The sequence below is a fragment of the Lissotriton helveticus genome, chromosome 5_1 (assembly GCF_964261635.1).
Source record: "Lissotriton helveticus chromosome 5_1, aLisHel1.1, whole genome shotgun sequence".
Taxonomy (NCBI): domain Eukaryota; kingdom Metazoa; phylum Chordata; class Amphibia; order Caudata; family Salamandridae; genus Lissotriton; species Lissotriton helveticus.
The window spans coordinates 200,906,302-200,978,390 of NC_136065.1; the positions used below are offsets into that span (position 1 = coordinate 200,906,302).

Genomic DNA, 72,089 nt, shown 5'->3' on the forward strand with positions numbered 1-72,089 from the left:
AACAAAAATACATACATATATCTATATATTTACTTAAATAAATATTATTAGCTATTATCTTTATTTAATTTATAAAGGTTTAAATTATATAAAAATAAAATATATACATATATCAATAATTTAAAATAAAATAAAACATCCTATAATTAAATAACACATTAAACTATAAAAAAATCATACATTTCACAACACAATAATTACAATAGTAGAGAAACTGTTGGATAGCCGAGGGGTAAAAACTATTATTCCCACTCCAGTGAGTGTAACAGTAGGGGAAGTGTTGGATAGCGGAGGGGTAAAAATTACAATTCCCACTCCAGTGAGTGCAACAGTAGGGAAAGTGTTGGATAGTGGAGGGGTAAAAATTACTATTCCCACTCCAGTGAGTGCAACAGTAGTGAAAGTGTTGGATAGTGGAGTGGTAAAAATGACTATTCCCACTCCAGTGAGTGCCACAGTAGGGAAAGGGCTAGATACCAAACCAATAATAAAAAAACATTTTTATTAAATTAAATTTCCATTATTAACATATATAAAATTTAAATTAAAATATATTATTATTAAAAATTATAATAAACATTCATTAATTACACATTTTTTAACACTATGATTTCCACAACACACACCTAAAATTAATTACACAATTACAATTAATAATTACTAATGAATTAATACAAATTAATTAGTAATTAATTAATAATTCATCAATAAAAAACCTATCACTTCCCACCATTTACACCTATAAACACCATAACACACACCTGAAATGAATTAAACAATTAACATAATACATTTTTTTTTCTATCGATATTTCTATCCCTCGATATTTTTACCTCGATATTTCTGTACATCGATATTTATACATCGATATTCTAGCTCTGTACCAAATTAACACCAGTCGGTGTCGTCTCTGAGCTGGTTTGCAGTTACTTGGGCAGTCCACAGTATCCCGTGATACCTGCTCAGCGCACAGTGCAGTTGGCGTTCCAAAGGTCTGCTGACATCATATGCCAACGTGCCACCTTCTTGGGCATGCCTGCGCCTGATTTCTCCCAACGCCATCAGAAGATACTTGTTGGAGTGAGGCAAGCTTGTCAAGCCAGACCACGCGAAGAAACTTACCACGCAGGGGATTGCAGGTGACTCACTCTCGGTGATACACACACCTAGAGCATGTCATCTCTTCTCCGGTGATACACTCAAAGGTTTTATTATTATCCGAATTGACCTATTTGGAAGTTTATACACATCATTTCGTGTTGTTGCCTTTGCGGTGATTTGCACACCTACATACTCTGTATACAAGGGTATCATTTGTCATGACTCGTTCTCCTGCTGTTCACCTTTATTGCTTAGTGGCTCGCACACTTTTTCAGTGACTCGCACACTGTTTGCGTGTCACTCTTATTACGGTGATAAGCAGACTAACCCTGATTTTTGTGGTTCTGGCACATTTTCATGAATAGTTACCTATGTGCAATGTTTGCTGAGTCTTTTTTTAACTACATCTTATGTAGTTTATCTGATACATTCACCTGGTCATACCTCATTCCATCTTTTAGTGTGTTAGATAGAAATGTATATGCTCTCTGTGCACTATGTGGTGCTTTATTTGGGGTTGTTCACGCTTTCTCTTGGCTATTTAAAAACTCCCTTCCATAACTACTTTTAGTTAGTGCAACCATGGGTGAAGTTTCTAAAAGCCCGCTCAGTGCCAGTACGTGAATAGCTAACATGGCACACTTTTCTGTGGCACCACCTCCATATTTTTTACCTCACCCTGGTACTCCACAAGTTCCATGAGAGGATTGGACCATAATGTTTGATAACTACTTGGAGGTTTTAGATGGCCAAGATTTTCGTCCATCTAGGAAAAAGAGGTTAAGTGGACTAGGTAGTGATGGACAAAGAGTTTTTCGGTTTTTGCCTCAAGCTATGGAGCCAAGTGGACAACCATTGCTAGGTGTTTTTGATGAAGCTAAGCGCAGACTGTAGGATAGATTTGCAAAGGAAGAAAAAAAATGTATACCCAACCACAGAGAGTAGATGAATCAATTGATGAGTTTGTTTCAAGGTTGTGTGCACTGTCCATGAAGTGTAAATTTGGAGGTATGACATACGAGTTAATAAGGGATCAGTTAATAGTTCATGGCAGAGAGAAGAAAATTCAAGAACGGCTTTGGGCAGCCAAAAATCCACCGTTGAGGGAAGCCATTGACATAGCTATGGTTTTAGAACTGTCTGCTTTTTGCATGCATGAACTGGAAAGGAAAGAGCAGGAGGGAGGTGTCTCTAAAGTAGCTGCTGCTAGTAAAGCAGTAGAGCCTGTTACCACTCTCATGCACTCTAGCAAATCCATCAAGCATGGTGAGACTGTTAGACAGCAGGGGTTGCAACCATTGTGGCGAGGAAGCTGTTGATGAGTTGGTGTGGGTATACTGCACCACCGTACAAGACTCGTTGGGTAAGTCTCCTTTTGAAGTGATGAGGGGATGGGTTCCTGGTGATATTTTCATGCCACAATGGTTGCAAAACCCTGCCGCCCTGTCTAACAGTCCCATCATACTTGATGGATTTGCTAGCGTGCTTGAGAGTGGTAACAGGTTGACATCACCACGAGTACCGCCATTCGTGCATTGAGGAAAGTGTTTTGTTCCTTCTGTTCTGATGACGGACAATGGTAAGCAACTCTCCTCCAAGGTCATGGAAGAGCTTTTGGTTGGTAGTGGTATTAAACACCAGCACTCATCTTTGTAAAATCCCCAAGGCAATGGCATAGTGGAAAGGGTAACATACTGGTTAAGTGTGTTATTCCGATGGCATGTGTTTCCAATCAGGATGTCGAGAAAGCTGTTGACGAGTTGGTGTGGGCATACTGCACCACCGTACAAGACTTGTTGGGTAAGTCTCCTTTTGAAGTGATGAGGGGATGGTTTACTGGTGATATTTTGGTACTGGGCTGGTTGAAGGAGTGTATCGTTGACAATGATACCACTATTGATGAGGTTGCCAAGAAGACAAGGATTGTAGCTGCTGATTGGGTGAGTCAAGGCAGGAAAGGTGTTGGGAGGACTCCCCAAATTCAAGGGTCCTTTCAAGGTTAAACAGTCTTGTTAATTTTATGTGGTTCTTGAGAATGGAGAACATTGGTACAAAGGTAGAGTTTCCTTGTATCAGCAGGGTGGTGTTTGTTCAAGAGGGGATGAATAAGTTGTGCATAGTTCTTTGTTTATGAGAGATGTAGACTTTGGTAGAAGCGTTGACCCTTCATCCAGTCATGACCGGGTGGAAATGGAGAGTGTTCAGGGAACTACCTCTGACTCTGTGGTCCTCCCAAGGGAAAGATCAAGTGACTGTGGGGGTGTTGAAGAGAGACAAACCAGAGAGCGTTAAACCCCAGAGTACCTGGATGACTATGTTTAGTGATTTTGTGCGGGTCTTTCTTACCCACTCTCATGTACTCTGTTTCATTGTAGTTATAATCAAGTTCTTTATTGTCATTTGTTTTTTGCCTCGTCTTCGTTTACCCCTTTTATTTCTTTATTAATTGCAGTATATTTTGTTTGTGAAGAAAAAGATGTGTTGTAATTAACCTATGCTTGTTTAGTGCCGCATGTGTAATCTGATTGTCATAGAGTTCCACATGACGGCTTTTCAAATTGGGGTTCCATTCTGGTCAGTTCACTACTGTCCGGCAGGGGACCGGGTTGTCGTAGATGGCATAAGAATAAACTCCTTACCTGATAATGACCCGTAGTCTGTTGAGTCATTTACAACACACTCCTTGTTCCAACGGCTTCTACATTACCACCTTATTCTATTCTGGTGGCTAGACAAGGAGAGTGGGCACTGTTTACAGACACTACCCGCGGTAACATTCGGTCCAGTTTCTTTAACACAATATTACTACCAGCTTTCAAGTTGATTTGAACTATTCCAGACTGTGGACAAAAACGGGGACAGAAATAAGTTCAACAGAGAATGGCACATAATTTAGTCAAATGGAGAGGCAGGGATTAAAAACAATGTCTCCTTGTAGGAAATACCATCTTTTGAGTGGTGTACTGCAGATTGTGGCCGTAACTGTTTTTGCTGGCTGTAGAACTCTGTGCGCTTTACCCCTGATAACCAGTGGAAAAGTGCAGTGCTCCTCCTTACAACATGATGACATTAGTATATGGCTATATCTAACTTACCTAGAAGTCACTAGTTTATGGTACAATGTATACCCAGATCCTTTAAGTTAAGTGTCTCTTTGGACAGCAGCACCTTTTTTGCTATCCACTAAAGTGTAAGTGTAAATCATGTTTCAGGCCTACCATTGAAGCCTGATTCAAACAGCTTTTAAACTGCAATGCGACCTATCAAAATAAATCTTTTTGACAGGTCAAAAAATTCCTTTTAAATATTAATGTCACCCCTATGTAGGCCTTACTACCCATAAATCATGCTGGACGTTATTCAAAAGCAGGACATTTACAAATGTAATATTAAGCGTATCCTTGCAGTGAAAAAGCTACATAAGCTATTTTCACTGTAGTAAGGCTGACTTTTTCATAGTAAAGCACTGAATGACTATTACATTTAATAATGTTACCTCCAGCTAGGAACCCCTTAGTAATTTTATTCTTTGACTCTTTGTAATAATTATTTTACACCCAATTAATTGGTAAAGTTGTATTTTTAATGTCCATTTAAGGCTCTGGCTTCTGTTTTTGCTGATTTGCACAGATAGCCACATACAGAAAACCATGTATTTCCCTGTTTGTATTTATTTTTAAATGTGAATAAAAATGGAAATTAGGTTGGTTTGTGTGTAAATCTAAATACTATCAGTTAAAACTGCCGGGACAATAGCTGTGTGGATTGATAAGTAAGGGAGTTAAAAAAGAAATACATTTTTAGTAATGAGGCTTAAACCGAAGCAGATATGCACAACATTAATACCAGAATGTGCATGTTTTCATATAAGTATAATGATTTGTTATCTGTGAGTGTTCATATCACTGTAACATGTCTGGCATTTAAGTGAGAGTGCATTTATCAGATAAGTAAATGTGGAAGTATACCACTTTCAGCTTTATTTATTATCAAACCCCAAAATAAATGTGACTAAATACAGATAAAATTAGCAAAAAGTAAACATGGACAAACACAGACAGAAATTACCAAAAAGACCTATAAAACCGGGAGCCCTCACTAGTATACAAAAGGTACTTCTAGAAATTTACATTTTTACTGGCTAAAGTCTCTGGAGGATAATATGTGTTAGCCTACAGCTGCAGGCCTCTGAGTGCTTAAACCTGATTGAGATGTGAAAACTGCTCCCAGAGCTGGCGAAATGGCTTGGGTGTGGGGAGGTGTTTCTGTTCCTTTGACAGGATGACCCTTTGGGCAGTCCCCAAAACCCTATTTAACTTCAAAGGGGCCTTTCCTATCACAGAAAGATGTAAGATGACATCTGCACAGGCCCATTCTTTGTTCCGCTCTGTCAGCCAGGCTCCAATCACATTGTTAGTGAGCCTGCCCCAGAACTGGTCTGAAGAGACCACAAAGGAGGCATCACTCATTTCCCAGGTGACATCCCTGGGATGGGTACACAGGCTCTGGACAAGTGGAAGAGAGTCTCAGCATCTTGGATTTCGGCAGCAATGCGCATGGGATTGTTTGCTGTAGGGCACACTGGAAATGCTGCAAAAGTAGGTAGAGTTACCCCTGGGAGTTTTTACCCTATTGGTTGGTGAGGTGTCAGGAGTTATCCATACCCACAAGATTGTGCCAGGCATAAATTTAGTATCCCCAGTTTCCTCCTGATCATACTGCTGGACCTGTGGAAGATCCGATCAGGACTGTATCTGCTGTCTAACACACAAGAGCCCTGAATGACTAGACCTGCTCTCCCTTTTGACAAACAAGTGGGCTCCATGGGTCAAAAGCTGACCTTCTGCGCAAGTGGGTCAAACGCTGACCTTCTGCTCAAGGTACAGGGACATAACAAGTTCAACAAGTCTTTTCATGCATCTTCCCAGCTGACTTGTTCCACCTTGAACTGCCCTGGATCCTGCTGGTGACTTCTAATGGAGTCAGTCTTGACCCCAAGTGCTGTTCATGAGGTCCTGGAACCCTGGGCTGTGTGAATAAAATAAATAAAAACATGTAAATCTGTATTGGTAAAGCTCAAACTACTCACCCTTACGGGTCTCAAGGCGCTGAGGGCCATCATGTAAATTAAGTGAGCTATTGCCCAAAGTCACATGGTGCTGAGCTGAGCTGGCACCAGAGCCAAGGATCAAACCGTAAACCCCTACTCCAAAGTCAGCTGCTCTGGCCGCTGCACCACACCTCTCCACTAGTCATCTGGGCAGATGCATGAAAGGACTCGTTGAACTTGTTATGTCCCTGTCAAAGTGTACTCTTCCTAACATTCTTAAAAACTTAGGACTTCGAAACTTTTTGGCTCCAACAACCTCTACAGGACTGGGACAAATCTGCCAAGTCAATTTAAAGAAGGTGTGTTGCCGGTATGCTAAAGAGTCAGCTTTCCTCCACTCAGAGCTTTTCAATAGCAGCAAATCCAATTCAATAGGATGTCGTGGAGAAAGTATCTGGCCTCTTGGAGCCCTCTTGAGCTACAGTTTGCAACCTTTCCCTGCTGGAAGACTCCAAGCCTTGAGAAAGTGACAAAATGCGACATTGAAATCTTCACCGGATGAAGGCGCCAAATGTATCCTGCAGCTTAGGAACATTCCTGGGTCAGGAAATTGGATTTTGTTTGCTCATAGCTGTCTGAACTTGTGGAGCACTTCTTGGCCATAGCCTCCTGTTTTCCCCCACAGAAGAGTTTGGATTTTCATCTCAAAGGTAAAACTTCTGACCAGGTCGAACCTGGTTTCTGTAGCCAACCCGCGTCCATCACAGGTGACCCCAAATAACTTTTAGGTCCCAGTTTACTGCCATCCGTTGACCATGGTTGGTGCTTAACATTTATTGATGCTATTTGTATTTGAATTTGTGAAAATTCATATCTCTGGTTTTCCATATTGGATTTTAGATGCTTTGGTGTCATTCTGTTTATTAAAATGTACTCTCTGTTTCTAAATATGTTTCGGATTTTTCTAATTTTGAGTTTTGCTTCTATTACTGTTTTGAAATTGCATAATTAAGGCTCATTGTTTTCTGTTGTTACAGATTTTTACAGATAAACACAGGCAGAAAACCATTTATTTCCTTGTCTGTCTTTATTTCTAAATGTGGATGAAAATGGAAATTGGGTTGCTTTTTCAGTGATTCTAATTACTCTTTGCAATAACTGCCAGGCCAACAGCTGTGTGGATTGATAGGTAAAGGGGTTAAGAAAAGAAATGATTTTTAGTGAAAAGGCTTAAACAGCAGTAGATATGCACAAGTTTGATACTGAAATTAGCATGTATTTTCATACAAGTGACTTGATTTATCTTCTGCAGGTGTTCATATCACTGAAACCTGGCAGCCATTCAAGCATGAGTACATATTTATTGGTTAAATAAATGCAGAAATAAACCAGTTTCAGCTTTGTTTTTTTCATAACACCCAAAATAAATATGGATAAATACAGACACAATTTGCAAAAAATAAATATGGACAAATACAGATGGAAATGTGAAAGAAATATCTATATCTATACTAATATAATAAAGAGAGAGCCCAAACCTTTGAGGCGGGTAATCTCAGGAACCACAGCACCAATCACAACACCCAATACAGCGTTGGAAAGGGCAGTTGCAGCAGAAGGACATAGGCTATACAGACGCCCACCATATACACTTAAAAGGTAAAAGAACCGTGCCAGCAAAGTAGTCCCTTGAGGGCGTGTCTGCATTGGGCTTTGGGCGCGTGCTGGGGGCGTGTGGTACATTCCGCCCTTCATGCCATGTCTCATATCGTGTGCTGTGGGCGTGTGCTGGGGGCGTGGGCGTGGGCGGGGCGCGGCATTACGAAAAAAAAGGGAGCGTTGTGCCCAATATTTCATTGTTTTTTCTTCCCAGGTTCTGTACATTCCAGCTCCGGGTGTCTACCCTGCTCCCTTTAAATACTCCTGCACCCCATTATCATAACCCACCCGTACTCCTTAAAATACCCCAACACTCTTAAACACTAACCCATCTTAACCCTATAAATATACCCTGTACCCCAAAACCCAAACCTAGCCCTGAACCCTATAAATACCCCTGTACCTCAACACCCAAACCTACCCCTGAACCCTAAAAATACCCCTGTACCCCAAAACCCAAACCTAGCCCTGAACCCTAAAAATACCCCTGTAGCCCAAAACCCACACCTACCCCTGAACCCTAAAATGCCCCTGTACCCCAAAACCCAAACCTAGCCCTGAACCCTTAAAATACCCCTGTACCCCAAACCCCAAATCTACCCCTGAACCCTAAAAATACCCCTGTACCCCAAAACCCAAACCTACCCCTGAACCATAAAAATAACCCTGTACCCCAAAACCCAAACCTACCCCTGAACCCTAAAATACCCCTGTACCCCAAACCCAAACCTAGCCCTGAACCCTAAAAATACCCCTGTACCCCAAAACCCAAACATAGCCCTGAACCCTTAAAATACCCCTGTACCCCAAAACCCAAACCTACCCCTGAACCCTAAAAATACCCCATACCCAAAACCCAAACCTAGCCCGGAACCCTAAAAATACCCCTGTACCCCAAAACCCATACCTATCCCTAAACCCTAAAACTACCCCTGTACCCCATAACCCAAAACTATATCTGAACCCTTAAAATACCCAAACACCCCAAAACATATACCTCAGTACCCCAAAACATATACCCCTATACCCATACTTACCTTATCCAAACATTAAAAAAAAACATGTTTTTACCATTCATGCATTTACAACGAATTTTGTTGTAAATGTATGTGTGGTAAAAGCATATAAAATGTAATGCCATGCGTTATAATGGCATTGAGGAGTCATGGTACTTTCGTAATGAAAGTATGCGGAGTGATGGCATGCGGAAAGAAAGTTGCGGTATAATGGGTGTTTACCCTCCCCTGGTAAGTACATTGGTGGTACGGCGGCCCACATCTCCAGCAACATACTCATATTTTTTCACCACCGATTTGAAAAATGCACAGGTCTCTCTCATTGATGGCCAGCACCGACATCCACTTTTAAACACACCTCCCGCCACAAGTTCTAGAATTGCGAACTTTAGAGCTGGGGAGCTACGTTCGAATCTCGGCATCAGCTCAACATCCTGTGATTCCAGGCAAAACGCTTTGTCTCCCCACGCCTACCACAAATGAATGTGTTCTTCTGTAATGTAAATTGTGCTCATCCCATGTTGTCGAGTTCGCGCTATATAATATTGCAAGGAAAAATAAAGTAGGGAAACTCGAGTTCACACACTACTGAACGCGCACTCTTGAGTGCATCAGCCGTGCACTGTGAATCGGAGCGTTTCACAGGCCTGTCACAGATAAGAAATGCTATCAAAACGAAATCCTACAAACCAATATACTACTGGCCGGCAGCAATTCATACCCGGACAACGTCGGGACGGGCTGCTAGTATACTATAAAACCGGGAGCTCTTTGCATAATAATTTACACATTGCCTCAAAGTTAAGCCTGACTGCTCAGTGCCATACCTACCAGGGGGTTAAGCTCAGCTATATTTAGCAGCTTTAGAGGGTCACCCTGACAAGGATTGTGATTATAGCGTGAGGTGGGTAATCACCCCCTCAACTAATACTCCAATTTCTTACACTCCTGCCTAAACACAGTAATCAGACCCGTTAACCTCAATATCCAGCCAAATTATATCTTTTTATATTGTGTGATTTAGAGGAAGGTGTTATGAAATTAAATTCCAAAATGAGTTCTGTTTCATAATCTCCCCTGCACCTCAAAAAATCTGTTCTGATGTGTCCATTCAAGCAAATTGTATCTGCATGTATACTATTCTTACACTTGCAATGTATTTGAAAAGCACAAACATATCACCCCTCAAGGGTTTCAAGGCGCTGGGGGCCGTTGGGGAGATCAAGTAAGCTATTACCCAGAGTCACACGGTGCTGAGCTGCCGCTGGCACCTGAGATCGAACCGTGAGCCCCACGCTCTGCCGCTGAGCCACACCTGCGAAATGTCCTGTAAACTGACAATGGAAAGCCAGCCACCCTACCAAACACAAAGATCATTTACACCGGCATAGGGAACTGGAACAACATCTAGTGACGTGTGGGGAGGAAATCGGCAACCACTGCTTATACTTACAATTACCTCTGCTGGGTCCTACTCAATCTTATAAACATCTGTATAGCATACAAAAGCCAACACAATTGTCATAGCTAATGTTGGTCTGCTACCTAAGCAGGAAAAAAGTGCAAAATCAGTCTGCTTAAATGTACCTCTTTCTTGGAGCAAGGCTTCTTTGTAGCTCTATTACGCACATACAATTATTTATAAGCAACAAATGCATCAACATATATTTTTGCAATGGTATCACAATGTGTTTCCTCAGTTTCTCCGGGTCTACAATTCATTACATCATTTGACCACATTTTTCGAGAGAGTAGTGCTGATGTATACTTGTGCCAGGGGACATTAATAGAGGATCAGAGGTGCGACAGAGAGTTGGCAAAGAGACTGAGTGAAACCCAGTAAGAGCGAACCACGAATGATTCCCACGCAAGCCCCGCGCCACTGCGCATCGTAAGCCTGAGGTAAGTCAGCAGCGACTCACATCTGGCTCGGTGTCACCCCCTTGCCTTTGAAGACAACTTTCGTTTCTCCGTGATGGTGTTTTTCCGGTGTTTAGAGGCCGGTGTGGGCTGCGAAAGGAGAAGTGGTCTCTTCTGAATTTCGATGGAGTGGGGAGACGTGTGGCGCGTGGGAGAGTGCCTATAAAAGCAGAGACTGCTGGGGGAGCTGCGCAGGTGGCGTCGGAGAGCGAGCGTCAGTGGCTGTCGCTGGAACCTCCCAGCGCAGATGCTGCTATGGAGCAGGTGGAGGGCAACGTGCCAAGGTCGCAGAGGCACATCATCCGGGTCCTTTGCTGCATCACCGCCGTATCCTGCTCCGCGTGTCTCCTCCTCACGGCCACCAGCTTGGTGGTCTTCCTGTATCATAAGGCGGTAAGTCCAGCTGAACATTCTGAAAGTGTGTTTTGGTTCCGGGTACAATTGAAACTCGAGTACTGTAGGCGTAGTTCTATGACACCTTAGGGAGGTCACTAATTTAACTAACTACTAACTATATATTCACCTTACAGTTTAGCTGTAGTTGGATGCAGGTGCAATGTGACTGTCATGCAATATGTGGCATGCAATATAGTGATCCGTCGTTGTTAACAACCTAAATTGTTCATAGTGGATGCAAATTGTGTGTGCCTATCATCCTTCCTTACTGATGACGTGTGAACCAGCACACGTGTGCCTGACAATGATGGGTAGACTGCAAAGCTGGCCGATTCCGGAGCACCTCTTCCTATTCTATAGCGATGCTCCCTGTGGAAAGTGTTTAATTCTGATTAGATTCACAGTAACACGAATTGCAAGTCTTAAACATGTCTGTTCAGTCACGCTCTAGCTTCATTTGCTTTGCTTAAGAATGATTTAGGGCCGTGCTAATTTTGAATATTAATAAAATCGTCAGAGTTCTGGAGGAAGTGAATGCGGAGGATCCGCGCTGGGGGAGTTCCCTCTATTTGAAAGGAAGAGTGGAGTTGTGGAATTGGCCCTGGTTCCGCCTGTTTCAGTTCTCCTTCCAGGACGCAGTGGATTGTTGTTAAATTTCAACCCTGCGCTAAATCCGGGCACAGGAAGGATACCCTATAACCACGACCATTTTAAAGTTGAAGAATGTGTGTGCGTGTGTGTGGGTGCGTGCAAGCTTTTGATTCAGTGGCCATGGGACCTGGTAAGGTGCCTTGCGTCTACGACTGCCTATCAGTGCGACTCCTATACAGCCAATACAACCTTCCCAATTGCCGGTGCTAGGGGTGGCTGGTCCATTCATTTTTGGGGAGGGGCCTTGTGGAGGGGGGATCAGTCTATATCATTGATTGCTAATGTCCTACAGAAGCTTTTATTACCCATTCTGGTGCGACTTGATTGCATTGACACTAGATTGCAAGCAATTGAAAATGCCCCGGGGGTATGAAGGATCAAGTGAGAACCTTGGGGAATAGCCACGGTACAACAATAACTGACGTGGGTAGTTCTTCCCACTCTAATTTGGCCACTTGCCCAGCTACAGGACCTACTATATTACCTACGTCAACAACGGTACCTGTAACTAGCCTACCTACCTCAGCACCCGTCCCCCCCCCCAAGGCAAGCTCCGCCAGTGCCCTTAGTGCGGAAATCAAAGTTACCTGTGACAATAACTCCACCAAGGCAAGAGAAAACGCAAATGAAGACTGGTGAACGCTCTGCCCAGAATGGCCCCACCATAAATCGGTTACACATAGTTAACCTTCCTCCTGAGGCGGCTGACCATACAGTAATTTCGGCCGGAGTACCGGAACTTCCTAGCTCTGTACCAGAACCCTTTGATTCCCTAAGAAACAAGGTGGTAAGCTGGCTAAATATCCACAGGCCGCTAACACCTAACTTGAGAGGGGAAATATTAATGGTCAGGCGGGTTCCTTGGGTGGGACATACAAAAAAGGAGATCAAGGGAGATTGTATCCTGGTAACTTTTAGAGATTCACAGATCGTTCCTCACATTAGCAATTGGTTGGCCAGTCTGGGAAATACTACCATCCAACTGTTACCATTGTCCTTTTTTTATCCACCTAGAAACCATAATTTGCATCTTAGGGGCAACGACGGCTGGACAAGGGTGGGATTTGCCATTGATGGTAGTAGATATAGACCCACACGGCAGGATATCCCAATACAGAGCAACTATTTGCATCCCAATAGGTATAGTTGTCTTGAAGAAGTAGATTGACTGTACCAAGATGTATGTAACGGAGAAAGAGATTGGGTGGTGCTTTCTGCAGCTGTACCACAGACCGCTCCGGATATCATTGATGCTGGAAACTCTCTTGTTGACCATGTGTCTAATGGTCAGCCGAGTCCTACCACCCTGGAATCCCCCATACATTCTCCTAAAGCTGTTTATCCCCTGGAAACATGTAATGGGGTTAAAGGAAGTGAACATCTGGGTATGGTGGGATCCCTCACTATGACAGCGATTGGTGTAGATAGTCCAGGAGGCGGGAGGGAACACGGAATAACTACCAATGAGATAACAACAGATAGCGTTTCCCTGAATATAGGTGACCAAGCGAACCCTCCATTTACCATTTTAACACCAGGGTACAAACCCAGTGGCAGGGTGGGTAATATAGTTTCTTGGAATATCGCGGGATTAGGTCCCAGAATGCATTCACCAGAATGGGTATCGTTTATAATTGGCTATGATGTTTGTATTTTCCAAGAGACATGGTCCTGCGAGCCCTTGTGTCTCATGGGTTTCCTCAACTTTTTTGTTCCTGCTGTGAAGGGTCCTAAGGGCAGACCAAAAGGGGGATTGACGATTTGGGCTCGGCAGGCTCTATTTGAAAAAATAGTAGAACTCCCCACAGGTAATAATGACATCCAGCATATAAGATTAAATCTGACCAAGGGGGAACCACTAGACATTTATAATTTGTACAGAAGAGGTTCAAATGGGGGGAAATCTCCAGTCTTAGTGGTACTGGACCAGCTGATTGAAGCCCAACCAAGTGCTAATAATATGTTAATTGCTGGGGACATGAACATGACCTTTGAGCCTCTTTCTATTGATGACTGGCATCTCGGAGAGGAAGCAGATACCGAGTGGGGGATCCCCAAGCTGGGTTTAAATCCCGTGAGTAGATGGTCTGCTGAAATAATTCAGATGAATGCTTTATGCATGGAAAGGGGGGTAAGAACTCTGAACGGAAGGTCTGCAAGTGATGGACAAGGGGCCAACACATTCGACAATGGCCGGTGGCAAAGTCGGATTGATTATGTCATCTGCAACTTGGCAATTTGGCACCTAATGATTGATATGAGGGTGGTCTGTAGGCAGGAGAGCAACCATAATACCCTATGTATCACCCACAAATTATGGGGTGGGGTGGTGGAGGGCCTAAACGACACAGAAGAGGGGATATCAGAGATTGTCGCAACGAACGACATGAGAAGAGTCAAGTGGCCCAAAGTAGTGGTGAACCAAGAGGCCTTGGATAGTATCAACAAGGAATTGGAGACCGCCACTGTAGCTATGGAAGCTATGCTGAAGATGGGAATGGAGGGAGGTACAGAAATGGACGAGATCACTAGCCTCCATTGTGCATTCTTTGGCCTAATAAATGGCCATTTTTATAGGGTAGTACGGGTGCAACCTGGCAAGAAAACTCCCCCATATCAAGTAGGATGGTATAACGCACAGTGCAGGGGAGCACGAAGTTCATTGGGGATGGCTATTAAGAGCAAGCTCCCAGCTGCCGTGAGGGAAGCAAGGCGGGTGTATAAGGCTAGTGTTCATCAGGCTAAGAAGGACTGGGATGAGCAGCATTGGTTAGATCTTAAGGCCGCCAGCTCAGCCAAAGATTCCAGATTATTCTGGAATATAGTGAAGTGGGGGAAAGGCGGCATCCCGGAACCACCCTCAAACTATGTCTCGCAGAGTAGCTGGTTGGACTACTTTGGTCCTCAATACAAATGTTGTCTGAAGGATATCTCTGGAGATTCTGTGGTAACTACAGTCTTTAAAACACCGCCTTTTTTAAGAAACGATGTAGCAATGGCCTTAGATTCAGTGGCGCGGGGCAAAGCTCCAGGACCAGACGGGGTGCCCGCTGATGTCTTCCTCCACGATAAAACCTGTTGGGGGAAGTATATCTTAAATTTAGCGAATGCGGTAGCCCTAGGGGCACCAGTACCAAAATCGTGGCTGGGGGCGGTAATAATACCCGTATTCAAAAAGGGAGACAAAACTATACCGGGAAATTATAGGCCCATCAGCCTAATAGATACGGTCCAGAAGGTCGTAGGTAAAATTACCCTAACAAAGATCATGAACTGGGTAAGTGAATCTAATGTATTATCACCCTACCAAGCCGGTTTCGGCAAATTGACCAGCACAGTAGACCAGATCTTTAGGTTCACTTTGCTACATTGGAAAACAGTGCAGCTGGGGAATGGAAGCCTGTATGCAGCTTTCATCGATCTGCGTGCAGCTTTCGATTTAGTCCCCCGCTCCTTGTAATGGAAAGTCCTAAGTGAGATGGGTATGCCATCAGAGATTCTATCCCTGGTCATGAGATTACACGAGGACAACCACGCAAAGATTCAGTGGGGTAGGCATGGCCAGGTAACTGATGAGTTCCCAGCGGAAAGAGGGGTACGCCAAGGCTGCGCCATGGCGCCAACACTTTTTTCCTTATATATCAGTGGTGTAGTGGATCGCATGTTGTCTGCATCTGTTGATGCTCCAGCTTTGGATGGCTTGAAAACCCCAATATTACTTTTTGCAGACGACACACTGATAGTATCCAAAACCCCTAGTGGCCTTCAGCATGCCCTTAACATTTTTGAGGACTTTTGCAGGGATCGTGGCCTCGAAGTTAATGTGGCTAAAACAAAGCTCATGACTTTTAATGCTCACCTTAGTTTCAGAGGGAACTTTTTCTTGGATGGTCAGAAGGTGGAAACAGTATCAGACTTCGTCTACCTGGGTGTCCATATTGATAAGGGTGCAAAGTGGAAGAAACATATGGAAATGGCGGCTCTCAAATTCCGCCAAAACACAGGTGTCATAAGTGCTGAGCATAAGAAATCATTGACTAGACCTATCAAGCCAGCACTCCAGGTATATGAAGCCAAAGCTGTTGGCTCTGCGCTATACGTCGCTGAGCTATGGGGCTATGACAACCTGACACCACTAACACTCACTGGAAATAAGTTCCCCTGAAACCTCACTGCACTGCCTAAAAGCACACCCTTGAAGCCGCTGCGTTGTGAGTTGGGCAGGAAATCCATATCTGATATGGCCAGATTGCGACCCATTTTATACTGGCGTCACATCTGGGTTACTCCTGAACTCGCTCATTACGCTAGAGGCTTCCGGGATGTAATCAACCGGGACAAATTTCATAAGATAGGCTGGTTAAGGGATCTGCGCAGATCCTTGGTGTCTTTGGGTTTGAGCGAGCTTTGGGAGAAACCAGAGGAGGTGCAGTTTCCGGCTAAGGAAATTATAAAAGTAAAGTATTGGGAAACAGTAAATCATAGGAATTGGAATGATACTGACTCTTCTACGTTGGAGGGCCAGTACCTCGAATGGAAATCTTGCCCTTCCCTTGAGCTTTACTGGGATATTATAACCAAGCCCCAGGAAAGGAAGTTATACTTCCAGCTCAGGGTGGGGTCCATCCCTATTAGATCGTTAACTGGGCGATGGGTTGAGGGTAACTCTCACTTTTGTCCATCTTGTAAAGGTTGCATAGAGACCATTGCCCTTCTACTGTTTGTATGTACGGCCTACTGTTTACCCCGACGTGTCTGGTTGAGGGCGATGTGTAAGCAGCTTGGTACAAGGGATAGTGTTGCGGCCCTTAGAATAATACGTACTAGTTCTTCCCCCACTATTGCTGTGGCTGTTGCGAAATATCTAGGCTGGGCATGGGCAATCAGAAGAACTTTTTGGGCACAATAATAGGATGTATTGAGAAATGTAGCCCTTCTCCTGCCCTCCCAATTACCTACTGAGAATCTGATTATTTATTGGTGTTGCATCTTTGCATGAATACTGTGGTTTTAAACCGAATTTTAAATGGAAGTCTTGCAGCTTTATTTTTTATTTTTTAACTTCTTTGTGATTGTAAACATGTTTTTAATACCATTGTTATGAATGTAAGGTTTTAAAGATGTTCTGCTTTTATGAGTTTTTTACCTCGAATAAAGCATACTTGACTGACTGACTGACTGACTGACTGGCACCTGCATGTGTTTTGCACTTTATTTCCCAGCCTGGTATAGTGCTGGCTCCTGCACAGAACTGTTCATAGTGTTTCAAGTTGCTGATCCTACGTGAGATGGTTTTATTTAAGCCGGTGCCTTTCACAGACTGTCCCTACAAATGCACTTGGTTGTTCTTGAGTGCGAATGTGTGCACTGCAACATCATGTGCCGGTTATTGACTATGATTTGCAGAACTGCAGCATGTGCCGGAAGCTGCTCTCTGTTGTTGGCCATGAGCTGGTGAATTGCTGCATGTTTGGGAACGTGAAAGTTCACTTTTCCAATATTCTCAACGCATAAAGACTAACCACAACCTCTCTTGACCAGGGAATAGCGTGTGGAAAGGCTCAAACTGAACTAACCAATCCGTGTGTCACGTTGTATCACAGGGAAGGGGAGACTGCCGTGTTATCTAGATTTAGAAAGGACCCAGAAACTCTTCAACTAGCTTATGGCACACAATAATTAAAAAAAACTATAAACACGCCCTAATTAGGCTCTACATTGTGTCCACTCCTTGCTTAACTTTACTGGCATAAACACTGATCTATTTCTTAACAAAACTGTAAGATCCCTTGAAGATATCCTTTTTTACTTTGAATATGCTTTACTTCATCTTGCATTCCCTAAGAGAGTCTGTTTTTTTTAAGATGTGTTTCTGCAGTTTTTTTTTCATGTCACATATGACCTCACACTGAGTCGCCTCCAGGTGTCTGAGTGAAATCATGAAATGCACGACTGAGAGCTCTGAAGTTGAGGCTGAAGGTGATGTGAGTTCCCAACACCGCCTGTCAGAGAGTCGTAAACGCGTACAGACTACATGCACATCCGATCCTTGGACACTCTGCAGAGTGCAAAGCTCGTGAAGGAGGTATAACGCTGTAGGGAAATACAGAGAACTCTAAAAGAAATGAAAATGCAGGTGCGTGGGTTGTATGCATGGGAGGTGATGATGAAGTGGAGGAGATAAGGAGCAGCACACGCAGAAGGGGAGAGAGTGAAAATACTGATCTGAGGAGGAAAGAGATGACGTGAGATATGCAGATGGGGAATTTCAGAAAGATGCGGGGAGGAAAAAGAGCCCAAGTGACTAACAGCGAGAGAATGCGCAGGGAAGCGGTGTGAAGGGGAGAACCGGAGTGTTGGGGACACTCGGAAGGCCACTGCTCCTTTGACAGACCGAAGTCATTTTTAATCCAGTCTTAATTCGAATTATTCACAGAAAAGCCATTGATGATATTAATTTATCTCTCACAGCTAACGGGCAGTGCAAAGCCAGAAGCAATGGCAGCTTGTGGCTTTAGGAAGTGATGGGGCATAACAGTTTGGCCTTAATGTTTACATTCCAAAAGCTGGCAGTGCTGCAGTGCCAGAGCTACTTTCCCATGTTAAGTAGCCCCACACACATCACTCACATACACAAACCCACCAGGCACTAGAGGAGGGAAGCCATTGAAGGCCACACAGGGATCTCATACACAAATAATTAAAGACAAAGCAGTGACCTTTGATGTCAAAAGTGTGACATAAAGAGAAATCCATCTAGTGGCTGAATTGCACAATGTGAAATAAGAAATTCTTGGACCTGTAGCTGCTGGTGAGAGACGTTGCAAAGTATTTGTTTTGCAAAATGTGTAGAAAACATTTCACACTTGTGAAGGGTAAGGCGTTTTTTTACCCTGACATGCGTACATGCAAATCACAACTCTATCGACAAATTACGTTCACTATATCCTTTTTCACATTAAAATGTTTATGTATTAATTAGATTTTCTTTGTAGAGAATAATTTGTTTTTCTCATAAAGTCAGTGTAATGTGTCGCAAAGGGCAAGCCCGGGTTCCACCTTCAAACACTTGTGACTTCTATGAAATCCCATTCATGAGGTTTGTACACATTCAGCTGCAGTAAACGGGAATGGTAAAGGAAGACAAGCATTGGTAAATGCATTAGGTTTCGCCAATATGATTAATAATAAGCTGTTTTTTGTTGTAAGTTGTAGCTTGCTGAGAAGTTGTACAATATAGGAAACAGAAAGTCCGTTGAAGTGTTATGGCTTGTTAATGTAGATAAAAGGCAAAATATTGTGCTGTTACTAGTGGTATAGTGCCTTTAAGTAATAGCAATTATATTAAAAATGATAGATTTCACAAGCGCAGCTCAAGTGTTGCGCAGGCAAAACACAAACAAAGGAAGTTCCTGCCGTCATTATTACATTATTGGTGTCTGCAACTCGGCCATACACAGCACATGCCAGTGAGCCTGGAAGGTGCCTCAAATGTATTGCTATTACCATCTTCTGATTTGGTATCCCACACGGTGCTTATAAACACACTCAAATCATAGGGTATCGGAGGGTCTGCCCTTAACTGGCTCATTGCCTTCCTCTCCAACCATACTTTCCAAGTTTTTTACCATGATGCCTGTTCTGAAGTCCGCTCTTTTGCCCATGGAGTGCCACAGGGATCCATCCTCAGCCCTCTATTGTTCAATCTTTACGTAAGACCACTGGGTGAGATGGCTGAGAAATCCGGTTTATCCATGTTTTCCTATGCCGATGATTCTCAAATGATTTTTCCCTATCCGCTCATAACACAGCCACCCCCTCTATTTTAAAGACTGGCCTAAATAACATAGCATCATGGATGCAAAATAACGTTTTGAAATTAAATGGAGAGAAGAACAGAGGTACTGGTGTTAGGAAAACAGAAAGATCTCTGGAGCCAGCAACATTGGCCAAGCAAAATGGGTGTTCTTCCATCTCCAACACCACAAGTGGGTATCACAATAGATGAGGCCCATAGTATGCATCCTCAATCAGTCAAAGTTGCAGCCACCTGCTTCATCATTATTAAATGGCTGAGGAAAATCTGTTGGATGCTACCAGAAGCGACAAGAAAAACTGTAGTCAATGCCTTAATTACATCTAGGCTTGACTACAGAAACATGCTCTATGTTGGAGCAAACAAATCGGTAATCCATAGACTGCAGATGGCTCAAAATGCCGCAGTCAGACTCCTATGTGGAGTCCCTAAGACTATGTCTATTTCAACTCATCGGTGTAAACTTCACTGGCTGAAAATAGAGAGTTGTATAAAATTCAAGATGCTTTCATATATGCACAAAATTAAATCTAGAAATGCTCCAAGTTACCTGCTTGATCTGGCTAAGCCCTACATTCCTTCTCGGAATCTTCGATCAGCCACTCAAGGTAGGTTTATCATTCCGAAATTTAAACTAGCCCGGATAGGCGGCAAATCCTTTTCACACTTGGGACCCTTCCACTGGAATTCCCTTCCCATCGCTCTCCGCAATGAGGCAAACTATATTAATTTCCGCAAGTCACTAAAAACTTGGCTGTTTGAGAAATAAAATACGCTATGTCCATCTCGCCTTGACCTGCGATATGCGCCGGGAAACCCTTGTTGGGTAGCTGCTGCCCTTTAGAAATTGAAAAACTAAACTAAACTAAACTGTTTGTAAAGCCCAATGACATGAATACCAACATCACTGATTTCAATAAGTGACATGACAGCAGCATGTACCAAAAGTAGGCTGCAGAGAGCAAGAGAACGATGAGCTCATGAATACCATCTTCAAACAATAGCCTACATGAAGAGATAGAGTCCCCACAGAGACTGCCTGCAGCCAACTATTGAATGAAACTGAATCAGCAAAAACAGACAATCTCGTGCACAGTGACTGCACATCTCCACAAACCACACCAGGCTCCGGTCTGAGAAGGTAAAACTAGAACCACTGGAAAAAGGCACTCCAGACTCTAAAAAATATGCAGCAATGCCATACTACTGGCTGACTGTGTGCTGTACAAATAACAAAATGAGATGTAACTCTGGCTTGTGATGATCTTCAGCATCTGATCTATCGAGGGGAGTAACAAATCCACAAACAGGATTCTTTCTCTTCTCAACATCGGCAGAACAACACAGCAGTGTTAGCCCTGGCATGGTACACTAAGTATAGACACAGACATCTGACTATGCAGCACACCTGGCCCTAACGTGGAGGGGTGTGGTGCAGTGGCCAGGGCAGCTGACTTCGGAGCACAGAGTTCACGGTTCGATCACCGGCTCCGGTGGCAGCTCAGCTCAGCACCATGTGACTCTGAGCAATAGCTCACTTAATTTCCACAACGGCCCCCAGCGCCATGAGACCCATAAGGGTGAGTAGTTTGCGCTTTACAAATACAAATTTATTTATAACGTACACAACAGGGGCAACTTGCACTGCTGAAGTTGTGTGTCAGCTCCAAAAACTAAAACTATGGAGGAGCAGGCTGTGTTTGAGGGGAGCTGGCATGGTTGTGTGGGGTCTCAGTGGTGAAATAGCTGAATCTGTAGTCAAGGATTGAGGTATACAGACAGAGTTGTGTTCACTGCTCCAGAAGCACAGCAGACTGAAACCCTGCAGAGCATGGTAGACGTGCACGACCACAGATGCCTATTGTTAACATGGCTGAGCCAGGAAGGAAGATGCAGTACGAGACTGCCGTGTACTGCTCGAAAAGGCAGTACAGTAGATAAGCACTGGACTGAGGACCAGCATCAGGCCGTGCTAAGGTTTGAGGCTGAGATGTGTGTGAGCAGACCTGCATACTGATAGCCATGATGAAAAAGCAAAATGGGTCGGGGCGTGGCCTGAGATGCACTGGAAGAGCTGTGTGCTAGGGATGAATGCAGGGGGGTTGCAGATGAAGGGCGGATTGCACTGGCTGGTGCGGGAATCAGGTCTTGTTTTTTCTTTGTTTTTTTTTTTGTTTTATATAGCGCGAACTAGAACCGAACCGAATCAGTTATCAGAGCGCTTTACATTGCACAAGTTACGTTTTTACATGAGGACACACACTTTCATGTATTTTTAGGCATGGGGAGATTAAGTGATTTGCCCAGAATCACAGGAGGTTTTGGCGTCGTTACCGAGACTCGAACCCAGATCCCCAGGTCCGAGGTCGAGCGCCTTAGCCGTTAGGCCAACTCCTCTCCCCGTTCCTGTTTCCGTATTCCTGTTGGAATAGTGGGCTTGTTTATATCCAGGAATAGCTGTGTGCTAGACATGAATGCAGGGGGGGTTGCAGGTCAGGTACGGGTTGCACTGATGGTGTGTGAATCAGGGCTCTTATTGGAGCAGCAGCCTTGTTTATATCCAGTAAGAGCTGTCTGCTAGGTATGAATGCAGGGGGGTTGCAGGTGAAGGGCAGATTGCACTGGCTGTTGTATGAATCAGGGCTCCTTGTTGGAGCAGCAGCCTTGTTTATCTCCAGGAAGAGCTGTGTGCTAGGTCTGAATGCAGGGGGGTTGCAGATCAGGGGCGGATTGCACTGGATGGTGCATGAAACAGGGCTCCTTTGTTGGAGCAGCAGCCTTGTTTATATCCAGGAAGAGCTGTGTGCTAGGTCTGAATGCAGGGGGGTTGCAGATCAGGGGCGGATTGCACTGGATGGTGCATGAAACAGGGCTCCTTTGTTGGAGCAGCAGCCTTGTTTATATCCAGGAAGAGCTGTGTGCTAGGTCTGAATGCAGGGGGGGTTGCAGGTCAGGGGCGGTTTGCACTGTCTGGTGCGTGAATCAGGGCTCCTTGTTGGAGCAGCAGCCTTGTTTATATCCCAGAAGAGCCGTATGCTAGGTATGAATGGAGGGGTGTTATATGTGAAGGGCAGATTGCACTGGCTGGTGCGTTAATCAGGGCTCCTTGTTGAAGCAGCAGCCTTGCTTATATCCAGGAAGAGCTGTGTGCTAGGTATGAACGCAGGGGGGTTGCAGGTGAAGGGCAGATTGCACTGGCTGGTGATTGAATCAGGGGTCCTTGTTGGAGCAGCAGCCTTGTTTATATTCGGGAATTAGTCTATGCTCATTATGAATGCAGGGGGGTTGCAGGTCAGGGGCCGATTGCACTGGCTGGTGTGTGAATCACGGCTCCTTGTGTGGAGCAGCATCCTTGTATCCCGGAAGTGCTGTGTGCTAGGTATGAATGCCATAGGTTGCTGGTCAGTGGCGGATTGCACTGGCTGGTGCGTAAATCAGGGCTCCTTGTTGGAGCAGCAGCCTTGTTTATATCCAGGAAGAGCTGTGTGCTAGGTATGAATGCAGGGGGGTTGCAGGTCAGGAGGGTTGCAGGTCAGGGGCAGACTGCACTGGCGGCTGGTGTGTGAATCAGGTCTTGTAGGAATAGCGGCCTTGTTTATATCCGGAACAGCTGTGTGCTAGGTATGAATGAAGGAGGGTTGCAGGTCAGGGGCAGATTACACTAGTTGGTGTGTGAATCAGGGCTCCTTGTTGGAACAGCAGGAGTGCAAGGTCAGGATTGGTTGCAAGTTCTGAGCTGTGTGCCCTGGCAGTGATACTGCTAGTCTGTCGTGGCTGAGGAAACCTTGGGGAGGCCTCTATTGGGTTCCAGTGCTGGATTAAATTGTAAAATTGTAAATTGATACTTGTATAGCGCACTACTCACCCGCAAGGGTCTCAAGGAGCTTGTACGAATACCGCTGTGGAACCCATCCTGGCTTTCCCTGTGAGGTGTCCACTCCTGGGCACCCCCATGGTGGAGGCCAGACATCCTTAGCATTGTGGGGGCCGTTGTGGAGATTAAGCAAGCTATTGCCCAGAGTTGCAGAGTGGGACTCCATGATTGGAATAGGCACCGAGGCAAGAATTATCAGGTCTGTGGAATTTTGAGCCCAAGACCCGCCGAGGGGGGGAATTGAACCCTGGTCCCAGGCTAGACCTCTGCATCATGGCCTGCCGCTCTAACCATTGAGCCACACTTCTCAGTGATGAAGGTCAGAACTGAGAAGTATTGGCAGAGTGTCTCGCTGCTGAATGTAAGAGATGAGGTGCACTGTGACTACATTTCACTTCCAGAACCTCAAGGCGCGGTTCTTTGGACTGAGGTGCATTAGCACAGGTTTCACTGGATGTACCAGGCTCCACAGATTGCATTGTTCAGGCGGATCTTTCCCCTGCGCAGCAGACGCAGCCCCTTAAAGTTCTTCCACGGTGGAGACAAGAGTTTCCAAATAAAACTGAAAACACATTGGAGAGGTTAAAAAACAACTGCAACTTAAGGAGGCATGAAAAGCATGAGGAAACCCCTCTTGGGGAATATTATTCAATGCACCGCTGGGGCAAGAAAAGGTGGTATAAATGAGCAAAGCATAAAAATGCAAGGTGAAGGTGAACAGATCTGACTGTCCACTCAGTGCCATTAAAGGACCATTTTTAGTGTCTTGGGGGCATTTTATCAAGAACGGCGTTACAAAATTATCGCTGGTTTGGCGGCAGAAAACTGCCACTAAAACAGCGATAATGGGCTTCATAATATGCCCTTGAGAATTCTAATAGAAGCCCATGTTTTGGTGTGAACATGGGCTTCTATTGGAATCTCCAGGAAATATTATCAAGCCCATTATCGCTGCTTTAGCAGCAGTTTTCTGCTGCCAAACCGGTGATAAGTTTAAAGCCATTCTTGATAATATGCAGCCAAGTCTTTTCAAGCCATGGGAGTTTTGTAAGACCTTTGCGGTCCTAACACTCATTAGTAATTCATCGGTTTCGCCTGTGAAGTGTATAATAAACTGTCTTAATCAATCAACGCCCGAGACTAAGGAAAGAGCTCTCTTTCAACTATCATGGGAGTAGAGAGGATGCAATGCAGAAGCCAGAGCTGCTGACATAATAGCTGGGGATCCTGGTTCCAGTCTCGGCCGCACAACATCCTGTCATTCTGGGCAAATTACTTCTTTTCTCCTGGTGATGAACTGCGCTATATAAATCTGCTGCAAGTCGAAGAAGAAGAAAGAGGCACACTTTATGAAAATAGTAGTTCCACCAAAGTGGATGTTAACAGTATTTCAGTAATGGGAAACTGATAAGAGAAGCAGACGAGTAACAAGCATTGGTAAATGCAGGGAAATATGCTACAGCCCATTGAAATGGAGGAAATCTAAGTTGTAAGCACAGGAACCAATAAAAAAGCCAGGAAAGAGAGTGGGCGGTATGTAAGCCCATTTAATGTTTATATTGAAAACAATAGATTTCACAAGCACAGTGCAAGCGCTGTGCAGGCAAAACGTAAAAAACGAAGGCAGCCTTGGGAAAGTCAGAGAACTTTGCACTTCTTCGTCAACAGCAAAAGTAATTGAATTTTACACTCCTAGTTCTAATCTGTAAAAGTCTGTAACTTTAGAGGAATAAACACGTTGGTTGGTTGAAAAATATTAAAAATAGTACTTTTCATATTTGTGTCTGATATATTTCTCTTCTTGTCAACTTACAGGGACCTATGACTGCAGAAAACAAAGGCAACCATGAACCTCTGAAGACCTCCTGCATGAAAAGGCAGGATGCAGGTGAATAACATTATCATACTGATGAGCAAAAGTAGTGGGCCACAATAAAAACATAATATCTGTACATTCAGAACTGAACAATCAAACCATGAAAACAAACCTTCCTCTCATTTACTGCTGAATTCTGAAAATCCTAAAATTAATGTTGATATTAAGACCTTCCTTAGAAGGGCCTGGACATTTCAATGGGCCTAGTAGCATGGCATATTGGAAGGGATTGTGGTTGTGGGGTTTCACACAGTTTTTGTCTGTAGGAATTTGTTGTAATCTCCATGTAAAATTCCCAAGGAAAACATGCGGGAATTGTCAAGGAAACACCAATTCCTCCATGTTATTTCTCATTATTTTTCCACCACTGGAATTAGCAGGACCCACAGTAACAGTAACTCCTGGATTGGAAAATAGTGGGAATTTTAATGGGTCACTCATAATAAGTGCAAAAATCATCTCCAAGAAAATATGCTGTGTATACAATAAAAGACACTAATAGCACATAGTAAGTGTTGACAAACGTTCGAAGGACAACAAGAGTAGTACAACAGGCCCACTGTAAATTTTTAAAGAAATAGTGAATCGAATCATAATCACCAATTGACCATAGATATGTCACAATCCACAAAAAACTAGTGACATCTAAGCCTGTGCCATCTGGTTCGGTTCCATCATCCACATTATGCAAAATGTAATGCTTTTGTCTGCAACAGCATAGTGCTCGTGAAGCAGAACCCATTGCTAAGATCCTTATGAATATTTACACTCATACAAGACCAAGATGTCATTAAGATTTCCTACATTTAAAAAAGAAGCCATAAATTGACATTTGTAATATGAGACTCTTCATCAATTCCATCAATGCCCAGTTGTCCAACAGCAATCTAACCCTCAAATGCAAGCATGCTACCACACCATCAAATCATTAAATAAATCTTCCTTGCCTCTGCTACAGCATGTGAAAATCCCAACAACAATGTTGTCAAATTAAGGCATTAAGGCCCTCTTTGTGAGGGCCCGGAAATTCCAATGGGTCCAGTAACATAACAAGGATTGTCCGCTCATTGAATTGGCGGAATTTGGCGACTCTGAGTTCCGGCCAAATTCTGCCAATGTTTCAGTGCTGCTCATGCTACTGGTGCTAAATTGCGGCACGAGCTGTGCAACATGTATATTTTTGCCTGTTGGTGGAACTCCGTGGAATCTCGCTGAGTTTTTATGTAACTCCACAGATTTCCGTGGAGTGAAACTCCACAAGTTACGCCCATCACTAAACTTACACATTGAGCCCATCAGAATTGTGGTAATCGGATTCACACAGAAAATGTGTCTGTAAAAATCAGTTGTGAACTCTATGTAATATTCCCAGTTAAAACATGCAGGAATTGGCACAGAAATACCAATTCCTGCATGTTATGCTTCAATATTTAGCAATATCTGTTATTTTCCCACCAGCGGAATTATCAGAACCCAGGATAACAGTAATTTCTGGGTTAGGAAATAGTGGAGTTTTTAATGGGTTGCTCACAATGAGGGCCTATGCGGAGAAAGGAAAAAATTATTACAGAAAGAATCTTGTGTGTGCAATAAAATACACTAATTGCACATCATAAGTGTTGACAATTCTTTAAAGGACAACCAGAGTAGTAACAAAGTCTAACTGCAACGTTTTTAAAAGAGAGCAAATCGATTCATAATCATCAATTGAAGTTAGATATGTCACAATCCACAAAAACTACTAACAGTTAAGCCTGTGTTACCTGGTTCTGATCCATCATCAGCATTATGCAAAAATGTTACGCCTTTCTTCTGAAACAACATAGTCCCTGTGTAATTGAACCCCTTTTCAAGCCCCCTATGAATATTCACACTTGTACAAGACGCAAATGTCATAAATATTCTACTATATTTAAAATAAATGCCATAAATTGACATTTTCAATGTGAGAATCTTCACCAATACCATCGATGTCCAGCTGTCCAACACCCATCCTGAAAAATCTTGCTATGAAATTGAAACTGTTCAACTGCAGCCCCATCTCAGATTGATACTGAATCACAAAAGTTATGTAACATGTTTGACAACTCTATTTGATCTGGAGACCACCTCCCTATGAAGCAATCTCCAATCTGGTTTCTCTCCTTGTTGAGAAACACAAAACATCATATTCAACAAGAGGGGTGCTTCGAATTGATTACCAGGATTCAGAACGCACTCAAATTCTTCTGGAGGTCTTGATAGCCTTTGATACCATTAACTACATGATAGTAAATTACATCAATTTGTATGCTGGAGTAGTTGTAGTGTTCTTATCCTATTTTACTTATTTAATTGGCTATTACACCCAGTAGGGAATCTAAGCTTCTACCATCACTGTAGCATCCAAAAGAAGCTGAAAACTATTCAAAGTATTCAAGCAGTGAAAAAATCCCTCTACTGGCCCATCCATCAAACATTCAAAGGAGCAATGTACTACCATCAACAACTTTTTAAAAGAGAGGATGGGCACATTAAATGGCAAATCAACAAGACAAATGTCTCAGTCTACTTGCCAACAGAGCCACCTTATGTCAAACAGAAGGGGCTCTCCTTTGACTTCCAAAATGTTGCAACTATTTAGAATTCAATGCAGACAGTATTTGTTTCTAGACCAAGTGGCAACCCCACCCGAGCAGGCTATGTCTTCTTTGTAACAGTAGGGAAAGTTATATACTCCAAAAACATACTATATATTTTAATAACTCTATACAACTCTAATTGGGAAATTTGTGTATATATATATATATATATATATATATATATATATATATATATATATATATATATATATATATATATATATATATATATATATATATATATATATATATATATATATATAATTGAGCTGTTATATGATTATTGTTTTATTAATAGATTTTTTTGTTTGTTAATAAATAAATTATTAATTATTTGTTACTTAAATAACTTACTTCTCATTCTATGCCCATACAAAGACACCAGCCCACACCTAATCTATAACTTAAAAAACAATTGTTATACTATTTAAATAATTAATAATCAATTAAATAATTTGCAATAAATTAATATTTAATTATTTATTAATTATTACTTAACTACCTTCTCGCACTATTCCCCTACAAACCTAGCAACCCACACAATATATATGAGTAAGAAATACAACTACACAATTTACCTAATTCGTAATCAATTAAATACTTATTAATAAATTAATAATGAATTATCAATTAATCATACTTAATTAACCTCCCACCTTATAACCCTACAAACCTCACAACATGCTACAACACTATAAGTTGCTAGTAGCAATTACATTAAAAATTATAAATCGCTTAAAATTACAAACTATATTTAAAAATATAGTCAACAATCATGCAAACCATATTTAATATATTCAAGTCATATATGAACTAAAGCAGATAACAATATAATTAAAAACACTATTTTCTACAACTACATTATTGAAAATGATATTAACAACATAGATATTCTAGAAAAAGATACTACTTACCTAAACATTTGAAACTCTTGTCAACTATATTTCTGCACCTGCGTATTTTTGTAGCATCATAGTTTTTCCCGAAGTTTCTCTATCTCAATATTGAAAACTTGTTATTTTGTCCAAACAATGTAAAAATGTTGCTCTGGGAACCCAACATTTGTGGGTCAAGGTGTGGCAATGAAAAGTGGGTGGAGTCACAAGGGCAGTCAACGTATACTTTTTTTTAAAAATCTCTACCGCAAAGAAGGGGCAAATGTGACAGTAAATCTGTTCTAGCTTAATTGTACACATATTCTTAATTTTAAAATATTTTAAGGTTTAAGGCACCTGTTGCAGGGATCTTTATGCATTCAGAAAATCTCAGAGGCTAATAATAGTGGTAAGATAGCTCTAGTGGTTAATGCAGTTGCAGGACACATCTGTGTTTTGTCTAGTCGACGTTTGGACACATAGTGCAGCATTGAGGGTTAATGTGCGTTGCTCAAAGTACATTGTGTATGATGCAGATCAAAGATTTTTATGTTATGTAGATAGGTAAATTTATTATTGGTTTTGACACAGAAATACCTTTGGCATTAGCACAGTGAGGCATCAAGGAGGTGCCTAAGAACATCAAGACATGAGTTTAGAACCTTGATGGTTATTTTCTGAATAAGTTGTCTTTGCATACTGAGAAAGTCTTATTACTGCAGACAACCCCAAGCACTGTGTTACGTTTTAAATCCTTACTTTGTGTTGCTTCCGCGAATGCCCTCTTAATACAGAATCCTTAACTGTAAAGAGAATATGAGACTCCTACACCGAGTGCTATTTAAATTGTTATGTAACTTCTACGGACAGACAGATATGACATTCGGACAGTTAATTTTTTTTAACTTTGTATACAAGAGGATTTCATGAAAATAAATATTAAACCGCAACAGAAACATATGGCCTGAATACAGAATAACAGCTTCATCGTTATTGTACGAAAGAAAAAACATAAAGATCCAATTTATGATTACATCAACAAAAACAGAAAAAACAGCTAATTTCAACCAATCACATAGCATACCAATGCCTCTTTTATACATTCTTATTACCCTCCTTCCATCTTTTGAGAGGGGCCCATATGTCTTCACCATTCCTTCTTACTTTTAAGCCCTTTTTTCATATATCCCTTTTTCTAAATTGTAGGAAGCTAATAATCTACCCAACCATTGCTGGAATCCAGGTGCCAGAGGACCCAACCAGGCTGACGCAATGCAAATTCTTGCTACCTCAATTGTTATGAAAAGAAAGGGGCGATGATCCTCTGAGACATCATTGTTGCCGATTCCCAGTAGTATATGTTGGGCTCATTCTTATTTTCAATCAAGTATTCATACATTTTTTGATTTCACCTAACCATGTAGCTAGAATAGGGCATGTTGCAAACATATATGTCAAATCAGCTTCCGTTCTCCTACAACGCAGACATGTGCTCCCATCCTGACCACCCCATTGGGCAATTCTAGCCAGAGTTGGATATAGCGAAAACAATGTTTTGTAGTGTTGAGCCTGCAACGCTGCTGAATGGAGTACCGTCCTCCCCAATTCAAGGGACTCTAAAAATATATTCTGTGCTATGCCCAGCTTCTGTTCCCATTTGGACCAAAGTTTTTCTAGGTCATCCTGAATAAGCGCCGTCAGCTTATAGTATATCTGACTAATTGTGCACCCTCTTCAGAGCGGACCCCATCCACAATATCATTGTTAATAAAGGCCATTAGACCTCCTTTCTTTTGGGTTAGGTAGCTCCGGACTTGCAAGTACTTAAAATAATCTCTGATATGTATCTTAAATCTAGTTTGTATGTCCCTAAATGTTAGTATGCCTGATGTGTCTAAAATATCTCCTATTGATCGAATCCCTGCTTCCTCACATCTCGTCATGATGTTATCTTGGAAGATCTCTAGCATAATTAGGTTTTTAAAAAGTTGTGTATAATAGTTCAGCCGACCAAGCCCGATTTTCTGTTTAAGAGACGCCCACATCTTAAAAGCTGCATGCAGGGTTTTGAACCTAACTTTTTTATAGTAACTTAGCTCGCTATAGTTCAGGAAGCAGTTCTGTGCAACCTCCCCTATTAGTAATTCATACACATCCTCTGTTCCGAGTTGGTTCCTCTGATCTTCTGTTTTCCCTCCCAGCAGCACCCACATATATTGAAGGGTAGCCGCCCAGTAATAAAGTCTTAGATCAGGAACCCCCCATCCTCCCTTCTCCCTTGTTAGTGTCATGAACCAAAAGGCAGACACACTATTGACTACAATTTAAGTTTTCTGCTGGTTGAGCTTGTACCCTGAGACCAACCCAAAGGCTGCTGCTTCTTTACCTATTTCATTAACTGCAGTTTGGGGATCGGGTGTAACAACTGCCAAGTCATCCGCGTAAGCTAGAATTTTTGTCTCCCGCTCCTGAAATCTTAATGGCTTGGTTGCTCGATTTCCTTCTATTCTTCATATCAAAGGGTCGATATACATGGTGAAAGGTAAAGGAGAGAAGGGACACCCCTGTCGGGTTCCCCTTGATATCTGTATTGGTTCCGTATACTCCCCATTTACTCTAACGAGAGCCACCAGGATAAGATGCTCTGTTCAGGGCCCATATGTCTGTCAGGCCATCATCTTGGATCAATGACAGCAAAGCCTTGCAAACCTTATTTTAATGGCCTGTATATTTGCTGGTGCTCCCATCCCATCTAATGCCCAATCTGTTCATTTTTACGTCACCACATAGTATGACTGATGTTCCTCGTGAAGCCAGCTCTGACTTTACCTCCAGTAAGACCTCCGGGTCATCACCCGTAGATCCATATACTGAGCAGAGGGTAAACCTAGCTTCCCGGCAGCAGCCTTCTACCATCACCAATCGTCCAAGTTTCTCAGCCTGCCAATTTTTCCATTTTACATCACTCCTCCATGACAGTATAGCAACCCCTTTAGTCCTGCCCCCCTGCAGTGTATTCATGACTAAATTACAGCCTAGCTGCTCCAGTATTGTAGCCCTTGAATGCTCAATGTGTGTCTCCTGTAGGCACAAAATATCAACCCTAAGCCTTTTCAATTCTATTGCAATCCTTTGCCTTTTATTTGGGTCATTCAAGCCGCATACATTAATTGATGCTATTCGTATTTCCATCATGGGATGTTTCGAAAAAATGTTCTCTATTTTTATATCTCCCCGAGTTGCCATTAGCTCCATTTGTTTCATACTTGTGCTGTTTAAAACTGGATTATATCCTCTATGATCCTCATGAACCAATTTTTCCCTCCTATTTTTCTTCCCTCACTCTCCCAGCAACTCCCCCCTAGCCCTCCCTCCCCCTGCTCCCACTCCACCCTACACCCCACCAGACCCCTCTAAAATGGAGCAAATAGGTCGCAATCGGACCCATGTGATGTCGCCTGTATGGTCACCCGAGGTGCCCCCGTGCCCAATTCCCCCGCTCCAGTGATACTGTCTGCCCACACTTATGAAATCCAAAGCGATTGCATGGTAATAATTCAGGAAGGGACAAAACAAAAACACACATCCCTTATTTTCTGTTTGTTTTCTGCTATTTCATGCTATTTTCTGCCTATGAATATTTCACCCTTCCCGCACCCTTCCCACATTCCATTTTGTTCAGGTAATACCCACAGGTGAATTCTCAACACCTAGCCTCTGAATGTCGAAAACAACCCACTTTATCTTTCTCTGTCCCCAGCCGCCCCCTGTCCACTTGTCTCCTGTGGCTTCTGTAGCTCCTTCAGGTATTCTTGAGCCTTCATTTCTGATGTCAGCACCCTGACTTTTCCTCTGTGCATAATTTTAATACGTGTAGGGCTCAGCAAATAGGCTTCAGCGCCAAGTGCCTGAAATGGAGAGATTAGTTGGTGTAATCTCCAACGCCTTTCCACCGTAGTGTGGCAAAAATCTGGGCCCGCAAAGAAAGTGTGGCCATTGTAAGATCTCTTTACATCCGGTCTTGCCTTATCTGAAATGGACTGCTGAAGGTGGAAATTCCCAAAGAAAACTAGGATCGCTCTGGGCCATTCCGATTGTCCTACTGTGGTATTTTTCCTCAGGGTCAGTGGGAAACGATGATCCCACTGAATCTGTGTCCCAATACCAGCTTGGCAGCTCGGGGAAGGCTTCTTTCAGTAGATTTACCATGAATGTTCTTACATTGCTGCCTTCGCTATTTTCCGCAATCCCTAGAAATCGTAAATTATTTCGGCACTGGCGATTATCAAAATCTTCAAGTTTCCACATCATGTCGCCTGCCTGTTTCTCCTGGAGCTCTTTATGTTCCTGTATCTTCCCTAGTTCACCCTTGAGAGTCGCAGTTCTTTCCTAGATCTGTGATACCCTCTCTTGGATTTCTGAGCAAACTTTGCACACCTTTCGGAAGGAGCCCTGTAGTATCTTTGTAGCCTGGTGTGCTCTGCGACGTTCTTGGCGAACCTCCCCTTGCATTTGTTTGAGAGTAGCGTAAATTAACTCCATCGAAGGACCAGCATTAGAGGCGGGAGAAGCACTAGGGGAAGTTTGGGTCTTGCCTAACGAGCCTTCGCTGTAAACCTGACTTGTGGCAGAGTAATCCCATTTTAGTTTAGGAGTGGTTTCAGCATTACTATCCAATCGCAGGCTTATCCCCCTAGCTTTTGATCTGCGTTTTAGGGTAGCTACCCTATCCCGGCTTATGCTAGTTGAGGAATCATCAGTCCCTGATTCGTCTTCCGTGAGCCCAGGAGAAGAAGTTAAGAGCTCGGACCCATCTGTGAGGGAAAAGAGCTTTTCTTTCCCCTAATCCGGTGTAACCGCTAGGCTCCTCAGCCAAGCCTCACCCAGCTCCTCTTGAAATGCCATTGCCCCATTCTGGTAAGTGGCTGAGGGGGTATCTGGTTCCACAGCTACACGTATAGCCCCATTCATATTCATAGTGCAAGTTCCAATAGCAGGCGCTGTTTCAGTTAATGCCACCAACTTATTTGTGTCAAACATAAGAATCCCAGTACCTGTCTGCTTAACCGACATGTCTCCTCTTAATTTCTCTTTCTGTGACCTCGAACCCTGGTATGGTTCCAGCTGGGTGAATTGATGCTGCTCTGGTTGATCCTCACTCTGATCTCCACACTGCCCTGCTGCCGAGGGTTGTGCCAGCACATCTGTTGCTGGGGCTGAGGTCACAGTTTAAGGATTGGAGGAGTCAGCTCTGACACCCTCCGTCCCACTTGAAGCGGCCACCTGAGGTGCAGGTAGAGAAGCCTTGCTCACCGCTGCACCCCCAGAGAACACCTCTGAGAAAAGAGGCTGTCCAGCACGGTGTTCGTAGATGATTTGGCAGCCGGTCCGCACATCTGCGATCCGCTCCTTGGCGGGCTTTGGATCAGCGTCTTCCACTTTCCCAGGAACATTGCCGTGACGGATAACGCGACCCGCCGCAGTTCCTCCTGGGTCCTTCGTAACACACTTTGCCAATCTATTTGCCTTAGGGGCCATACCCACAACCTGCAGTAGCTTCCCGTGGGCGCTGACCACCAAGCCTATGGTGTCTCCGATAAAGAGAATAGCACGCTGCTCCAGCCACCGCAAGCCTCACCGCCACGCCGAAGTGCTGCGCCCGAGCAGGTATGAATAATCAGCCCTGTGCATCACAGTATTAGGTGTCTATTCAAGTTCAGGCATTATACTTGTTTGCTTGCCCTTCAATAACTCTGCACAAGTGGGGGTTTTCTCAGGGGTGAGAGCAGGGCACTGGGCAGCTCACTCTTGGTGATCAGTCAGCCGCCATCTTGTCCTGTCTGTTTAGGATGTCTATGCTTTCCGACATTCAGTCAGTTCATGGGTATTGCATGAATGGAGAGGTTGAACAAAGGCAGAAATCTGGCTACTGCGTTTTTCTGAACTGTGAAGTGATAACAAGCTATGTGCCCTTATTTCCTTCCATTTCCTTGCCATCCAGTACCAGGCTCCAAATGGCTCATATGTAGGATCATACTTGAACAAAAGGAGGGATGATGGCAGATTTAGTTTTGGGCCTAACTGGAAATGAAAATAAGAACGTCCCTTGACCACTTGAATGTTGCATCTTGGCATGGAAATAAGACAACGCGCATGTATGCTTCTGAATGTGTCCTGGTGTCAGCAGACTATCCTGGGACAAATTCAGCATATTACACTGGGGCCTGCCAGATCTGGCTCAGGAATAGCTTCCTGGACCTCCCTCATTTTCTGAACTGCAGATGATACCTTTAACTTTATCAATTAATCCAAATCCAGGAATGCCCAGCATCATTCACTTGGACGCCAATTTACCAAAATGCCAGGGGTAGCAGAAGTGACATCATATACCCTTTGACCTTAATGATGTCAGAGGAAGTGATATCCTATGAACTTTGACCCTGCATTGTCCCAAGAAGTGATGTCACATAACCTTAATCCGTATGAAATCACAATCATTAACATTGCTGAAGTCACATAATTGCATAATTAATATTATAAATTCCTCAAGGGAGAACAAAGAGTAAAACATTTTGAAAACATGGGCTTTACTAGTGCATTTTAATTCAAATTTTCAAATAAATTTGCTAAAAAGTCATAGGCTCTAAAAAACACTCACTAAATATTCAAGTCCTTTCATGATGTGCCAAGCTACTGAAATCTGACAGTCCCCATGGGGTCACCCAATTACGTTTTTTAAATGTCCTATGGGTGTTCCCTTACGTTAAAAATTACCTCCATTTCCAGGACCAGCATTTTGCCATGGTAACCCCTTTTGCCAAAACATGACATGCCAATGCCAGAATTTTCCTAATACTGCGTCTCTTTCTAATATGTCAAGGACCACATTTTGTCATGGATGGCCCCATGACCCTGCCACTGTTGTTTACCCGTATGTCAAGAATTTCCTACAATGCGCCATCACAAGTAATTTGCCACAAGTGCCAATTATCCCAAGAATTTCCTCCAGGAGGCCAGTGCTGACATTTTTTCATTGGTGCTCCATGCCAAAATGTACCTAGAGAGTGCTAGCAGTAGCATTTTGCCAAAGGTATCCCATATGCAATTCCAGTGCCAACACTTTGTCAAGGGTGCTGCTATAAGCATGACCAGTCCAACAGCGGATCTGCAATCATAACAATACATGCTTACTTACATTCACTTATTCACACTCATTCTATCATTAGCACTGACTTGCACTCATTCATTTTCACCTACTCTTGTGCACTCACTTTCAGCCTGAATCTTTCACTCACTTTTACTCTGGCTCACATATACTTACTCATTTACTCATTTTGACATGCACACACATCCACGATCCCCTATACAAACATACATGCTCTCACATATATACACCACCCCACCCAAACTCACTCTCAAGCACATGCACGCAAACAGCTCACATTAAAACCATGTATTTATTTTTCTTATCTAAGAAGCCAGTGAAGGTACAGATCTTACAGCTTCCCTTTGTATTACACTAATAGTGAATAATACATTATTAATCACTATAGTTAATACAAATTAGCAGAAAACAAGGTTAAAGCATGAATCTGATAATGTGAGACACCCCTGTGTTCTTGGCACTGATTTTGCCACCTCTGAGGCCAGGAGTCACAAAGGCAGTGCCAGGGGTAGCAAGGGGCAAGCTAGGGGTCACCACTGCGACCCCTAGCGACACCTAAATGACATCCATATTCACTCACTTAGATTTTTCAGCCTTTGAAACAGATTTGAACTCCTGTTATGGCCTCAATATTGTCACTTCCGCTTGGCAACATTCTGCAAAAATGCTGACTTCAGTAATTGTTAAACGCCTTCACAAAAACCACACACTGAAAATTTATAGGAAAGAGTTACATGTGCGTCTCCCTTTGTGGTGCACCCAAGATGAAGACCAGGATGTGGTTGTTTGCAGTTCTGAATCATTTTCCTGTCACTGGTTCTTAAAAGCCAGACTCTTGTGCTCTTGTCTTCCTACTCTCAATGCACACTCGGCCTCCAAGCAAAATATGCCAAGGACACCTCTGAATTGTCAGATTACTCAAAGATATGGAGTTGCTGAGACAAACAGTTTGAAAGGTTATATTTAACAAATAAAGTTACATGAAAAGTTGAAAACCGTAAACGAGGCATCCTGTGAACTTTAAAAGGAATTAGGTAGACAGATATTGCACCTGTGTCCCATCTATAGTGAAGTGACATGCGTTGGCTGTCGGGCTGCTAGCAGCAATGTGGGCGTGTCCTTCTCTACCGGTAGGGATACCCATTAGTACTGTGAAAGCTTAATTGAAGGCGTAACACTCAGGGCGGACTGGCCGTATCGGGCACCGGGCGTTTCCCTGGTGAGCCGCCAGGGTGAGGGCTGATTTTGGGCCCTCGGGGCCGTTTTTGTTACAGGGCCATTGCTGCAATATTCGCCCTGTAACGAATTCGACCAATACCGGCCCTGGCAAACAGCTCAGCGCTATCGCCAGGAGAGGGGGGGGGGGGGGGTGTTGCGGGGTGGGGAGGCGGGGGGGGGGGGGTTCTGGCACCCAAGCACGTTGCCAGGGCCGGTTTTGGTTCCTAATCCAACCCTGGTAACACTGTGCATGCCTGCCATGGATTTACACTGCCTGAAGGCAAAATACTGAATCATAGGAATTGTAGTATTTTATGAGTCCCGTATTTGTTTAGGAAAAAATACAAACAAAAAGGAATTTTTGTTTATGGTTGTGAAACGGGGCTACCATTGCCTCTTGGGTCAAGACTCAAACCCTTCTGTGTATTACATGGGCATGCTGCTTCAATGTAAATTGGACAAAGGCAAAGGTGATTGGTGCACTGCACCTGCTAGGAAATTTGCAACTGGCAGCTGGGTTACCATGTGCAGCTGCTGTAGCTTAACCATCAGTAGCTGGGCATTATATTCAATGAGGGAGACCTGCTGACAGCGAACATGTAATTAGAATAAAGAAATGGAAACACAGTTGATCTCATCAGAGGGGAACCACCACTCAGTTGGGCGCTTAGTGGGACATAAAAAACCTCTTCTACTCTCCGAGAGAAAGGATCCAGCAGCACTAGGTGATCCACAAGAGATGCACCTTGGAGTAGTAAGGGGGTAGTAGAGGGAGAAGTCTTTCGCACTAATTTCCTTGTTTAACTTTGTAATAAGGAGGCTACAATGGTGACGGTTATTATGACTCCCTGTCTACGCAGTGTGTGACTACAGGGGTTCCAGAGCCCTTCCTCCATGGGGTCCAGATGACCCACATTTAGGGTAAGAGAGATGTGAGCTGGTCTCACATCATTTCCGTTTGGAACATGCGATACACGAGTGCAGTGACACATTCATAGTTTGTGCATGCAAAAGTGCATGTTCTGTGTTTGTGTGAGGGATGACATAGTCAGCCTTGATTTATAATGGTACTGAGAGGAGTGTATGTCACAAAATGATCTTGTATACTTGTATTCCATCCTGACGAATGCCACAGACTCTTTTGAGCCAAGAGGCAGAAACATGTTGAGGGTTTGAGGGGTGTTGGGGTATTGGTTCCCCTAGTCTCTATACTGGTTTTTAACACACAGTGATATCTCACTTAAATTAAAAGGTAGTTTGATGTATCACATTGTTTTTTAGTGTATTCATATCACAGGTTCAGGAGTAAAGAAGAAGTGCCTCCTTTACTATTAAGTGTAGGCCCAGGCTGCATCAAAGAGGGTTCTTGAAGAGAAAGGGTAGTCCTATGATGAAGCATGACACCTGGTGGTGTTTGAGGACATCGTGTCACATTTTTGTGTGTTTCCAGAGATAGACTTGGGGTGGACAACCATTTTTAAAAATAACAAGTAAACAATTTCTTGGGTGGCTTTTCTTGTGTTTAACATTCGTGATTGGATGTTAGCTCACCCTAGAGACGCCATAGCTTCTGGTTCCCTACCGTGAAGAATTTCCAAGGCTTTTGTGGTTTGGTGTTAAATTAAGTCCCTGTCTCCATTATTTTCTATGGACTCGCAGAACCCTAATCGATCGGCAGGGTTTCCAACGGACATTGTGATCGCCCCCAAAGCAGTTAACTTTAGTAAGCTTGCTTGTGCAGTGATCTACCCATAGCAAATACATGAGCAATGGAGCTGGAAATTACCACCCCTTGATTTGTGAATTGCATGTTGTAGTAAGTAAGTAGTACTGCTGCAGTACTACTTAATTAGCTTCATACTGCAATTTGTGAATCAGGCCACAGATAACTAAAAATCTGGGCATATATACATCTATGTCCAGATCAATAAATTCTTCTGACTCTCTGGAGTAAAGAAACTTGGTAGGAATTTGTTAATACATCTCCAACACATATGACGGCCTGCCAGCTTGTGATGAAATTCTTTTACCATAATTGTAAGGAATCCTGGCATGTTAGATATGATTCTGTAATAATGGAGTTTGCTTCTCCTCTCATCAGTCTGCTGTGAGAATGATGTGGGTCACCTATTATGGGTCATTTAAACCGAAAGTTGGGCATCCTCTATTAGCAGCATTGAGAGGTCACTGGATAGTCTTTGGAATTTATTCTTCCTCTAAATGAAGTTAGAGGACAAGTTTACTGCCCAGGCTCCCCAGTTACCAACCAATATTAAATAAACTAGCTCTTTGAAGACGCACCATGATTATAAATGTACATTACCCACCTATCCCCATAGTGGTCATATTTGATTGGGATCAATTTTGAAATGTTTTGTACCTTACTTTCTTCAGGTATAAAGCCTCATCGGGATCACTGCTGTTTTGCATCTCTTGCTGGTGACTCAGTCGCTCTCATTGCCACTTTCATTAACAAATGCCCGGCCTCAATATAATGCAACATCATTGACCACTGCTTGAGAAATTTGAATTATCATCTTCAGTGCACCTTCAGCAGACATATAAATTAGGATCCAAAAGACACTCAAATGTAAATCTGAGCCTGAACGTTCATGACAGTAAAAATGCTTGAATGCCAGGACCCAGACAATGTCAAAAACGTTAGGCCCTCAGATAGTTCTCTAAATATGTTCATGTTCTGTAAACTGAAAATATCCTCGGACATTCAGATGCACCAGGAAGGGCATTAACGCAATGGCTTTTGCTTAGTACCTAAATGCTCACCTATAGGTGGAATTCGGTGTGCATGGTTAATGCTGCACCTCGGTGGCATCCACCAAATTTCTTGTATCTGGTCCAGCTTACTGACAGGAAACCTTTGGTAGAGGATCCTAGGTTCCTGGGCGGAAGGCAAGATGTAAACCATTTTGAGAGGTAATTGATTGGACATTCATATAGTGCCTTCTGCACAGTGAAGAGGATCTTGAAGAATGATCTATCATTCACTGTGAAGCAATGGAGGGATTTTAGGGTAGGTATGATGTGGTTTTGCCAATTCAGACTGAGTTAGGTGGCCACGTTTTGTACACCAACGCATTAAATGGTCACATTTGGAAGAACGGTGTAAATTATGTTTTGATATTCCAAACTGGACAGTACTACTGCAATGACCAGGAATATTAGTTTAAGGAGTGTAGCAAGGGCAACTCCTTCTTTAGAAGCCAGAGATGGTGGTAAACAATTCTAGAGGTTTCATTTGTTTGGGGATGAATGAAAAGTCACTGTAAAATAGTAATTCCAACTTGCAAGGTTTAGTGATAGGCTTTGATGGGGGGGGCATGTCTAGTATTTCAGACAAAAAGTAAAAAGGGAGGCGTTGACTTAGTCCAACAGGACTTCCATGTTTTCATCACTGAGGAAAAACGAATTGTTCTTTAAGCACCTGTGGATATTGATGAGGCACAGAGACAACTTAAAGTCTACCTTACCCGTGGTCAAGGTGGCATTGAGAGTGTCATATGCATGTTGAACAATAAAGGTATCAGATCAGAGCTTTATGGAACTCTACAGTGGATATTGTGATTCTGGAGAAAATGGTCCCAATTTCACTTGTTGGGAGTGGCTTAGCAGGAAGGACTCAAGCAAGGACTATGTGGTGCCAGTTTTCTGGGCTAAGGTGGACAGTTTTACAGCAAGATATGACAGTCTGTGGTCTCACTGGCAGCTAAGAGGTCCAAGAAGGTCAGCAGATAGTGGCACCTTGGTCACATGCTGCAATCAGTTCTTCTCTAATGTTAAGAAGATTAGTCTCAGTGTCCCACCGGGGTCTAAACTTGATTGATAAAGGCTTAAGAGATTATTGGTCTCCGGGTGTGCTTAAAATTGGTGAATAACAACTGGCTTAAGTGCCCGAGCGATACATGTTAGGAGTGAGATGATCCACAGAAGTATGTCATCTCCTGTAGAAGGAAACACAAAACAGTTGCTAAACATAAAGTATTGTACAACCTAAAATCGTCACTCATACAGGTGAAGACTATACCCAAAATAGAGAATGGATGATAATCCCTGTGCTTTATTACTCACAAAGTATAGGCCTACTTCATAATGGACCATGCAGATAAAAATCAGAAGAGTTCTCCAGGAAATCTATGGCAATTCCTGGAAATCTATGGTAGATTTCCTGGAAAATTCTTAAGCAAGAAATTGACAAATGCAGATTTTTTTCAAACAAGTTGAAAATTCTGCATGTGTAAATGTGATGCAACATTTTTCTTTCACAATAGGGAAAATATGTTTCCAATGAATCATTCCCTCCTTCTCACTAATATCTTTAACCGGAACGATATGCATTCTTTCAAAGAATATGAAAGGACCTCCAACAGTGATGCAAACACTTGCAAACTTGCAAGTTTGTAGGTGTTCACCTGCTTTTAATGAATGTCTGACCCCGAAAATGCCCACAGTCCCTTCCCTAACCATTATCAGTGAATGTGCAAGTTCAATACATTGCCAGAGTGACTTTATTCACAAGTACATTAACCATATGAGATGTTGAAAATAAACTCCAAATAACTGACAATGGTTACTCGTGACCCATTAACTTGTCAAATCCTCCCACAGCCTTTAACATTGTTGATCATCAAACCCCACAGTGACCCTGTTCTCAAGAATCAATTGTTTTTACCTGTAACCTGCAGACACCCTAAGGATCCATCATGTGACACTCATGAGAGTACTCCTGGATGCCAAGAAAATCAAGTTGCATTCATACGCAAACAACATGCAACGGTCCCTACACATCACATCAGGAAATAGCATTACCTATGTCAAAGATTGCCAGACCCCGATCCTGGACAGTGTGCCTGTATTCTATTTGAAATTGACCAACGAAGGCAGTGTTCATGTGAATCACCAGAGACAATGAAAAGGAACAGGTTTTTGGGGCAATGGCTTTCAGAGATAAACCTTGGAGTTTTCAGGTCCGCTGCACCGAATACCTATACACCAATATTAAAACCTACCTAAGCATAAATGTAAATTCGTATTTGTAAAACGCAAACTACTCACCCTCATGGGTCTCAGGGCACTGGGGGCCATCATGGAAATTCAGTGAGCTATTGCCCAGAGTCACACAGTGCTGAGCTGAACTGCCGCCGGAGACGGGGATCGAACCATGTGCTCCGAATTCAGCTGCCCTGGCTGCTGCACCACACCTCTCCACCAGAGAGAACATCCAAAAAAAGAAACAAACCATCTCACACTGAACTCACCATGCCTTGTGAAAGGAAAACTTCTCTCTCTGAAGTAGACTTTAAAACAGCCTTATAAAATAGCCTTAAAATATTTAATTCTGCCCTACCTTGAAAAATGCAACTCTGCGATAATCAGCATCCTAAAGTAACATATGATTTCGCTGAAAAGTATCCTTAGGCCAGTGCTCAATTGATCAAGTGTCAGTAGGTTTCACAGAATATCATATCCCATCACAAATATCTAGAGGCTCCCTCGACCAGACCACATCTCCTTCAAAGTGTGTGTATTACCTTCAAAATTGTAAGCTGAGCTCTCAACTATACCTAGAAAGCACAAAATCTCCAACAAGCAACACATGGTCAGCGACTGGCTGCCGCCCCCTCCCCAACTGACCACACCAACACCCGGACACATGAACATGAAAGATGGTTATCTTTGGAAGGCGGGAGGTCGCAAGACCCCCCGGCCGTATTTATTAAGATATAAAATAACAAATTTTAATTGCATGGTAAACGATTTATACAAAAATCATCAGGACATTAGATACAATATTGTCAACAAGTTTGAGAGACTAACCTTAACAGAAACTCTAATACAGATTGTTTCCTAACCGAATCTAACATCCTCATCTAGATTTTTGTATACTACATTTCTGGCCATATGGCAAGGTCGCTAACCGGTGTCAGGTCCTACTAGCTGCGCCTTACCTAGAGATGTGCGCATCCGCAGCCGGGCCCGGTAATTTACCCGGTCCACGCCGTGAACTCCATTTACCCACTAAAGGAGGGCCCTTACTCTGCGCCATCCGGTGACGTCATGAGTATGCGCGCGCGGGGTGGCTACCAGCCAAAGGAAAGCGTGACTACTCCAATCCGCGCCCCTTTGAAGCACCAGTTACATTGCCCCTGAAGTTCTAGGAGGGGCCAATGGCTCCCTCCCCCTGGGCGGGAACCTCCATAGGATGATGCCCGCCCCCTCAGACCTTAAAATAGCTGCTCACCGGTCATGACCTTACCGCATGCCCCATACCTAATAAATACGACGACCTATGGGAAAAATGCTAAAGGACAACTACACTGGCTAGATCATATCACGCATCAACGTATAGCTACAAAGGGAGAAAAGGCCTAAACACAATTGGACATCAAAACATATTTCAGCACAGTTCACTACAAAAGGGGAAAAAATTCCTAAAGAAAGTATCATCAGCATAATATACAATCCAGATAATGTTCACTTACGCATGGAAAACATGGTAACAGTAGCCTAGCAAATTACCCCTAAACCAGACTATTAAAGCATCAACCTTGTAGTTCCAGGGATGGTGGGTGGGAAAACAAGAAGCCCCGAGCGCGGGGCACGACACGCTGTGGGGGAGCGTCCAGGGAACAAGAGGGTCTCCTGGGCGCTCCCCGCTTCTTTATCCCCAAGGGGCCCGGCGGGGTGGCGGCTACGCCCCCCGCCCAGCCCCTCTTGTGGCCTGCCCCCCTGACCCGGAAGTCCTACTATGACATCCGGGTCAGGGAGGGCGCCAACCAATCGGTGGAGGGGTGCGCCCGGGAGGGCACGCCCCACCACCGAGAGGCATGGAGGAGGAGGCGGTCGCCGCGCCGCCATGCGGGCAGGGGGGCCAAGAGCCCCCCATTATCACATGGTCAGCGACTGGCTGCCGCCCCCTCCCCAACTGACCACACCAACACCCGGACACATGAACATGAAAGATGGTTATCTTTGGAAGGCGGGAGGTCGCAAGACCCCCCGGCCGTATTTATTAAGATATAAAATAACAAATTGTAATTGCATGGTAAACGATTTATACAAAAATCAGCAGGACATTAGATACAATATTGTCAACAAGTTTGAGAGACTAACCTTAACAGAAACTCTAATACAGATTGTTTCCTAACCGAATCTAACATCCTCATCTAGATTTTTGTATACTACATTTCTGGCCATATGGCAAGGTCGCTAACCGGTGTCAGGTCCTACTAGCTGCGCCTTACCTAGAGATGTGCGCATGCGCAGCCGGGCCCGGTAATTTACCCGGTCCACGCCGTGAACTCCATTTACCCACTAAAGGAGGGCCCTTACTCTGCGCCATCCGGTGACGTCATGAGTATGCGCGCGCGGGGTGGCTACCAGCCAAAGGAAAGCGTGACTACTCCAACCCGCGCCCCTTTGAAGCACCAGTTACCTTGCCCCTGAAGTTCTAGGAGGGGCCAATGGCTCCCTCCCCCTGGGCGGGAACCTCCATAGGATGATGCCCGCCCCCTCAGACCTTAAAATAGCTGCTCACCGGTCATGACCTTACCGCCACAGGCCAGCATTGTTAACCGACGATCTGGCCTCCCCCATTCTAGACCTAAACCAGGGGCGTGCTCACCTAGGAAATCCCCAACCAGGCCCAGAGATTATTAGACCACAGGACGTTCCCTTCCTCTGTCAAGTGTACTCCAATCCCCAGGTAGAACTGTTCGCCCCAGATGCACCCATGTGGAATCGTCTGCAACCGGGGGGCTCAAAATAGTTTGTCCAACTGTGTGTTGATCCTCTTTACCGAGTGATTCAACGCCCTGACCGAGTCCCCCCCTCGCCACTGCCACCGAGGGATAAGTTGCGACCATACTACTGTGCAACCCGGGCAATTCCTGGCCACCCACCCCGCAGTGGAGATGATCTCCCCGATAAGGATGCGCCTCCCCAGTTTGGCCAGATCATTCACCCCTAGGTGAAGTATGCTCCTTACTCCACGCAGAGTTATTCTTAACAAAAAAGGGGGGGCGCCTGCAAGCACAGGCGCAACCATCTCAATACCCGTCTTCCCACGGGGGAGTTCTTGAGACACCTTGTCCATACTACTCCTGCCCCTGGGCCAACCGTGGTAGTATACCCTTAGCACCCCACCTGGATGACAATTCCCACTTCCACCTTAGGGAATGGGTAGCACTTACACCTGCCAGCACCGCTTGAGCCCTTGGGTGTCCTCTTTCTCTTGATCAATCGCTACCACACTTGAAGTCGCTGCTTGCGGTCGCCGTGCCTGACGTATGCTTCCCTTTTGCCGTCCACCAGTCACTGCTGTTATCCGCCATGGACCCCGCCGTGGATACAAAGATAGACAAACACAAACCATTAGTGTTTCTGGCTTCGTGGCGAAAACTGCATTACACAAGCCTGTCTTACATTGCCCGCACAAGCCATGTCTTAGCCATGATTAACGCCCAATGTATTACCAGGGACACTTCCCACTGCAATAGCAGCCACTTCATTCAGCCTTGAGTTAGCACAATGCTATACGTGCCGAGCTGTAAAACTGGCCCTAGGCCCTTCATCAGTCCAGTCATCGCTTTGGCTCTTAGTTACCTACCGTCCAAACTAACCTGACATGATTCAAACCACCCCTGCCCTGTGTTCCCTGCCATTACAAACCTCGGCGAGGTACAGCTCTGTCCTAGCCCCAGGGAGCAACCATACCCTTGCTTAAACAGTTGCTTTGGTCCCTTATTAGGCAGAGGGTCAGGTTCAAGTGTCTGTGCATTGCGCATAAAGCCTAATTTGGAATGGCACTCGAAGTCCTATGTGCCTAGTCGGCACCTTCAGTCTGCCCGAGTTTCAATAGAACCACCATGGGAGGACGGGCTTTCTCAGTCGTGATCCCCCAACCCCAAACTTACCACCATCTTGTTATGTGAACACAGGCAGGCATGCAATGGAGGAATGGGCGGAGCAGGCAGTGCCCGGAGTAGGAGGGAGAACGCAACACTCAGCAAGGATAACACATACGGACCAAACTAGGGTACAGAGCGAGGGAAAACCTCTGCGAAAGAGGCCTGTAAGAACCCCAAGCTCCTGAGGGGCACGTATTATGGTATTTAGGAACATTTATTTGAAAACAACATACCCTCAATTTTCCTGACGGATATAAGTGGAGTGTACACTATCTCTTGAAGTGAATACTCATACTCAGACTGATTGGGGCTTCGGGACCTCTACGTTTGGCATATCGGACGTTACGCTTGATATGTGCATGTTGACCTTGTCACCCAGGGCATGTCTAGAGCTCGCCAGATGAGTCTACAGACGGCCCCGTGTCATGCTCATGTGAATTTAAAATTAAGTGAGGTTGTGGCAGTTTGTCTGACCTGCTTGCAAAGGTGAGTCTATATTGCTCATCATTGTCAGTTCATGCATTGTTTCAAACATTGACAGTGTTGTGGCTAGCCAAGTTTAACATTACTGCCTATTACAGAAATGAGACACTATCATGAAACATTTCAATTATCTTCACCTAAACGAACATACACTACTGTGACCCACTCATCTCTAAATATTAGGAGTTAATATCACAAACCCATGCTAGTGACTAACCATACCACACCTAATAAAAGATGTGCTTCCCCCGACTATCTATTCTCGCTGCATTGTGCATGGGGTAAATCATGTCTCAGTTCTGTCCCTATTGTGAAGCGCCTTGACGCCTTCGGGTACAGTCCGCGCTATATAAAACGCATTACTAAATTAAATAAATAAATACTCTTTGTGCTCCGCAGCTCAGAAACTAGTTGGTGTGTCCAACATGGACGCAGTGTGTTTGCGTTCTGCTTCTGATACGTGCCCTGTGCACTGCACTACAGTGGATGCCCTCGGAAACGCTAAAAGTGTGGGGCCTTGTTGGGATGACTACCAAAGATTGTTTGTATAGTCGGCTCTCAACACTGTTGTTAATACTAGGAACAATTGTATAGTGAAAGCAGCAGTAGAACCCTTTTCTGCTATCAAGACAGTCATCATGGGGGGTGCATTACCTAATAGAAACTCTCGGCAGACCCCTGCCCAAGGCAAGACACAATAGTTTTGTCGAAAAATTGTATAAAGCATTCTAGCCGAGTACGCGTTTTACACTTCGGCCAGTTTATTCGCAATAAAACACCTTCAAATTTGATGTAAAATGAAGACTCCTTAACATATTAATATCCTTGACTTGGGCACGGGATGATTACGTGATTTGCCCCGCATCACAGGAGGTTAGATTTGTGCATTTACTACTATTCTTATCTTATTTCAGAGTTTCTGTTTGTATCTTTTATGTATTCATGTACTCGAAGTTCTTATGTAATGTAACTCGTTCTTTTGTGAAGTGACACCTCCAGGTAAAGTTTGCGTAAACGCCTAAATAAATAAACCCCCGCATCTTTGTATCCGTGACTCATATGAGAGTGTCACATCTTTTGTGCCTCCGTCTCTAAACGTTGCCGCGTCAGCCCGTGTACCGATGGACTGCGCAAGTGCCCTGTGTTTAAGAGGTATAATGCATTTAAGTAGAGAGGGATCCTATGTATGGCTTGAAGGTCATGCTTTTGAAAAAGGCATTTTTGAAAACTTTCCACAAACGATAAAATTGCACTTTCTTCCATCGTCAGCAAGACCAATTCTGCATCAGCCTCGTGACTGTGCGCTGATGAGCGATTACATTTATTTAAGCGCCCAGAGCTTCAAGGTGCATTCATCAATAACGGGCAGAAACTGTGTGTATATTTAACTGTGGTTTTAACACGTTTTAACTGCCTCCGACCACTCGGTTCATATCATAGCGGTGAGAGACGACCTCCTGAAATACATCGCTAATGTAAACGCAAAGCCCTTGAGGACGGTCGTGGTGTATTAGCTTTCAGATCTACTGTGTGTACGTTTTTCTTCAAACAAGACCGCTGCTTTGAAGGCTGTTGCCTAAGGGGTCCATCATATTCATTCGCGTCTCCCTAGCTAATGCCTTAAGGTCATTTAGTGAGCTAGGAGCAAGAACAAGTTGTTTGTGATTTGTGGAATTTTAAAGGCATAGCGCTGGAGAATGCGGGCATCGATCCCGCTACCTCTCGCGTGCTAAGCGAGCGCTCTACCATCTGAGCTAATTCCTCCTCCCCTGTTTCCTTATTTCCACGTGCGCGCAGCTTAACTATTTCTTTCCCGCTTGGTGCGGCCATGTTTGCAAGAGACAGCCATCATTACAAATGATTCCACTTGTGAGCCATGTGCATTGATTGCACACCAGGTGTCGCGTTATGCGGGGTGTAGGCTGAACCTCCATAGTGTATGCCTGCACCTGAGCGTGCCTGCGCAGACTGGGCTGCGCTCCCAATTACCACTTATATGATGGTAAGAGAAAATTCTATTCAAACCACTGCTCTATGTTTCTATGAAGGAGCCACCCAAACCCTAAGGAGAACCTGAAAGGTCCACATACAGAGACATACAGCGCGCTCCCAATTACCACTTATATGATGGTAAAAGAAAATTCTATTCAAACCACTGCTCTGTGTTTCTATGAAGGAGCCACCCCGAACCCTAAGGAGAACCTGGAAGATCCACATACAGAGACATACAGCACGCTCCCAATTACCACTTATATGATGGTGAAAGAAAATTCTATTCAAACCACTGCTCTGTGTTTCTATGAAGGAGCCACCCCGAACCCTGAGGAGAACCTGAAAGGTCCACATACAGAGACATCACCCACACAGACACAATATACGCCTTGGCAAGGATTGCTTTTACCTATAATAGAAGCGATCAGTATCCTTACACCTCAAACAGTGCAACAGACTTCTAAATACTTAATCTCCAATTGCAAGATCCATCAGCCAAGGCCCAGCCACATGCTGTGATGTGCCCAGGACACCATGTAGCTAGCTCTTGAGGTTTTTAAGTATAGAATTAACATAAGAGCTAATGGGGGTCCCCTTTTCAATGATCTGCTCAAGTAATTTGTTGGCAGCTTTTTATAGCCACAAACCTGGCACGAGGACATTACAGAGCTTTACTTCAGAAACGGACTTCTTTGCTCTTGAACCACACGAAGATTGTGACTTGCCTAGCATCGCACAATCGTTTCATTTTAGTGTAAAACATCACTCCATAAACACCAAAGGACAACAGGGGGGCAAAGTAGGAGAAGAGAAGTCACCCGAAGAGAGAATTTCTCTGGAGTTACAAAACATGAATGAATCCTTATAGCTCGTCATACGGCTGCTCTGCTTCTACTTTGAAATTTACCCTACACTATTTCTCGCGCTCGTCACCTTTCAGTTATTATGGCCCCTAGAACGTAGGAACAGACAGGGCTCATCGTTCTGGCACAAGACCGGCCCGATGAAAGCTTTCACTTGCGTAACACTGATAAATTTAAAGCGCCGCAGACTGATTTATCCCCTGCTTTCGAGGGAGAGAAAGATCACAAACACAAACCACAAACACTGCTACCGGTAGTTTGGTACAGTCCCGCCGACCCCAGATAGGAAGCAGGGGGGGGTTTCGCTGTTCGCCCTAAGTCTGAGCACAACACCCGCGCCGAGCACCCGCGGCACCACGGCCAATGGCTCACCTTGATTGTCCGAGCCCGTGTTATGCCCACACCCGAGCCCTTTGCCGGATCGGCGTTGTCCCTGCTTGCCGCTGCACTCCCGGGAACGCCGAGCAGCTCTCAACTTCGTCTGGGCTCTCCCTCCGACTCTCCTTGCGCCGTACGTCTTGCTCCTGTACCGCCGCCAATTCTCGCAAAAACACCACGATATCATCTGCAGGCCCCAATCGCGCCGACCTTCTCCAGCGATCTCCGTCGATACCTGCAAAACAAAAGAGAAATTTACAAAAAACAAGAAGCCCCGAGCGCGGGGCACGACACGCTGTGGGGGAGCGTCCAGGGAACAAGAGGGTCTCCTGGGCGCTCCCCGCTTCTTTATCCCCAAGGGGCCCGGCGGGGTGGCGGCTACGCCCCCCGCCCAGCCCCTCTTGCGGCCCGCCCCCCTGACCCGGAAGTCCTACTATGACATCCGGGTCAGGGAGGGCGCCAACCAATCGGTGGAGGGGTGCGCCCGGGAGGGCACGCCCCACCACGAGAGGCATGGAGGAGGAGGCGGTCGCCGCGCCGCAATGCGGGCGGGGGGGCCAAGAGCCCCCCCTTTTCAGAACACGTGTAGCAACTTCCGCAGGCTCGAGTCAAACAAGAATCAGGTAGAAGAAGATGAAACATAACACCCTCTCTTTGCCTTGCTGCTAGGATCTGGAACTCACCGTCCACACTTGTCAATCCTTGACAAGGCACATTCTGAAAGGTGATTTACCTGGCACTGAACTCATCATGCTTCACAGAGGGAAAGATGTTCTCCCTAAATCAGACCTCTGACGAGATGTATAAGTTCCAGTTCTTGCCCATATGTCTTTCATGCCACTGCTCAATTGATACAATGTCTCAGTTTGTTCAATAAAATGTAATGCATCAGTAAAGAAACCCAATGGATGCATCTAGCAGCCCTCCCCACACTCCACGTTTACTTCAAAACTAACACAAGTGTAAACTGGAGAACTCTACTATATCTGGTACACAAAATAGAGCACTTCAATTGCCAGTAGAAACCTCATCAGGATAAAAAAGAAGAAAGTCGAAAGCACAACACTACACCTTCTCTTGCTTTGATCTCAGAATAACCAACTCCCTCTCTACACAGATCTGTCATCACCTTTACTCCTACTTTTCAAGAAGGCAATGATATGAAGCCTTCTTCACAGTCAGAAATGTACATTCTTCACGATACCAATTTCCCTTAAAACGGCCCATGGACTTGCCACTAAATGGGGTTTACTCAGAAGTGAGGTGTACGAAGGGGCTCAGCCTATGTTATTCAGTCAAACAAACTAAGAGACACTATGTTGCCCACTGGACACTGGGAATTGGTGGACACCCCACTGAAGGATACACTGTAGGCCATCCAAAGGTGACTGGACACTGCTCTTGTGGAGACTGTAATGTCTGCCACCTTACGAAAAAACTGAAAGAATTTGACCTTGGGATACAATTGGTATGCACACCACGTGTGCATACCAATTGTAACACTAAGAACTGTGTATATCTAATCCAATGCTCTTGTCAACTATAATATATAGGAATCACAAGAAGGCCAGTCAAAGTGAGAAACACAGGAACCAGATTATAGGTTGATCTACAACAACAAAATTAATTAAAAATTACTTCAAACATAATCTCATGTCATCCATGCTGACACAATGGGGTTGAAAGACAGAATACCTTCGACTCTTGTAACACAACATGAGGATGATGGCAGGGTCATTCAACTTACAATTTCCAGTCCATATCATTGTGCCCCTCTCTCTCTGCTTCCTATAAAAGAATATTTATACCTTATATTTTTTTTTGGCAGGGGTACCATTTCCTTTAAATATATAGGGATTTATTTGGCATAAAGAACCTGGCATTACTCTTACATCCCAGATATAAGTGATCACTCAGTAAGGAGCATACTGCCGCTGATTAACCGGGTGAGTTTGAGTGCATGCAAAAAAAGGACCTTGCATAACCATTTGTTGATACTTACTCCACCATTTCGATTTGGAATATGGTGGCATGGCAAAACAGCACACTACACATATTTTTTAATATGATTTCCAAACAACAGCCTAGCTCGTGTATTCTGAATGCATGATGAATGTGCCTACCAGGGCATCTCATGAAACTAATATATACAGGAAAGGAATGTTTTCAAAACTCATGAATTTTAGCACTTTATGGCAATAACATGGATATGCAAGATCATTTATTGAGTGGAAAAGTCAAAATAATGGAAAACAGTTTAATTGATTATACTGATAGCTATGAAACATTTTCCCTGTTTGTTTGCACACCCTCCTGTAGGAAGATATCTGGTAGGGTCAACGGGACCCCCTTTCTTCCCTCCACAGGGCTGCCTTTAGGAGGACACTCAAAGTGCGCTAGCTTTTTGTGGCATGTTTGCCTCTGCATATTTGCCTTTGAGCCCGCTACCCTAATACAGCACAGGCATGGAAGCATTTGTTTGGGGCCCACACCCTATGCAAATGAGGGTAGCCCTCTCATTATAGCGCTATCAGTATTACAGAAGGGGCCGCACAGGTTCTGAGGTGTCTTCTGTAACACTGTCAGGCCCCGGGGCTCACAATGCGGGCACACATACACATTGTGTCCATTGGGCACAATTTATTAAACGGCCCCATGTGGGCAGCTGGCTAGTTTGAGCAGGATATTGCAGCAGAGAACATTTTGAACCCATAATGTGTAGCTATGTGAGTATAGTACACAAACGTGCACACACGCACACATGTTCTGATTGCTGATTCATAAGATGTTTCAAGATGTTAAAATTCTGAATTATGAACTCATAAGTACATAGAGGACTACAGATAAAAACACAAATTCCAAGTTGTTGCAAGCAAGTGTCAGAATTCTGAGTTGCGTGGTATTTATCACACCCAGTAAATACTGCGTTCATTAAATACCTCACCTTTCATAACATTTTGTCAGGTCAAGCCTGCTGGAACTTAACAGGGGAAAACAGTATAGCAAGAACAAAATTCTGCATGCAGTTACCCCAAAACTCACACTAGGCGCTATTTATGTCACCTGATAAATTATGATCCCCGGCGAGTCAGACTTTATCAGATGTGACAAATTGAACTTACTCTTTCTGCCAACTCAGAATAAGGGCCTTTTATGTGAACAGCAGAAGATGAAAGCACTTTTAAGCAATGCAGGCAAATGCTCATTACCATGAAGTTACTTGGGTGGATGAAGAGGCGGTGGGAATAGAACTGAACAGTCTGAGTGATGTGGGATAAAAAATGGCGCCGGAGGGGACATGGGGGCATATTACCAACAACTAGCGATAATTATCGCTATGTTGGCTTAGCAGCAATATTTTTATCGCTTAGGAACCTTGCTATTATCAAGGTTTATCTCCTAAGCGATAAAAATCGGCTGAAATGCATGAATATCGCTGAAAAGTCAGCGATATTCATGCATTACCGAGCTAATGCTCTTAGCCATGTTATCCACCTACCATTGGATAACATGGCTAAGAACTGCTATGGGGCAGGTGTTAGCTTTTGGAGATATTCGCGCTTAGCGCGAATATCTCCAAAAGTTGGAAATAGGAGATAGCGATGTTAGCGACTGTTTCCAGTCACTAACATCTTGGCACGCCCACTTTGCATGTCATTAGTGATACATTTCACTGACATGCAAAGCGGGGCCCAAGATGGTTGCTATCTCCTACTAGCTGTCACTAACTGGTGTTAGCGACAGCTAGGTAAAAGGGAGATAATTTTATCTCCGCTTTCTTGGCTTTTCAAGCCAAAAAAGCGGAGATAAACCCCCTTAATAATATGCCCCATGCTCTGTTGTACAGTGTGACTGACCCAGTTTCTGCTTTTTTTTCAGACTTCCCCCAAAATCTCATGGATCTACTACTGCCAAGGAAGACAACAGTGGCCCAGCTCCAGTGTGAGTGGACAGAAGTTCTGACATGTCTCAGTGTTGTTCCACGTAGTCAGGAGGACTTGTCCATTATGAAAAGCACCATCTTTCAATGCCCTCCTCATGAGGGAGCTACCTGTGCACTAACAAATGTCTATGCATATGCACATTTTCCATAGGTTAAAACAAGTAATTATTTATTTGATTATTTGTTTGCTGTGAGCTGAAGAACCACTCACACATTCAAATATTGTCCAGCTAAGCCACCACTGCAACCACTGCAAACCATTCTTTAATTTAGAGCTTTCTTGTTGATTTACAAGAGTTACTAAACAGTAGAGTTCAGATGATGGCACTGAAGGCAGATGCAGCCACGGCCAGTGCAGGTAAGAGCGGTAAGGCCCGGCGGGTGGGGTGTAGATTTTGGCAGACAATAAAGAGGGAAAATTAATCATGTATTTAATTATCTCTCTTGATTGGCTATCCCCCCCCCACCCTACCAACCCCCGTCGAGCCCACCGCTCTTTCCTGCACGGGCTACGGCTTGGCAGAGGACATCTAACTTTCATCTCACAACATGAACATTAAAGCTAATCCCTGAACGTTGTTGTGGTATTCCAATCTCTACAGAAATAAAAAGTCACATTTATGCTGGCTCCCTCACCTTTCATTTCACTAGCACAGCTTTGCCAGTGCACGAACCCACTCTTATGACAGAGCTGAGACTCAAGCTGACCCTACTTGCAGATCAACAGGCATTGTTGGGTACCACTGAAAATCTGCTACTGTTTCTCAATCATGGCCTAATGCAAACCTTCAGTGTTTGAACACACCAAAGTCAATGATAACAAACCTAATTTGTGTACTTTACCCCCTGATGTAGTATTGGGGTCCTCAAACATTCAATGGGTGATAATGATGCATCCACTATAGCAATGTATGCACAACAACCAATACCACTTCTTCTCAGTCTTAACCTGCAGCCTGGCTGCTATCCTGGTGCTGACACTAGACTCTTGCAATAATGGGATCCAAACATAGAGATAAACTAAATGAATAGACAATGAATCCAAGAACACAGGAGGTGAATTTAATGGGAATATGTAAAGCGGACACGTAGAAAGATGATGAAGGAATAGAAAGGATGTGATATTCCAACCCATCAAATCCGCATCCTAATTTCTATGATGACAGTTCTTTAAACCGTTCATCCGATTCCACAGCTTGACAACTCTGACACACTTCTTGGATATCATGAACTACTCACTCCACAACAGATCACCTTCCCCCTATCTCTGAGAACTGGTCAAGTTCACCCGCTACTCAAAAACCAAATCTACACCCTATGAAATACCAAGAAAACGAACACCCTATCACCTCTCATTCTTCTGGAAGGGCCATGATCAAGCTATAGCTTTGGAAGTCTATGGCCAAATTGACTGTCACATCCTTTTACAGATGTAAAAGTAAGGCTTCCATTTTTGATGGAGCACTGAATTAGGAAAACAACTGGCTGTTAGGAATCCCCTGAAACTCACAGACAAAGGTGATGGTGCCTTATTTTACCTTTCAGTGGCCTTCAACATTGTTTAGTATGAAACCCTTCCCCACACCCTTTTTGAGCTTCGAAGGAAATCTTCAAATGTTCTTCTGCTGGGTCTCCTTTTCACAGGACAAAGGCAGTACATATTAAGTTCAGATGGATTCTCCCAAATTCCTACATTCTCTGTCCAGCACACAGTATTCTCAGGCTCCATTCTTGCTTCCATGATATTCAACAATTACATGGATCTCCTAAGCACCCAAAGCCTATTTCTTCATCGGTATGCAGTGATACAGAACTACAACTCAAAGTGAATCCAATATCCTTGCCCTAAATAATTACCAAGAGTGTGGATGTCATGACATCACCTGATCATGGATTATAGGAGTTGACCTTACACTTAAACTGGGTACTTGCTCATCAACTCAACAAAAGCAACAGGCAACCGCAAATTGATCAATGTCTCAACTCTATGCAGCTAGTAGGCTTCCCCCCCAACTGAACTTCCATCATCAGATCCTTGCAATTTTACACCAACCCCTGAAAGGCTTTCAGAAAATTTGAAAAACAAACCCAGATTGCATGATAAAGCAGATTGGCCTTATTCACAGGTTCAAGAAATACCTATCAGTTCTGGTGTTCAGATCTTCCATACAAGGCTTATTCCTCTCCCATATTGATTAGAGCAATAGTCTGCTGAGTGGCCTCCCAGACTCCTCTTTCTTAAACTCAAGGCTTTCTTCTACTTGGCTACCCGTTATTCAACTTTTGGTAATCTCTCCCCTGTCTGGTCCCCTATTTAGTGGCCAGCCAAGCTGGGTTCACCTCCGTCCCCCATTACAAAGGTCAGAAACCTGGGTGTTATGTTTGACGACAAGCTGTCTTTCATCCACCACGCCAATTCAGTTGTCTCCTCATCCTTATACGTCCTCAGGATGATAAAAAACTCCTACCGTTTCTCCCAACTAGTGCAGGTAGAACTCTCATCAGCACACTGGTAATGTCCAGAGTTGACTACTGCAACGGTCTCTTAGTCAACGCCCAGGAAAAAGTCCTTAGTAAGCTACAACTGTTGAACGCAGTCGCCAGGATTCTGTCAGGTACCCCCAAGTTTAAGCTGATATCCAAGGTAGTGCGACAGCTCCACTGGCTGCCCATGAGAAGCAGAACCAAATTTAAGGCGTTGTACATCAACTACAAGGCAGTCCACAACACAGGACCTGAGTTTCTGAAGAAAGCTGTCAGCTCATACACGCCCAGCAGACCCTTGAGCTCATCAACAGCCAACCTGCTACCTCGTACTAAGAAAGCTTCATGGGGCGATAGAAGATTCACAGTCTCTACCTTCACATTAAGACTAGTCCTACCCTGCTAACCTTCAGAAAACATGTGAAAACCTGACTCTTCAACCAATAAGTCACCCGCTCCATGGCCTTTCCTTTCCTTCCAGTCCGTAGTGCCGAGACACCCAAGGATATTTGTGCGCTTTACAAGTTGCTTCAATAAAATAAACCATATCACTTCTACTCTTATGGAGCTTCATTGGCTTTAAATAATGGCAACAATTACATTTTCTAGACTTTGGGCTTTGTTTGGAGTGTGTCGGATGGGTTACTCAATCACAAATGTGCCTGACGTATTACAAGTGCATTGTATATAATGCACTTGTAATAAGATGGACAGGATAGCCATCACATGTGTGAAGGAGCAGCAATGCCTTAAGTTTTGCCACATCCTTCCCTTTGTACACTCTACCAGGCTGGCCACAATGACAGGCTTGACTATCTGGCCAAACACTTTACCTTTTCAGAACCCACCTAGAACCCAAACAGCACACACATTGTGCTTATGAAGACACCTAGACCAAGTAATTACAAAACTAGAATGCGGTCCTTCTACCATCTTTTATGCTCACCCCCTGGCTTGTTCCCCACCCTCTCGGTCAGATGTCACCCCTCTCTAATGACATTCAGGAAAGAATTTAAGACCTTCTACTTCTTTATCCACCCCCCTGCCATATAAAACTATCTTGCCCCGGCCACATTGGAAACCTTTTTGTCCTGGGCTCTCGCCTCCTCCGCCCACAGATGTTAGCTGTGGTTGTTAACCTACTTTGCTTCTGGAATGCATATTGAGTAGCCTTTCTGAACTTCAATGTATGTTACTGTAATTGACAGTTTCTGCACATTTATTTATCCCTGTCCCTTATCTCCAGGTCTATTCACAAAATAATTAAATAACAAATATTTCCCTAGCACTTTGATGCTCAATGATGAACAAAGGAAGAAGCTTGCATACTATATAGGCCTTAAGCCTCCGACGTTCCCTATCTGGCTCTGTTGAAATGAAAATGAAACTGTGATCAATACAGTTGATGTATGCACCAGAAGAGCCTGTCTTTCAGACACATGACTCCAGGTTGTTTCTCAAGCTTGCACTAGACAACCTCTTTGTGTCAAGGAGTACACACACACACACACATCCACAAATGCACGCACATCCCCTCTACAAATATTAGATTGAACACTTTTTAGACCTTTGCCTGGTCTGGTGGCTTAGTGGAGTGATGTATCCACTGTAGGGGCCTGTGTTTGACCTCATGGTCACTTGTTCAAATCACAGCAGGGCTACTCAGCCATGTATCCTTCTGAGGTTGATAAAATAAATACTATTGAGTTGGATAACAATAGACATCTGTTATGCACCACTGAGATATCCACGGGTAAAAGTGTGCTTTACAAATACACATGCACTTTGCTGCTCTGCTACTGCACCTCATGCCTATCATCTTCCCATACTGGACCTTAGATAGTCCCAAAGCTGATGCTATAAAGTGTTTTTGTGAACTGACCCCATTGTGATAGTCCATGCATATGTAGTCTTGTTACCCACATTTTATCTTGCTTTGCTCAACAGTGGCAAAGGGTCAAAACTATGCTCAGAAAATGATGTGGAACAGTGACGGCATCCTCGAGAATATTGATTACCAAGAAGGAGACCTAGTGATAAAGACACCAGGCTTCTACTTCGTGTACTGTCATCTGCACTTCAAGAGGACCTGTGAGGGTGACTCTATAGACTTGAGAATAGAACTCCGGGTGAATGGCAAGCTGGGACATCAGACGATACACACCTGCAAACCAGAGTCTTCTTCTGAGAAGGTCTACATAAGTAAGTTCTTCGGTGCTGTGTTCAGTCTAAGAACTAACGATAGTGTGTCCGTGACCACAGACTGGGCAGACTTTGTTGATACGAAGATAATGATCGGAAACAATGTGTTTGGAACATTTACTCTGCATTGAAATTCACCAAAACAAGGCTTTGATGCCTTCATTATTTCCGCTTGTTGTACGCTTACCGTATCATGCACCTGGGAAGACGGGATCATAAAAGCTGTCTTTCCACAACGTATGGCTCTTGGACATCTGCAACTTTGAAATTGGAGCTAATGGTGAGACAACACATCACCTCCATCCATCACCATCCCTGGTCCAGTATGCAACCCCTTTTATGGCATTATCAAGGTGAACCATGCCCACCAGTAACTGAATGGACGGACATAGCTGGCAGGACCAGGATAAAAACTCAAACTTCAGCAATGCACAGAGCCTACCAAGGGGCACTGGACTTTAACCGGAATCCATTCTCTGACATGAGGGAAAGTCAAGGCATGAAAGTCTTCTTAAGAATAGCTGATGACCTGTAAGACTATGATGGAGCAGAAATGTCTTTGAAGGAGCAATGAAATGAGATTCACATCCCGTGAGCCCCATTCATGATTTGAATTTGTCTTATTGAAAATGGAAGGATGGAAGTGTTATTTTTCATTTGCTCTCAATTCAAGGACTTATTTATCAAACTTTATTATTTAGTGTAATTAACATGCAGAAGGAGGGCAAAAATGAGAAGCTTGATTTTATGTAGTACGCATAATACCTGTAGTTCTTATGAGGATTACACATACCTCACCAGACAAAAACGACACAACTTTATTTTGCCCACATCCTTTCCTCCAGATATTACCTGGAGGAATCTGTGAGGAGATAAAAGGTTTGTGATTGGGAAATGCGTGGATTTTGGGTGTGGTAAAACTGCGTGTGCATGATATTTATTACTGACACCTCATTATCTTGGAATGGGACTGTTAAATTACCTTGGGATAAAACTGCAAGGTGTAGTTGCAGATCAACCCTTTTACAATTTTGCTGAATGGTAATTCCATGTTAGTAGTAAGGGCACCATAGGTTCTAATGCCCTCTGAATCACAGGGCTGGTGGGCCGCACAAGTCCAATAAATAAATAAGGATGCTATTAAATTGTCACATTTGCTGTGCTTCAAAGACAAAGGTCAAATGTCAAGATATGTCTTCTGACAAATTGCTGCTTATGTTTATTATTATGGGGATTGGTGTTTACAAACTCCTCTGACTTTGCAGCCGGAAAAAGAAAAGTAGAGCTGATTGTGTGATGATCTTGCTGGGGTGTAGAGAGTATGAAAGAAAAGGCTGTAGGATATAATTTTTTTAACACACACCAAAATGTAAATACTTGTGAATGAGTTGTACACAACCAGCAATTAGGAAAACTAATAATGAAGCACTTAAGCACTTTTTTTTAATTCTGAAGTTTGATGCAAATAAAGTTTTTAATAGAATCAAAACAAATCAAGACACTTTTCTTGGTGATGCACAAATGATAAATATTTACTGAAACCTAATTTCCATTCATTATCATTTGTATGCAATATAGTTGTGTCAGTAAAACTGGATGTATGTTCAAATTTAGTGGAAAATGTGCTGTCTGTATATGACAGTGCGTTACCACATTAAAAAAATATCACCTGACTCATGTCTATTAAAGCCTGATGGGTCACAAACGTTTGTTGTTCTAAAAATTGGGGCATGGCTCTAAAGTGTTTGGGAAGCACTGTTGTAGACTAAATGTGGGTCAACTTTAAAATGACTGAAAATATATCAAAATCTCTAACATTATTAATGAATCTACATAATGAAGATTACAGCAAGTGCAAAATTAAATAAAGACCAGAAATTAAACTCAAACTTTAAAAAACAAAGAAGCAGTTACAGGAATGAAAAAAGTGGAAGGGTTCCCCGTTTGAAAGTAGGTCATGTATTTATTTATTTATTTTTGTATTTCATAGTCTTGTAAAGCACACAGCTACCCCAAAGCGTTTCCCGGCGCTTAGCTTGAAGAAACAAATGAACTATCTACGTAGAAAAGCCATGCTTTCAAACCTTTGTGGAACGCAAGAAGGGAAGTACTGTCCCTAAGGGATTTGGGAAGAGAGTTCCACAATGTAGGACCTAGCACTGCAAAAGAACGTCCTCACATTAGGGCCTAATGAAACCTAGGTATAGTGCAAAAGGCCAGGTTGGAGAGTCTTAGGGGACGAGAAGGGATGTAAGATGTCCCTAGGTCCTGGATGTAATGTGACCTTTTTCTAGCTTTATCCTTAAACATATAGCAAAGAGCCTTAAATTTGGACCCGTTTAGAAACTGTCAGCCAATGAAGTTCAAGAAAGAGATGTGAGACTGAGGTGTATTTGGAGGGGCCTCATAGATGCCTGGTCTATTTCCAACTGAAAGACATTACCATAATCCAGTCTAGATAGAACTAAGGCCTGAATCACCATCCTCTGGGCAGATTGAGGGATCATCCAAATGATCTTCCTCTCTCATTTCAGCTCACCTAAACAGGTAGAGGTAACTTTAGTCACCTGAGGTTTCATTCATAGTTTGCCATCAAGAACAAAGCCAAGGTTCCTAACTTTGGAAGACAGAGTGAGGAGAGAGACTAGGGGGTGGGCCCAATGTGGTGGGCCCCAAAGCTGGACATCTTTACCCAGAATCAAAACCTCTGTTTTATCACAATTCAGCTTTAGAGTTAGCACTCATCCAGGTAGCCACTCGACTCAGGCCCAGGTTAAGGTCAGAGGGTCCACGATCCTGGGTAGATGACAAGGAAAATATAATTTGTGTGTCATTAGTGTACCAAAAAATGGTTAGTCGTCAACTCTCCACTATGTCTTCCAAAGGGGGACACGATATCAAATAGCTGAAGGCTTAGCAGAGAGCCTTGGGGGCACCAGAAGTTAAGGTTTGGATTTCGGAACTAGCACTGGCTGAACAGACTTGAAATGTGCAGTCCTTAAGAAATGAAGTTAACCAGGCAACAGCCTTTCCTTCCAAACCCAATGAAGATAGGCATTCAAGCAAGATGGAGTGAGACACAGTATCAAACGCTGTGCTAAGGTCTAATAAAATAACCACAGCTGTACTGCCCTCATCCAGGAGTCGTCTAAGGTGTTCAGTGACTCCAAGGAAGACAGGTTCTATACTGTGTCTTGACTTGAAAGCCTGAGTGAGAAAGATGAAAAACTCTTGTACCTCTACATAAGAAGAGTGTTAATATGCGTCTCCTGAAGGTTGGAGAGATTTGTTTAGGAGTAGAAGTAAAAGCGTTCTTCCAACACTGAGAGATGAGGCCCTCATGTAATAAAGTGTTCAGGAGATTCACCAGCATATGTAATAGTATTGGATCCGGTAGTCAGAGTTTCGACGGTGGTATAGGATCCAATGGAGAGGTCAAAGGTGGCCAGGATGACATGGTGGACACCGAATCAGAACTGCTCACCCTGTCACTAAGGAGCTGATTAGGATGGCGGGCTGATTTATGTCCGCCTGCCAGCCCTATCGTGAATCGGGACCACCCGATAGGCTGTTGGTAGTCCCATCATAGTCATTATGATGCGACCACCCCAGTAGTTGCAATGCCAATACTTTGCATTGCTGCGGGTGCTGCCGGCTGCAGCACCTGCCGCAATGCAAAATAGGGACACCTGACATATCCCTGCAATACGTGGCAGGCACCATGTGTTACCTGCCACATGGTGCAGGGATATATAGGGCGGTACCATAGGTGTCCCCCAGAGCTCATATCGGAGGGCCAGAGGGAAAGGGGGGCCCACTCCGAGCCCACAAAATCCCTTTCCATCTGCATTTTCATGGCGGGTTCGGCGAGTGGACAGGGACACTGTAATCCCTATGGTGCTGCCTGGCAGGCACTGCCGCCATGGTAGGGAATATAACCCCCTCCGCCACAGGCTCGGGCTCAAGGAGCCCATCGGATGCGTGGCAGTCGGTCTTGCCGACAGAAATATGACGGGCGGAAGTGATGGTTCTGATGGCATGGGACCGCCACTAACGAGCTGTCGAAGGCGGTCTCACTGTCATCATAATCAGCCCCCAAATTCTTGTTGAGATTGGTTCAATGAATTAGTAGGATTATCTGAGACCCCAAGTTACTCTTAACATGGTTGGACAGTTGAAGAAGGATGTCTGCCAATTGTTTAACAAAGAACTGGGCAAGCTCCTCGCATTGACTTTGGAGAGCAAAGGGGCAGGAGACACGTTATAAGGATCAGTGAGTTCCCTAACCACCTATAAAGAGTCTTTGGGCAGTTGTGTGCCAATGTAATGTTATCAGAATAGAAGGAAGCGCGAGTTGATCCGCATATTTTGTGATAGTTTTTAATTGCTAATTTATACTTCTTTTTGGCATCTTCAGCATGGGACTTTCTCCAAAGTCACTCAAGTCTTTTGCTTTGCTTTTTTTTCTGCTCAAATTGATTCATTAAGCCATGGAGCCTATTCACCCAGGAAGGTTAACAGGTGTTGCTGGTGTTTGGAAACCGAGCAACAGTTTATACTATAAAGGCAGAATTTGTTACTACAGCTGGCACGAGGATGTACAGCAGCAACACTATAATTCCCAGTGCCAATTGTTAGTCTGGTGTTTCTGTCCTTTGTTTTGAAGGAGAAATTACAACCATTACAAATGGAGAAATTCACTCTATTGTCAAGCGGTAAACGTCTAACAGAGGAATGGGGTTTTAGTGTTTTTAGTTGGTCTGATGTATTACACAGCAAGGAACAGCATTTCTGGTCCCTGTCCCCGGCCAGCCGCGGATGGGCGCAGACGGGCGCAGATGGGCTTGCTTTACGTGCTCCTCCGGTGTGGCCGCGCTGCGGTCCACATTTACGGGGTCGGAGTTCTAATTGACTCCACCCCCTAAGCATGCGATTCGTTCCCCTTTGACAAATAGGAAAGGTCATTCACAGGATCCTACAAAGGTTTATAGCAGAAAAAGCAGAGATATAATAAGAAAGCAGTTAGTAGTAGACAAAGACACGGAGGAGTAAATCTCTGGAAGTTATAAAAAAATATACTTTTGGCTATATTAGTGAAAGAGGGTTGGAGCCTGTATAAGGAGGAAATGTATGGAAAAATACAGGAGGAGAATCACGAGGACGCACAGCACCATTCTCAATAAACCCTTACTTCCAGAAAGGGGCTATGTAGGTAATAATGCACAAACGACTGCATAGTTTCAACGTCTGTGATAACAATTTTGCAAATAGAAAATCAGAAATCACAATGCACAAAGGAGGGCAAATTCAGAAAGAGAGATGCAGTGCAAAGTTATCAACTTTTGCAAGAGAATAGTAAATAGTGAAAGCACTTTGCAATTCACTATTGCTGCACAAAAAATGCAATTTAACTAAAAAAAAAACAATACTTGCGAAAAAAGCTGCAAACATTGCACTAGGCTAAAGCTGGGTGCGAAAAGAGAGGTCATTTTAAAGTTTATAGTACATGCAGAAAGAGGTAGATTACAGAGCAACGTTTTGCACTGCAGGATCACACCGTATTTAGGGGCAGATTTATGTTAACTGGCGCATCCCAAGGGATGCGCCAGTTAACGTGCGCCACAGTGCGCCACTGCTCCGCCACCCATGGTGCGCCGCATTTATGATGCGGCGCACCATGGTGCAAGGCAGTGAAGATGCGTGACGCATCTCTCGGCGTACGGGCGACGCATTGCAGGAGTCATGTCGCAAGTGCGACATGACTCCTGCAATGCACAGGAGCCACCTCTACAATGCATGGTGCGTCACCCTTACGCCTGCTTCAAGCAGGCGTAAGGAATTGACGTAGAAAGTGACTGAGTGAAATCTCATAGATTTCACTCAGCCACTTTTAGGAGGCGTTCCTGCGCAGGAACCCCCCCCAGCGCAGGAACGCCTCCTTATGGCGCAGGGCTTTCCAACGTGACGCATCTCCTAGATGCGTCACATTGTAAATAGGGCGCATTGTTTGCGCCGCTGTTGCGTCACATTCAGTGACGCAATTGCGGCGCAAGGAGGCGCAAGGGCATCATAAATCTGCCCCTTAATATATAGTGTGAGGGATGGTCAGAGCCCTAGAAAGGCTACGGGAATGATTTCAAAATGTCACGAAACACCCACGTCTTTAATGTTAATGAGGCAGGAAACTGACAGCAATAGTCAATGCTGGGATCAGGGGCATGCATTCGTCATGTTCCGGTATTGTGACTGCTGTGCTTTAAAGGGGTCCCTTTGCAATACAAAGTAGAGAGAGAGGTTGCAAGTGGCCTGCTTTCTGCCGCGTGCCCACCTCTGCTGCACTGTGTGTATTTGAGAAAGATAGACAAATGGCATATCATTACAGCTTCTTGTCACAATGCCATAATTCTGCGAAATGTATACTGAAATTCACCAGTTTTGGTTCGATAATCTAGCCATATTCTGCGTTCTGTCATGCACGGCTTATGACCTCATTTATTACAACCCTCAATACATCCTTAATTACATCACTGATGGCATATCAATAGACTTCTTTGATGGCATTACAAATTCCGACTGGAATCACTGCATTAATTTCCGCAATTACTAAATTTGGCCCCAGAATGGTGAACAACCACATGCAACCACACGAGTGGGTCCTTTCATTTGTGTTTTTTATTGATTCCGGGGACAAACCCACTGATATTTTCACCTGCTTTAGTTGAAATTAGGGTTATTTGAAGGATATGCCTGGGTGTATGAGGACACTTACAGACTGGCGAGCAGTTACACTATAAATGTCCTTCTAGTACCAATTGTATTCTATATCACATGGGCATTATTTCTTGATTACTAGTATGAGGCGAAGAAGTATTGTTTGCCATTAAAGGAACCATTAATTTGCAACTATTATTTTACAGCTATGTATTGTTTGAATTAGAGGGACGGTGTATTCACCGGTCGCATGCGTTCTCAACCTATTCCGCTAAGTGGCGATAAAACACTTTAAATCATATGCATTTTTGACAAATGCTCTCGTTTCAATTAATGCCAGAGTCTCTTTCCTACCAATATGTACACTTACGGCCATATTTCTGAAATCAGAGGCGCAGGGCAATGCAGCAAGGGCAGCAAGTCACCTTCCGTGCCTCTGTTGAATGCAGGATTGTTTTAGTGCAGGAAGGGGCACCTTCCTGCACAAAAACAATCTTACAAGTCGTTTTCTTCTTTCTATTCGTGCTGCAGCACATATGTAAAGAGGAAAAACCAAGGAGAAATAGAGAACTTTTTCCTCGTTATGCGTCACCTGGTGAGGCGTAAGGTTTTGGCGCTTTCCCAGGTTTACAAGTCCTTGCAAATCTTGGAATGTCTCAAAAACAATTGAAGTTGCTTGAGAACACCCACCTCAACGCCCATGGGATGCCTCCCTTGCACAGAGTAAGGCATTGTTTCGGTTTGCGCTGTGTTGCCTTACTCGAGATTTCTTACGTCATTCAAAGCCATGCAAAGTGGTTTTGCGTGGCTCCATAATTCTGACTTAGAGGCTTGTGTCATGAATGTACCACTCTGCCTGGTCAAACATGACGCAAGCCTCCCATAAATATGCCCCTTACTCAGGGCCGGACTGAGAAACAAAACCGGCCCTGGCAAAGTGCTCGGCCGCCCCCCCGGGGGGGTTGGGGGTGCGACCGCGCTCTTTGCCAGGGCCGGTTTTCAGCCGATTTTGTTACAGGGCCGTTTTTGCAGCAACGCTGCAAAAACGGCCATGCTGCAAAAACGGCCCTGTAACAAAATCGGCCCCCAGGGGCCCAAAACCAGCCCCCACACTTGCGGCGCACCGGGGGATTGCCCGGTGCCCGCAACGGCCAGTCCGGGCCTGCCCTTACTAATTCATTATGAGTCGCACTCTAACAATGGATGGCATTACCAATACTCGGTGGTAATACTCCCACATTACTGAATATGAATTTGTTTCTGAATTAGGTTATACAAACCTGAGATTACTGGCCCATTTACTAAATGTTTTTAGCTTCGTGTCTGGACCATATTCGATTCAGATATACCTTCTACCTTCACAGAAGCATTATGTATCTGGAAAAGAACGAGGTAATATTTGGTGAGTAATAGCAGGTACATTAATTCTGGGTGGAATTCGACATCCGGTAAAATGCGTATGCGTAATGAGGTTTATATACACAGAAAAACATGCAGAAATACTTCTCCACACAGCTTACAATGAGGCACTCAGTACCTAAATAGCTAAAATATTGTTTTTATGAGATTCACAAAAGCAGCAACTTCGGAGTGATATTTGAAAGTTCAGCAGATCTCTATTTTGTGGCATAAATCTGTGTGTATATGACACAAACGGCCAGTTGTAAAGCCATTTTGTAGTCTCTAACCTTGAGATTTGCAAAAGCATGGGACCAAATTATAATATTTTCACACAACGCTATGCATCAAGACAACTTGCTGTGCTGCATGAAAGGGAGAGTGCAGGAATGCGGCATATTTCCAATATATGGCTCACTCATGTCCTCTGCTAGCACAGATGCTCTAGCTTCAGCCTAGCCTCAATGCAGGCACCCTGGAGCCATAGAGCAAGGGTGTTTCTGGAAGGGTGCTTGCATTCCAGGCAGGATTGTTTTTGTGCAGGAAGTGACACCGTTGTGCACAAAAATAACGCTTAGAGGCATTTTCTTCTGTGCTGCAGAATGCTCCTTGTTTCTTCTCTTTGCGCCTCTGGTGAGAAGGAGTACAATTCTGATACTATCCAGGTCCACCCCTGTTGATGAATCTGGGAATGCTTCAGAATACATAGTCGAATGCGTGAGAACACCCACCTTCCACCCATGTAATGCCCCCTCCATGCAGAGTTACACGATGCAGTGACTTGCTCTGTCTTACACTATACAGAGTTGCGTACTTAGCACATTGCTAATGATTGCTATTTAAGTGATTTTGATGCCATTTATGTGCATCAGGCCCATTGTCTTTAAATAATTAAATGACATCAGCTTCCACACTAGATGGAAGCATAGTGGAACCTATTCATAAAGGCATGTAAGAGCACATAAAAAAGTACTTCACCAGGATGGCCTTGTATTCCTTATTTCCTGCCCATTTTTCATTATACTAATAGTGAATAAGTTCCTATTATTTGGTATTAGTGTAGTTAAAAATGGTGCACATTTAGGAACTTTGGTGGCAGCTGTGGTCATTAAAAATGGTTTTTAATGTATGTTGTGTACATGCTTGTGGGTGAAAGTGTTTAAGTGAGAGAAAGCATTTGTATGTGTGAGCAAGACTGCCTGCATTTGTAAGCATGTGTGTGTGAGTGAAAATGAGTGAGACTCAGTGAGTTAATGAGTCAGATTTTGTATTAGACACAAGGCAATGCTGCACACAAATTGGTGTGTTGCTCTGCATCAAAGGGAGAAAAAAAACCAGTGTCATATCTATTAAGATATGTGCATTTATTTCTCTCCCCATGCGCTGGTACAATTTTGGTAGCCATGTGCCAATGCACACACCCTTGCACCACAGTGCAAGGGTGTGAGCATTCTCTCAAGCATAGATTTTGACCTGGAAGGAGAGTATGGGAAAGAGCAACTGTGCTTTATGGATTTTACCACTTTGCATGTGTGCTGTACAACGCAGCAAACTTGCTAAAGTGGAAAAATAAGGAGAAATTAAAACATTTCTCCTCGACGTGCCATCCCCAAGGAGATGCAAGATTTTGGTGCAAATGCCTTTCTATCAATGTTCGGATATAAATATTTGCATCAAAATCCTTGGGTGGGTGCATGGGAGCGCCCATGCACAACCAATGGAATGTCAGATTGATGCAAAACAACGCAAAGCAGCGCATAATACAACTTTGCTTTACATTAGGATACTATCTAACGTAAATTTACGTTGGACAGTAAATACCACTCTAACACTTTGCACTGGGTTTGTGTCACAAAACTGATGCACGCCCATGTCAAAGCATTACTAAACCTGGACCTGAGAGTCAGTAGGTGAGTGAGAGAGAAGGATTGAAATTAAGAGTTAGTGCATGTGAGTGAATATGAATGAATAAGAATGAAGGTAAGGGGATGTAGGAGAGTGCGAGTGAAAATGAATGACTGAGTGAGAGTGAGTGAGTGAATTTGCGTGTGAGGGTGAGCGAGAATATCATGTGGTGCTTACGAGTTTGCCATTGGCCCTGGTATACTGAAGGTAATTGTTGTCTTATAGAAATATCCATGGCAAAACACTAGCACTGGCATACTTGTAGAATTTCTTAGCATGACAGACGCGTGTGATAAAATACTAGCACTGGCACATTGTAGCTCACTCTTGGCATAAAAGATACCAATGGTAAATTACTAGTACTGACATACTAGAGGTAATTCATGGCATGTAGGGTACCAGTTAAAAAAATGTTGCCATACTTGAGAACTTTCTTAGCATATGTACACTGGTGGCACAATGCAGGTATTAGCACAATGGAGGCAACTCTTGTCATAAAGATGGACAACCTGGCACATGTGAGAGTAGCAACTATGGCAAAATGCTGGCCCTGACATACTGACATAATATTTGATGTAAGAGTCACCTACGGTATATGGATGACATTAGTTACAAACTTCAGACATTTGCATATTTTATGTCATTATGATATAAGGTGGCACCCATGGAATATGGAGGCACCCAAGAACAAATGCTGGCCCCAGCACCATGGAAGTAATTTTTGACATATGGGGGCACGCATGCGCACATTTTATAAAAAATAATTCTGGAACATCAACATTCAATGTCTTAATACTCAATGAAATGGTTTGAATAATTAGTCTCTACCCTACCAGTGCTGATGGCTTTTAGCACATTTATTTGAAAATTGTGCTTTAAAATGCACAATATCACCCCATTTGTTTCAAACTTTTCTCAGTGTGAGAAATCCCCAAGAAGAGGTCTGGCATATATGCTTTGCTCACTCACTACATTTCAGAGCAAGTATTATGCCCCAGAACCTTTAAAGAGCATGTCACCACCATAATCTAGGTGGCATCTAAAATACACCTTTAGATGTGTTATGCTGGTATACTAATCATACAGTTATTACAGTACCTCACTGATATGAATTGTTGTGATGTTCGGGTCATGTGACATGCTTTCTTGTAAAACATCTGGGTCAAGGGTCATTTGTTCTCACTTCCTGTGATGTTGCTAAGGTCAAAAAGTATGTGAAGTCAATTCTGCTACCCCAGGCATTTTGGTCAATCAACTTACATGAACCCTCTACCCTTTTGAAGTACATTGATGAATTCCCTGCCCCACTGTGAGAATGATGAAAGATCGTGCCTGCTCTACACACAATCTCTGGCTACAGAAGACACAAGTCCAGCTAATCAACAATCTTGTACTGCTAACAATAATGTCACAGATGCCCAATAAATGCTGAAATGAAACCATCTTCTACTGAGATTTTCTGTTTCTGAGCCTAAACATTCCTGCATACCACTGATATGGTTCCTTTTTCATAAGCCTGGAGGAAGTGAGAGGGGGTGGCCATAGAAGTCATGGCAAAACCTTTCCTGACCTCAATGCAGACACCCTTGCACTATGGTGCTCTGATGCCTGTGTTGATGCTAGGCCGCACAGAGTGTATCAGTGCAAGAAGAGAGCAGAACTACACCCTTTCTTTGAAGATATGATGCTGTTCTGCTCTCTTCAGGTGATGCAATGTAGTGCAGCATCTTTGCATGCTGCGCTGCAGTGAGCCACTTGTTAGTAAATCTGGCTTGATGTGTGTGAATAGCAACGGTCTTATTCTTTTGTGGATGAGTGTCTGTATTAGTGTACCCTTTCCTCTACTCCTCCTTACCCCTCACTAAACCTCATCCTTTTCCTCCCTAAACACCTTCCATTTAGTAGTTGATGTTCCCCATTTTCCCAATACTCTCATAGTCCCTCCCACATTCACTAGTAAGGGGCCGATTACGATGTCAGTCGGAAAGGGCCAGTGCCAGTATTCTGGGCTAAGGTGGACAGTTTTACAGCAAGTCTGTGGTATCACTGGCAGCTGAGAGGTCCAAGAAGGTCAGCACATAGTGGCACCTTGGTCACATGCGACAATCAGTTCTTCTCTAATGTTAAGGAGATTAGTCTCAGTGTCCCACCGGGGTCTAAACTTGATTGATAATGGCTTAAGAGATTGTTGGTCTCCAGGTGTGCTTAAAATTGGTGAATAACAACTGGCTTAAGTGCCCGAGCGATACATGTTAGGAGTAAGATGATCCACAGAAGTATGTCATCTCCTATAGAATGAAACACAAAACAGTTGCTAAACATAAAGTATTGTACAACCTAAAATGGTCACTCATACAGGTGAAGACTATACCCAAAATAGAGAATGGATGATAATCCCTGTGCTTTATTACTCACAAAGTATAGGCCTACTTCATAATGGACCATGCAGATAAAAATCAGAAGAGTTCTCCAGGAAATCTATGGCAATTCCTGGAAATCTATGGTAGATTTCCTGGAAAATTCTTAAGCAAGAAATTGACAAATGCAGATTTTTTTCAAACAAGTTGAAAATTCTGCATGTGTAAATGTGATGCAACATTTTTCTTTCACAGTAGGGAAAATATGTTTCCAATGAATCATTCCCTCCTTCTCACTAATATCTTTAACCGGAACGATATGCATTCTTTCAAAGAATATGAAAGGACCTCCAACAGTGATGCAAACACTTGCAAACTTGCAAGTTTGTAGGTGTTCACCTGCTTTTAATGAATGTCTGACCCCGAAAATGCCCACAGTCCCTTCCCTAACCATTATCAGTGAATGTGCAAGTTCAATACATTGGCAGAGTGACTTTATTCACAAGTACATTAACCATATGAGATGTTGAAAATAAACTCCAAATAACTGACAATGGTTACTCGTGACCCATTAACTTGTCAAATCCTCCCACAGCCTTTAACATTGTTGATCATCAAACCCCACAGTGACCCTGTTCTCAAGAATCAATTGTTTTTACCTGTAACCTGCAGACACCCTAAGGATCCATCATGTGACACTCATGAGAGTACTCCTGGATGCCAAGAAAATCAAGTTGCATTCATACGCAAACAACATGCAACGGTCCCTACACATCACATCAGGAAATAGCATTACCTATGTCAAAGATTGCCAGACCCCGATCCTGGACAGTGTGCCTGTATTCTATTTGAAATTGACCAACGAAGGCAGTGTTCATGTGAATCACCAGAGACAATGAAAAGGAACAGGTTTTTGGGGCAATGGCTTTCAGAGATAAACCTTGGAGTTTTCAGTGACCAACAGGCCCGCTGCACCGAATACCTATACAACAATATCAAAACCAACCTAAGCATAAATGTAAATTCGTATTTGTAAAGCACGAACTACTCACCCTCATGGGTCTCAGGGCGCTGGGGGCCATCATGGAAATTCAGGGAGCTATTGCCCAGAGTCACACAGTGCTGAGCTGAACTGCCACCAGAGCTGGGAGTCGAACCATGAGCCATGTGCTCCGAAGTCAGCTGCCCTGGCCACTGCACCACACCTCTCC

At 43.7% G+C, this 72,089-nt stretch overlaps 1 protein-coding gene and 1 non-coding gene across 2 annotated transcripts; one reads left to right on the forward strand and one right to left on the reverse strand.

Annotated features, from left to right (window-relative positions):
• Nucleotides 1-10,706: 10,706 nt before the first annotated feature.
• Nucleotides 10,707-59,818, forward strand: TNFSF8 (TNF superfamily member 8). Its single transcript, XM_078640847.1, has 4 exons — nt 10,707-11,139; nt 25,299-25,371; nt 53,758-53,820; nt 58,253-59,818. The coding sequence occupies exons 1-4, from the start codon at nt 11,002-11,004 to the stop codon at nt 58,636-58,638; spliced, it is 660 nt and encodes a 219-aa protein (XP_078496973.1). The 5' UTR covers nt 10,707-11,001; the 3' UTR covers nt 58,639-59,818.
• Nucleotides 48,337-48,410, reverse strand: TRNAA-AGC (transfer RNA alanine (anticodon AGC)). The gene has a single exon. It is a non-coding gene; the product is annotated as a tRNA-Ala (tRNA).
• Nucleotides 59,819-72,089: the final 12,271 nt, after the last annotated feature.

Excerpts from the sequence above, each read along its gene's own strand:
- TNFSF8 (XM_078640847.1), top strand. The coding sequence starts at position 11,002 with ATGGAGCAGGTGGAGGGCAACGTGCCAAGGTCGCAGAGGCACATCATC. Across the intron at positions 25,372-53,757 it reads CATGAAAAGGCAGGATGCAG|ACTTCCCCCAAAATCTCATG; the intron begins GTGAATAACATT and ends CTTTTTTTTCAG. Across the intron at positions 53,821-58,252 it reads AACAGTGGCCCAGCTCCAGT|TGGCAAAGGGTCAAAACTAT; the intron begins GTGAGTGGACAG and ends TTTGCTCAACAG.